A 72,089-nucleotide genomic window follows, 5' to 3' on the forward strand; every position below is an offset into this window, starting at 1 on the left:
ACCTAACACATCACACAAAGTTTTCGGAATCGTGGAAACACTAGCACCCAAATCACACAAAGCATAGCATTCGTGATCTTTAATCTTAATTTTAATAGTAGGTTCCCACTCATCATAAAGTTTTCTAGGGATAGAGACTTCCAATTCAATCTTTTCTTCATAAGATTGCATTAAAGCATCAACGATATGTTTAGTAAAAGCTTTATTTTGATTATAAGCATGAGGAGAATTTAACACGGATTGCAACAAGGAAATACAATCTATTAAGGAAAAATTATCATAATTAAATTCCTTGAAATCCAAAATAGTGTGTTCATTGCTATGTAAAGTTTTGACCTCTTCAATCCCACTTTTACCAATTTTTGCATCAAGATCTAAAAACTCCGAATCATTGGGACGCCTCTTAACTAAAGTTGACTCATCTCCAGTCCCATCATTATCAAGATTCATATTGCAAAACAAAGATTTAATAGGAGACACATCAATCACTTTTAGATCTTCATCCTTATTATCATGAGAACTAGAAGAACACGCTTTCATAAAGCAATCTTTTTTAGCACGCATCCTAGCGGTTTTTTCTTTGCACTCATCAATGGAAATTCTCATGGCTTTCAGAGACTCATTGATATCATGCTTAGGTGGAATAGATCTAAGTTTCAAAGAATCAACATCAAGAGAAATTCTATCCATTTTCCTAGCCAACTCATCAATCTTAGGCAATTTTTCTTCAAGCAAGGCATTGAAATTCTTTTGCGAAATCATAAATTCTTTAACACTAGTCTCAAAATCAGAGGGCATCTTATTAAAATTTCCATAAGAGTTGTTGTAGGAATTACCATAATTATTATAGGAATTACTAGGAAACGGCCTAGGATTAAAGTTTCCTCTATAAGCGTTCTTATCAAAATTGTTCCTACCAACAAAATTCACATCCATAGATTCATTATTATTCTCAATCAAAGCAGACAAAGGCATTGAAGGAAATATGCCCTAGAGGCAATAATAAAGTTGTTATTTATATTTCCTTATATCATGATAAATGTTTATTATTCATGCTAGAATTGTATTAACCGGAAACTTAGTACATGTGTGAATACATAGACAAACAGAGTGTCACTAGTATGCCTCTACTTGACTAGCTCGTTGAATCAAAGATGGTTAAGTTTCCTAGCCATAGACATGAGTTGTCATTTGATTAACGAGATCACATCATTAGAGAATGATGTGATTGACTTGACCCATTCCGTTAGCTTAGCATTTGATCATTTAGTATATTGCTATTGCTTTCTTCATGACTTATACATGTTCCTATGACTATGAGATTATGCAACTCCCGAATACCGGAGGAACACTTTGTGTGCTACCAAACATCACAACGTAACTGGGTGATTATAAAGGTGCTCTACAGGTGTCTCCGATGGTACTTGTTGAGTTGGCATAGATCAAGATTAGGATTTGTCACTCCGATTGTCGGAGAGGTATCTCTGGGCCCTCTCGGTAATGCACATCACTATAAGCCTTGCAAGCAATGCAACTAATGAGTTAGTTGCGGGATGATGCATTACGGAATGAGTAAAGAGACTTGCTGGTAACGAGATTGAACTAGGTATTGAGATACCGACGATCGAATCTCGGGCAAGTAACATACCGATGACAAAGGGAACAACGTATGTTGTTATGCGGTTTTTGACCGATAAAGATCTTCGTAGAATATGTGGGAGCCAATATGAGCATCCAGGTTCCGCTATTGGTTATTGACCGGAGACGTGTCTCGGTCATGTCTACATAGGTCTCGAACCCGTAGGGTCCGCACGCTTAACGTTCGGTGACGATCGGTATTATGAGTTTATGTGTTTTGATGTACCAAAGGTTGTTCGGAGTCCCGGATGAGATCAGGGACATGACGAGGAGTCTCAAAATGTTCGAGACGTAAAGATCGATATATTGGAAGGCTATATTCGGACATCGAAAAGGTTCTGAGTGGTTCGGATATTTATTGGAGTACTGGAGAGTTACGGGAATTCGCTGGGGAGTATATGGGCCTTATTGGGCTTTAGGGGAGAGAGAGAGGGGCTGCCTAGGGCAGGCCGCGCGCCCCCCAAGGCCTAGTCCGAATTGGACTAGGGGGAGGGGCGGCGCCCCCTCCTTCCTTCTCTTCTCTCTTCCCCTTCCTTCTCTCCTACTCCTACTACTTGGAAGGGGGGATCCTACTCCCGGTAGGAGTAGGACTCCCCTTGGGGCGCGCCTAGGAGGCCGGCCCCTCCCCCTCCTCCACTCCTTTATATACGGGGGAGGGGGGCAACCCATAAACACACAATTTGGTCAGTTGATCTTTTAGCCATATCCGGTGCCCCCTCCACCATAATCCACCTCGGTCATATTGCAGCGGTGCTTAGGCAACGCCCTGCATCGGTAGCATCATCATCACCGTCATCATGCCGTCGTGCTGATGGAACTCTCCCTCGAAGCTCTACTGGATCGTGAGTTCGTGGGACGTCACCGAGCTGAACGTGTGCAGATCGCGGAGGTGCCGTACGTTCGGTACTAGGATCGGTCGATCGTGAAGACGTACGACTACATCAACCGCGTTGTCATAACGCTTCTGCTTACGGTCTACGAGGGTACGTGGACGACACTCTCCCCTCTCGTTGCTATACATCACCATGATCTTGCGTGTGCGTAGGATTTTTTTTGAAATTACTACGTTCCCCATCAGGCATATCATTAGGATCAGAAGAAACACTCATATTAGCAAACAATTCCATAAGTTCATCCATCTTTCCACTCAAAACATTAATCTCTTCTATCGCATGAACCTTTTTACTAGTAGATCTTTCGGTGTGCCATTGAGAATAATTACCCATAATATTATCTAGGAGTTTAGTAGCTTCTCGTAAAGTGATTTCCATAAAAGTGCCTCCCGCGGCCGAATCTAAAAGATTTCTAGAAGCAAAATTCAATCCGGCATAATTTTTTGTATAATCATCCATAAATTCAAACCATGTGTAGGGCAATTACGTATCATTAATTTCATCCTCTCCCAAGCTTGTGCAACATGCTCATGATCAAGTTGCTTAAAATTCATAATATCGTTCCTAGGAGAGATGATCTTAGCGGGAGGAAAATACTTAGAGATAAAAGCATCTTTGCACTTATTCCATGAATCAATACTATTTTTAGGCAAAGACGAAAACCAAGTTTTAGCACGATCTCTAAGCGAAAACGGAAGTAGCTTCAATTTAACAATATCATTATCCACATCTTTCTTCTTTTGCATATCACACAAATCAACAAAGTTGTTTAGATGTGTAGCAGCATCTTCACTAGGAAGGCCAGAGAATTGATATTTCATGACAAGATTCAGCAAAGCAGCATTAATTTCACAAGATTCAGCATCGGTAATAGGAGCAATCGGAGTGCTAAGAAAATCATTGTTGTTGGTATTGGAAAAATCACACAATTTAGTATTATCTTGAGCCATCGTAACAAACAATCCAACACACGATCACACAAGAAGCAAGCGAAAAAGAGGCGAACGGAAAAAGAGGGTGAATAAAACGGCAAAGGTGAAGTGGGGGAGAGGAAAATGAGAGGCAAATGGCAAATAATGTCATGCGAGGGATAAGAGTTTGTGATGGGTACTTGGTATGTCTTGACTTGACTTGGCGTAAGCTTCCCCGGCAACGGCGCCAGAAATCCTTCTTGCTACCTCTTGAGCATGCATTGGTTTTCCCTTGAAGAGGAAAGGGTGATGCAGCAAAGTAGCGTAAGTATTTCCCTTAGTTTTTGAGAACCAAGCTATCAATCCAGTAGGAGGTTACACGCAAGTCGCCTCGTACCTACACAAACAAATAAGAACCTTGCAACCAACACAATAGAGGGGTTGTCAATCCCTTCACGGCCACTTGCAAAAGTGAGATCTGATAGAGATAATAAGATAAATATTTTTGGTATTTTTATGATATAGATTGGAAAGTAAAGATTGCAAAATAAATAATGGAAGAAATAGTAAATTGGTAGGAAAATAACATGATGGAAGATAGACACGAGGACCATATGCTTCACTAGTGGCTTCTCTCAAGATAGCATAATCTACGGTGGGTGAACAAATTATTGTCGAGCAATTGATAGAAAAGCGCATAGTTATGAGAATATCTAGGCATGATCATGTATATAGGCATCATGTCCGCGACAAGTAGACCGAAACGATTCTGCATCTACTACTATTACTCCACACATCGACCGCTATCCAGCATGCATCTAGAGTATTAAGTTCATAAGAACAGAGTACTGCATTAGGCAAGATGACATGATGTAGAGGGATAAACTCAAGCAATATGATATAAACCCCATCTTTTTATCCTCGATGGCAACAATACAATACGTGCCTTGCCGCCCCTGCTGTCACTGGGAAAGGACACCGCAAGATTGAACCCAAAGCTAAGCACTTCTCCCATGGCAAGAAAGATCAATCTAGTAGGCCAAACCAAACTGATAATTCGAAGAGACTTGCAAAGATAACAAATCATACATATAAGAATTCAGAGAAGAACCAAATATTGTTCATAGATAATCTTGATCATAAACCCACAATTCATCGGATCTCGACAAACACGCCGCAAAAAGAATTACGTCAAATAAATCTCCAAGAGAATCAAGGAGAACTTTGTATTGAGATCCAAAGAGAGAGAAGAAGCCATTTAGCTAATAACTATGGACCCGAAGGTCTGTGGTAAACTACTCACACATCATCGGAGAGGCTATGGTGTTGATGTAGAAGCCCTCCGTGATCGATTCCCCCTCCGGCGGAGCACTAGAAAAGGCCCCAAGATGGGATCTCACGGGTACAGAAGGTTGCGGCGGTGGAAATAGGGTTTTGTGGTGCTCTCGGATGTTTTCGGGGTACATGAGTATATATAGGCGAAAGAAGTAGGTCGGTTGAGCCACGAGGGGCCCACGAGGGTGGGGGCGCGCCTACCCCCCGGGTGCGCCTCCCTGCCTCGTGGCTTCCTCGTTGTTTGCTTGACGTCCACTCCAAGTCTCCTGGATTGCGTTTGTTCCAAAAATAACTCTCCCGAAGGTTTCATTCCGTTTGGATTCCGTTTGATATTCCTTTTCTGTGAAACACTGAAATGGGCAAAAAAAACAGCAATTTGCACTGGGCCTTCGGTTAGTAGGTTAGTCCCAAAAATAATATAAAAGTGTATAATAAAGCCCATTAAACATCCAAAACAGATAATATAATAGCATGGAACAATAAAAAATTATAGATACGTTGGAGACGTATCATGCTCGTGCCCGCGTCTCCCCTGCAGATGTGCATGCAGGAGTCGAAGGCGGAGGCGGCCCGGCACAAGCAACATGTGGCGGCCGCAGCAGAGCGAGACTCTTCTCACCAGCGGGCGTGTTGCGGCCCCATCGACCCGGATAAGGCGCTCCTCCAAGAGGTCATGCTGACCGCAAGTGCAAGGGCCCGGCCAAGCGGTCAACTCTGGCCGCCTGCCTTGCTATGTTTATATTTATTTGTTTTTATTTTCGTTTTAGTTTGAATTTGAACTATGTTGGCCCTTTTGGATGAACGAATTGTATGTCCAATGTCAGAATTCCTTACCCTCTATGCTTCTATGACATACAATAAACAATGACTTAGTGGATTGTCTGAATAAAAGATAGTAGACTCAAAAAAGTAGCGAGGATTTAACAATCGTACTATTTCATCAAGTTCTCTCATTCATTCATACAAGATATACTATTACTTTTCCTTATCAAGACATACTATTCTTTTCCTTACCTAATGGGTTTCCTTGTCTCTAAATACTACCTCCATCACACTATTAATATGTTTCATGAATTATGAACAAGATGCATGCACATACAGTTTTCTGTTACACATATCCTACCAGAAAAAGGCTACATGCCACGATCAGTTGTTTTGTTAGTAAAAATCACTTGAACACAACAAGGTAGTGTACTAACCTTGCGACAAATGAATCACGAATACTTACATTTTCTTTCCTCGCCACCCTGCTGAACATAGCAAGGTAGTGTACATTCAGCAGAGAGCATAAAGCGAAAAGATGTTGGAACTTCTAGCCATCCTAGATCTCTTTGGTTTGCTGTGCATGTAACAACGTAAACAACACAACATGATTTCATTAGCAGTCATTTCATCCATCAGGCTGATATTCATTTGCCTTTGTCTACTACTGCAACTTCTCTCCTGGATGAACACCAATGTCCCGTGTTGTCATTACTTCAGAAGTATGTCGTCTCACACTATAATCAAGCAGGAACCATTGGGAGCACATATATGAAATATTCCTCATGTACGGCGAGATATGAAATGATTCTTACCTACATCGAGAGATGGTGGTGTATAAAATGTTTTATTTACAAACAATGAAATATGCATGCTCTTCAGTGCTAGTTTCCGAAGATCATAAATGGAAAAAGGTGTAGCTAGGAAAATCAAACTAATCACAAAGACCCGATTAACTGCCATCTTCCTTGTTTTTCTCATTTTATTGTGCTATTACTTCACAGTGCCAATCCATGTCCATTGTTACTTGCCTGGACCAAACCTCATTGGACACCTCACACGACAGCCATTCACTTATTCTCCCAAGTGCTACAGTCAACAAAGAAATCCGGCGTCACGACCCGAGCTACGCCATAAGCAACCTGGATCCAGTCTACTCCACTACACCACACGCTACTTCTCCCAATTAGCCACAACCACTCAATGCCCGTTTAGTTCTAGCCGGTCTGGGTGAAAACCCTACAGTGGCACGCCCTTGCAAGCAACCCCTACCAGGGAGCTGTTCCATATCTACGAAGATAAGGGAGAAGCTAGATGTGCATCTCCATTGTCAGCGGTACCTCTCTCCACTTTATGCCAGAGAGGGTTTTTCCTCTCCGCCTCGCTTCCTCACCATTCCTGCTGCAACCCCCTAGCATCGACCTAAAACCTGAATCCACATATTTGGAAGTTTTGTCAAACTGAAATATATTTTTAAAATATCTCACCTTTTCTCGTAATTACAAATTATCAGTTGGCCCTATTAAAACCCTTCAAATCAAACAGCACAACTATCAATATGATACATATTAGCAGTCCATATCTGGTAAATCTTGGTGTACCCAGGATCAAGACAGTTGACTAAAATTCTAACAAGTCTACTTTGCAATCAACAATCAGTCCTGCATTATGGTTTTTCGCATGAACCATACGAGTGGTGTATTTGTTGGAAATCAGATAGATCATCAACCATATCTAGAACAAACAATGCTCACAAAATTACAGACTAGAAGTATATAAAAAACATTTTGCATATGTGATATCAACACACAGGAAGAAGAATGCATAAGCAAGGCATAGAGGATAAAGGAGAGGAAGATATCAATGTGCAGCTTCCAATGATGGAGCCAAAAGGATTTTTATGAGGTGCAGTGCCGCCTCCAACAACTACAACGCGACTATAGGAGGGTATCCTATTAGTAGCATGAAGAGGCAGAATCAATTGGGCCTTAGAAAAAATGAGTGAGTAGGGTAATACGACATGTACATGGGTAGACTATAGTGATTCAGAGCTAACCAATAGGTAAATGATGACGGATGAAGCAGCATCACAAATACAATAAAGAAGACAATTGAAGCAAATCACAGGGAACTCGGCAACAATTGACAATGATGCATACCAGATTGTATTCTACAATAACTGAACTTACTTTTCAGTGAGAACAACTATGGTTGATAAGGATTCACAGTTTACTTTTCTCCCATAGACCAATCAGATTCCCTATTCAGTCAAATGGATGATCAGGGTACCTGAGAAATAGAAGTAAGGGAAGAATGGTCACCTGAATTACCACAAATAGCCCAGCTTATTAATTTTGTCTTGATGGAAACTACGCCCAGGATCAGTATTCAGGTGCCCCATATCCCCTACCACAAAATTTGGAAATTTAGAGAAACTGAAGAATCTGAATATACTATAGATCAAGGCAAATCTTACCATGATCCTCCATGATGTTGCTCTCCAAAGTACTTACCTCTTATTATTGTGCTGGAAGATAACGATGCAGTAATTAGCTTTTTCCTGACATTTATACAATCAGAAATTACCATCATATGGCAAGAAATTCAAACGTGTAAATAGCCCCATCTTGTCTACATGTTGCAGCACCACTGAATCACAATAATTGCACTAACTTGTCAGAAGCATTGTACATAACATAATAAAACAATCATAGCAAGAATAAAAATCACAGATGGTAAAGAAAGCAAGAACTAAACCAGGCTGTACATCCCACCTATGAAATTATACAAACGATCAATTAAGAATAAAAAGCAAAATATACAGTGCAGACTTACCAATTCTTCATCTATGAATTTTATAAAAGCCACGTATACATAGACCAAGCAATCACAACTATCAATATTCATCTAGCTCTTTAGTTTCCAGTATTCACGGTTGTCTATACAATGGATCAATTAAGAGAAGCATGTATTGAAGGAACTAGAGGCAATAATAAAGTTGTTATTTATATTTCCTTATATCATGATAAATGTTTATTATTCATGCTAGAATTGTATTAACCGGAAACTTAGTACATGTGTGAATACATAGACAAACAGAGTGTCACTAGTATGCCTCTACTTGACTAGCTCGTTGAATCAAAGATGGTTAAGTTTCCTAGCCATAGACATGAGTTGTCATTTGATTAACGAGATCACATCATTAGAGAATGATGTGATTGACTTGACCCATTCCGTTAGCTTAGCATTTGATCGTTTAGTATACTCCTATTGCTTTCTTCATGACTTATACATGTTCCTATGACTATGAGATTATGCAACTCCTGAATACCGGAGGAACACATTGTGCTACCAAACGTCACAACGTAACTGGGTGATTATAAAGGTGCTCCACAGGTGTCTCCGATGGTACTTGTTGAGTTGGCATAGATCAAGATTAGGATTTGTCACTCCGATTGTCGGAGAGGTATCTCTGGGCCCTCTCGGTAATGCACATCATTATAAGCCTTGCAAGCAATGCAACTAATGAGTTAGTTGCGGGATGATGCATTACGGAACGAGTAAAGAGACTTGCCGGTAACGAGATTGAACTAAGTATTGAGATACCGACGATCGAATCTCGGGCAAGTAACATACCGATGACAAAGGGAACAATGTATGTTGTTATGCGGTTTGACCGATAAAGATCTTCGTAGAATATGTAGGAGCCAATATGAGCATCCAGGTTCCGCTATTGGTTATTGACCGGAGATTAGTCTCGGTCATCTCTACATAGTTCTCGAACCCGTAGGGTCCGCACGCTTAATGTTCGGTGACGATCGGTAATATGAGTTTATGTGTTTTGATGAACCGAAGGTAGTTCGGAGTCCCGAATATGATCACGGACATGCCGAGGAGTCTCGAAATGGTCAAGAAATAAAGATCGATATATTGGATGACTATGTTTGGACTTCGGAATGGTTCCGGGTAAGTTCGGACAAAAACCGGAGTACCGGGGGGTTACCGGAACCCCCTAGGGAATGTAATGGGCTTATTGGGCCTTAGTGGAGAAGGGGAGGGGCGGCCAGGGCAGGCCGCGCGCCCCCTCCCCCTCTAGTCTGAATTGGACAAGGAAGGGGGGGCGGCGCCCCCCTTTTCCCTTCCCCCTCTCTCCTCCTTCCTTCCCTCCTACTCTTAGTCTTGGAAGGGTTGGAGTCCTACTCCCGGTGGGAGTAGGACTCCCCTTGGGGCGCGCCTAGGAAGCCGACCCCCTCCCCCTCCTCCACTCCTTTATATATGGGGGAGGGGGCACCCCATAGACACACAAGTTGATCAGTTGATCTTTTAGCCGTGTGCGGTGCCCTCTCCACCATAATCCACGTCGGTCATATCGCAGCGGTGCTTAGGCGAAGCCCTGCGTCGGTAGCATCATCATCACCGTCATCACGCTGTCGTGCTGACGAAACTCTCCCTCGGAGCTCTGCTGGATCGTGAGTTCGTGGGACGTCACCGAGCTGAACGTGTGCTGAACTCGGAGGTGTCGTACGTTCGGTACTTGTATCGGTCGGATCATGAAGACGTACAACTACATCAACCGCATTGTCATAACGCTTCCGCTTACGGTCTACGAGGGTACGTGGACGACACTCTCCCCTCTCGTTGCTATGCATCACCATGATCTTGCGTGTGCGTAGGAATTTTTTTGAAATTACTACGTTCCCCAACAGTGGTATCAGAGCCAGGTTTATGCGTAGATGTTATATGCACGAGTAGAACACAAGTGAGTTGTGGGCGATACAAGTCATACTGCTTACCAGCATGTCATACTTTGATTCGGCGGTATTGTTGGATGAAGCGGCCCGGACCGACATTACGCGTACGCTTACGCGAGACTGGTTCTACCGACGTGCTTCACACACAGGTGGCTGGCGGGTGTCAGTTTATCCAACTTTAGTTGAATCGAGTGTGGCTACGCCCGGTCCTTGTGAAGGTTAAAACATCACATACTTGACGAAATATCGTTGTGGTTTTGATGCGTAGGTAAGAACGGTTCTTGCTCAGCCCGTAGCTGCCACGTAAAACTTGCAACAACAAAGTAGAGGACGTCTAACTTGTTTTTGTAGGGCATGTTGTGATGTGATATGGTCAAGACATGATGCTAAATTTTATTGTATGAGATGATCATGTTTTGTAACAGAGTTCTCGGCAACTGGCAGGAGCCATATGGTTGTCGCTTTATTGTATGAAATGCAATCGCCATGTAATTGCTTTACTTTATCACTAAGCGGTAGCGATAGTCGTAGAAGCAATAGTTGGCGAGACGATAACGATGCTACGATGGAGATCAAGGTGTCGCGCCGGTGACGATGGTGATCATGACAGTGCTTTGGAGATGGAGATTAAAGGCACAAGATGATGATGGCCATATCATATCACTTATATTGATTGCATGTGATGTTTATCTTTTATGCATCTTATTTTGCTTAGATCGATGGTAGCATTATAAGATGACCTCTCACTAAATTTCAAGGTATAAGTGCTGTCCCTGAGTATGCACCCTTGCGAAAGTTCGTCGTGCCGAGACACCACGTGATGATCAGGTGTGATAAGCTCTACGTTCACATACAACGGGTGCAAGACAGTTTTGCACACGCAGAATACTCGGGTTAAACTTGACGAGCCTAGCATATGCAAATATGGCCTCGGAACACTGAGACCGAAAGGTCGAGCGTGAATCATATAGTAGATATGATGAACATAGTGATGTTCACCATTGAAAACTACTCCATCTCACGTGATGATCGGACATGGTTTAGTTGATATGGATCACGTGATCACTTAGATGATTAGAGGGATGTCTATCTAAGTGGGAGTTCTTAAGTAATATGATTAATTGAACTTTAATTTATCATAAACTTAGTACCTGATAGTATTTTGCATGTCTATGTTGTTGTAGATAGATGGCCCGTGCTGTTGTTCTTTAATGCGTTCCTTGAGAAAGCAAAGTTGAAAGATGATGGTAGCAATTACACGTACTGGTCCGTAACTTGAGGATTATCCTCATTGCTGCACAGAAGAATTACGTCCTGGAAGCACCGCTAGGTGCCAAACCCGCTGCAGGAGCAACGCCGGATGTTATGAACGCCTGGCAGAGCAAAGCTGATGACTACTCGATAGTTCAGTGTGCCATGCTTTACGGCTTGGAATCGGGACTTCAACGACGTTTTGAACGTCATGGAGCATATGAGATGTTCCAGGAGTTGAAGTTAATATTTCAAGCAAATGCCCGAATTGAGAGATATGAAGTCTCCAATAAGTTCTACAGCTGCAAGATGGAGGAGAATAGTTCTGTCAGTGAGCATATACTCAAAATGTCTGGGTATAACAATCACTTGATTCAACTGGGAGTTAATCTTCCGGATGATAGTGTCATTGACAAAATTCTTCAATCACTGCCACCAAGATACAAGAGCTTCGTGATGAACTATAATATGCAAGGGATGGATAAGACAATTCCCGAGCTCTTCGTGATGCTAAAGGCTGCGGAGGTAGAAATCAAGAAGGAGCATCAAGTGTTGATGGTCAACAAGACCACCAGTTTCAAGAAAAAGGGTAAAGGGAAGAAGGGGAACTTCAAGAAGAACAACAAGCAAGTTGCTGCTCAAGTGAAGAAGCCCAAGTCTGGACCTAAGCCTGAGACTGAGTGCTTCTACTGCAAAGGGACTGGTCACTGGAAGCGGAACTGCCCCAAGTATTTGGCAGATAAGAAGGATGGCAAGGTGAACAAAGGTATATGTGATATACATGTTATTGATGTGTACCTTACTAATGCTCGCAGTAGTGCCTGGGTATTTGATACTGGTTCTGTTGCTAATATTTGCAACTCGAAACAGGGACTAAGTATTAAGCAAAGATTGGCTAAGGACGAGGTGACGATGCGCGTGGGAAATGGTTCCAAAGTTGATGTGATCGCGGTTGGCACGCTACCTCTACATCTACCTTCGGGATTAGTTTTAGACCTGAATAATTGTTATTTGGTGCCAGCGTTGAGCATGAATATTATATCTGGATCTTGTTTGATGCGAGACGGTTATTCATTTAAATCTGAGAATAATGGTTGTTCTATTTATATGAGTAATATCTTTTATGGTCATGCACCCTTGAAGAGTGGTCTATTCTTTTTGAATCTCGATAGTAGTGATACACATATTCATAATATTGAAGCCAAAAGATGCAGAGTTGATAATGATAGTGCAACTTATTTGTGGCACTGCCTTTTGGGTCATATTGGTGTAAAGCGCATGAAGAAACTCCATTCCGATGGACTTTTGAAATCACTTGATTATGAATCACTTGGTACTTGCGAACCATGCCTCATGGGCAAGATGACTAAAACGCCGTTCTCTGGAACAATGGAGGGAGCAACAGATTTGTTGGAAATCATACATACTGATGTATGTGGTCCGATGAATGTTGAGGCTTGCGGCGGGTATCGTTATTTTCTCACCTTCACAGATGATTTGAGCAGATATGGGTATATCTACTTAATGAAACATAAGTCTGAAACATTTGAAAAGTTCAAAGAATTTCAGAGTGAAGTGGAAAATCATCGTAACAAGAAAATAAAGTTTCTGCGATCTGATTGTGGAGGAGAATATTTGAGTTACGAGTTTGGTCTTCATTTGAAACAATGCGGAATAGTTTCGCAACTCACGCCACCCGGAACACCACAGTGTAATGGCGTGTCCGAACGTCGTAATCGTACTTTACTAGATATGCTGCGATCTATGATGTCTCTTACTAATTTACCGCTATCGTTTTGGGGTTATGCTTTAGAGACGGCTGCATTCACGTTAAATAGAGCACCATCTAAATCCGTTGAGACAACGCCTTATGAACTGTGGTTTGGCAAGAAACCAAAGTTGTCGTTTCTTAAAGTTTGGGGTTGCGATGCTTATGTGAAAAAGCTTCAACCTGATAAGCTCGAACCCAAATCGGAGAAATGTGTCTTCATAGGATACCCAAAGGAGACTGTTGGGTACACCTTCTATCACAGACCCGAAGGCAAGACATTCGTTGCTAAGAATGGATCCTTTCTAGAGAAGGAGTTTCTCTCGAAAGAAGTGAGTGGGAGGAAAGTAGAAGTTGATGAGGTAACTGTACCTACTCCCTTATTGGAAAGTAGTTCATCACAGAAAACTGTTCATGTGACTCCTACACCAATTAGTGAGGAAGCTAATGATGATGATCATGTAACTTCAGATCAAGTTACTACCGAACCTCGTAGGTCAACCAGAGTAAGATCCGCACCAGAGTGGTACGGTAATCCTGTTCTGGAGGTCATGTTACTTGACCATGACGAACCTACGAACTATGAGGAAGAGATGATGAGCCCAGATTCCGCAAAATGGCTTGAGGCCATGAAATCTGAGATGGGATCCATGTATGAGAACAAAGTGTGGACTTTGGTTGACTTGCCCGATGATCGGCAAGCCATCGAGAATAAATGGATCTTCAAGAAGAAGACTGACGCTGACGGTAATGTTACTGTCTACAAAGCTCGACTTGTTGCGAAAGGTTTTCGACAAGTTCAAGGAGTTGACTATGATGAGACTTTCTCACCCGTAGCGATGCTTAAGTTTGTCCGAATCATGTTAGCAATTGCTGCATTTTATGATTATGAAATTTGGCAAATGGATGTAAAGACTGCATTCGTGAATGGATTTCTGGAAGAAGAGTTGTATATGATGCAACCTGAAGGTTTTATCGATCCAAAGGATGCTAACAAAGTATGCAGGCTCCAGCGATCCATCTATGGACTGGTGCAAGCATCTCGGAGTTGGAATAAATGTTTAGATAGTGTGATCAAAGCATATGGTTTTATACAGACTTTTGGAGAAGCCTGTATTTACAAGAAAGTGAGTGGGAGCTCTGTAGCATTTCTAATATTATATGTGGATGTCATATTGTTGATTGGAAATGATATAGAATTTCTGGATAGCATAAAAGAATACTTGAATAAGAGTTTTTCAATGAAAGACCTCGGTGAAGCTGCTTATATATTGGGCATGAAGATCTATAGATAGATCAAGACGCTTAATTGGACTTTCACAAAGCACATACCTTGATAAAGTTTTGAAAAAGTTCAAAATGGATCAAGCAAAGAAAGGGTTCCTGCCTTTGTTACAAGGTGTGAAGTGGAGTCAGACTCAATGCCCGACCACTGCAGAAGATAGAGAGAAAATGAAAGATGTTCCCTATGCTTCAGCCATAGGCTCTATCATGTATGCAATGATGTGTACCAGACCTAATGTGTGCCTTGCTATTAGCTTAGCAGGGAGGTACCAAAGTAATCCAAGAGTGGATCACTGGACAACGGTCAAGAACATCCTGAAATACCTGAAAAGGACTAAGGATATGTTTCTCGTTTATGGAGGTGACAAAGAGCTCATCGTAAATGGTTACGTCGATGCAAGCTTTGACACTGATCCGGATGACTCTAAGTCACAAACCAGATACGTATTTATATTGAACGGTGGAGCTGTCAGCTGGTGCAGTTCTAAGCAAAGCGTCGTGGCGGGATCTACGTGTGAAGCGAAGTACATAGCTACTTCGGAAGCAGCAAATGAAGGAGTCTGGATGAAGGAGTTCATATCCGATCTAGGTGTCATACCTAGTGCATCGGGTCCAATGAAAATCTTTTGTGACAATACTGGTGCAATTGCCTTGGCAAAGGAATCCAGATTTCACAAGAGAACCAAGCACATCAAGAGACGCTTCAATTCCATCCGCGACCAAGTCAAGGAGGGAGACATAGAGATCTGCAAGATACATACGGATCTGAATGTTGCAGACCCATTGACTAAGCCTCTCTCACGAGCAAAACATGATCAACACCAAGACTCCATGGGTGTTAGAATCATTACTGTGTAATCTAGATTATTGACTCTCGTGCAAGTGGGAGAGTGAAGGAAATATGCCCTAGAGGCAATAATAAAGTTGTTATTTATATTTCCTTATATCATGATAAATGTTTATTATTCATGCTAGAATTGTATTAACCGGAAACTTAGTACATTGTGAATACATAGACAAACAGAGTGTCACTAGTATGCCTCTACTTGACTAGCTCGTTGAATCAAAGATGGTTAAGTTTCCTAGCCATAGACATGAGTTGTCATTTGATTAACGAGATCACATCATTAGAGAATGATGTGATTGACTTGACCCATTCCGTTAGCTTAGCATTTGATCGTTTAGTATATGCTATTGCTTTCTTCATGACTTATACATGTTCCTATGACTATGAGATTATGCAACTCCCGAATACCGGAGGAACACTTTGTGTGCTACCAAACGTCACAACGTAACTGGGCGATTATAAAGGTGCTCCACAGGTGTCTCTGATGGTACTTGTTGAGTTGGCATAGATCAAGATTAGGATTTGTCACTCCGATTGTCGGAGAGGTATCTCTGGGCCCTCTCGGTAATGCACATCATTATAAGCCTTGCAAGCAATGCAACTAATGAGTTAGTTGCGGGATGATGCATTACGGAACGAGTAAAGAGACTTGCCGGTAACGAGATTGAACTAGGTATTGAGATACCGACGATCGAATCTCGGGCAAGTAACATACCGATGAAAAAGGGAACAACGTATGTTGTTATGCGGTTTGACCGATAAAGATCTTCGTAGAATATGTAGGAGCCAATATGAGCATCCAGGTTCCGCTATTGGTTATTGACCGGAGATGAGTCTCGGTCATGTCTACATTGTTCTCGAACCCGTAGGGTCCGCACGCTTAACATTCGGTGACGATCGGTAATATGAGTTTATGTGTTTTGATGAACCGAAGGTAGTTCGGAGTACCAGAGAGAGGGGCTGCCTAGGGCAGGCCCCCCCCCCCAAGGCCTAGTCCGAATTGGACTAAGGGAGGGGCGGCGCCCCCTCCTTCTCTTCTCTTCTCTCTTCCCCTTCCTTCTCTCCTACTCCTACTACTTGGAAGGGGGGAATCCTACTCCCGGTAGGAGTAGGACTCCCCTTGGGGCGCGCCCAGGAGGCCGGCCCCCTCCCCCTCCTCCACTCCATTATATACGGGGGAGGGGGCACCCCATAGACACACAAGTTGATCAGTTGATCTTTTAGCCGTGTGCGGTGCCCCCCTCCACCATAATCCACCTCGGTCATATCGCAGCGGTGCCTAGGCGAAGCCCTGCGTTGGTAGCATCATCATCACCGTCATCACGCCGTCGTGCTGACGGAACTCTCCCTCGAAGCTCTGCTGGATCGTGAGTTCGTGGGACGTCACCGAGCTGAACGTGTGCTGAACTCGAAGGTGTCGTACGTTCGGTACTTGGATCGGTCGGATCGTGAAGACGTACGACTACATCAACCGCGTTGTCATAATGCTTCCGCTTACGCTCTACGAGGGTACGTGGACGACACTCTCCCCTCGCATTGCTATGCATCACCATGATCTTGCGTGTGCGTAGGAATTTTTTTAAATTACTATGTTTCCCAACATGTATATTAAACAAAAGGACATATTCCGGCTAAGCTACCTAAGGCACCATCTGCAAACTGTAGTGAACACTATCAGATTGTCATCTTCGACCTGACCTGGTGGGCTGGACATACAGTTTAAGCTTCAGTTCAGTTCATCTTCAGAAGCAGTGAGACATAACATGTTGAGTTCTGGTGTGCAGAGTACATACAGGTGGGAACAGGCTGTTGGGATCTTGTTCGGAGGAGGAAGAGGGTCGCCCATGTTGGCGACTAAGATCCGGCTGCGTGTCACTAGCATGGGCATGACGGTGGTGCTCTTCCTAACCGACGCCGAGCTGCGGGCCGGCGAGGGCCACTCCTTGACGGGCGTCCTCTCCTCGAAGTTCAGCGCGATAGGCCTGACCACCTTGGGCGATGCGAACACCCCAGCACCGCCGGCACCATTATGGTTCTCGGGCCCCCAGGAGCCCCTCCATGGCGCGGCGGACTTCTTGGCGGGCTCGGGCGTGTCCACGATGAGCGAGTGGCGCCCTGGGATGGGCCTGACGCCGTCGCTGATGGGGACGGGGATTGCCGGGTCGAGGGAGTCGACGTGCTCCTTGTCATCTCAGACAGGAGGTGGACAGAATCCAGGGGCGTGCCACGGCTCGGAGTGGAGGGAGGCTGCTGACGGGCATGTGTTTACGATCCAGCCGTGGATGACACGGAGGAGGAGCTGGAGAACCAGCCTGCGGCGGGATGGTCGAGAATCACCGGGGAGCAAGGCGCCGGAGCGGTGGAAGGGGAGGAGGGCTGCGGGCAGGCGGCGGCGGCTACGGCTGCGGGTGGAGAAGGGAAGACGAGCTAGGGATTGGGGAGGGATGTGCGTGGTTTTTTTTCCACACCGGTGAGGGATCGACGGGCTTCGCTCGCTCGATCGATGTGAAGGTAGAAAACTAACACTTCCACAGTAAGATTTGTTTGTCATGGTTTACTTGTTAATTTTCTTAAAATCCTTTATTTGTTTCCCGAAAATCTATTATTTGTTTCCTAAAGCAAATTGCATTAACGAGAGAGATCGATCGATTTGAATAATTTAGGAAAGTTAGATCTGTGATCTTTTGTATGTTTGGAAAGTGCTGATTTTTTAAAGAAAATAGTGAAGGAAAAAAATAAACCAATGGATAAGAAAACCCGTGGGAGAGGGTGGTGGGAGGTGGGAGAAAATAAAACCAGACGAAAATAAAACCGGAATACCAAGCTACCAATTGCTCCATTAGGAATAGAGATTCATGACAACCATAGATTTTGCAACTGTTAGTTACTGGATCCTTGCATGTTCACTCTGCTGGATTCCTCGAGATCTATGTAAATCAAGTAATCCAGTATGAAATGGTAAAATTCAAGATTGACCAAGGGAAGAGAGTGCGGTGCACGATAGCGAGGCATGTGCAGAAACAACAAAGAACCAAGGTAGCACACACTTGCACTTTGGAATTGAATTTTCAGGGGTTCGACATGTACTAATATTCAGATTATCAAGTAAGTATGGTGCATTTAATTATGCAACACAACACCAAGCCTTGCAATATTAATGTAGCTTAGCGAGCTTCATGTTTAGCAACATAGATTCATGTTGTATTGTTTAGGTTAGAGCATCTCCAGCCGCGCCCCCAACAGGCTCCCAGGCGACTTTTTGGCACTGGCGCCGAAAAAACGCCCCAGTCGCGTCCTCAGGACGCCGAAATCCGCCGGCAGGCCTGTTTTTGGGCCCGGCGATCGCAGGCCGAACCCGGCGCACTGGGGGCGTTCGGTGGCTCCGGCGCAAGGGAAAAGCACGTCTGGCCCACACCGTCAGGCGAAAAGTCAAGTCTTTCTTCCAGATTCGCCTCCCACCCCCCGCGCGCTCGACCGCCAACCGGCTGATCCCGGTGCCGCCCACCGCCCGCCACCGCTAGATAGCCCATCCCCGCTGGAAAAAGAGCAGAGGTTTCGCCGAGGCAGCCCCTCCACCAGCAGCTGGGCGATTTTTTCTGCGTTTCCGGCCGCGGAGGGGCAGTGTAGCTGCGGGTACGCGCCCACCGCACCCGCAAGGTGTTCGGCGATTTGCCTGCCTCGGCAATGGACTCGGACGACGAGGAAGCGCTCGCCGCCTGCTGGAGGAGGAAGCCGAGGCCGACCTCCAGGAAGAAGAACATCTCATGGTCCTCGCCGCCCTCGTCGGCCTGTTGGCGAGCAATGAAAAGCCGCGACGAGGTGGCTCGGCACCGGGGCGGATGAAAGCAAAGAACCAGCATCGTCTCGAAGGCTACTGCATGCTCTACTCCGACTACTTCGCCGACGCTCCACTGCACGGCGACAAAACATTTCGGCGCCGTTATCGGATGAGCCGAAAGCTTTTCCTCATGATTGTGAATTCCATCCGGGAGTTCAACAGCTACTTCAAGTGCAAGAAGGATTGCACCGGCAAACTTGGATTCACCTCGATCGAGAAGTGCATGACAACGATGAGGATGCTTGCATACGGAGCTCCCGGTGATTCACTCGACGGCTATGGGTGCATGGCCGAGTCCACCACCATTGAGTGTTTCTACAAGTTCTGTCGGGCAATGGTGGCAGTGTTTGGACCGCAATACTTGTGAACACCCAATGCGGAAGACACTGCTCGGATCCTAGCACAGAATACAACAAGAGGATTTCCTGGGATGCTTGGAAGCATTGACTGCATGCATTGGAAATGGAAAAACTGCTCATTTGCTTGGTAGGGGATGTACAAAGGCGCCAAAGGCGGTTGCAGTGTGGTACTTGAGGCGGTGGCCACACAGGACCTCTGGATTTGGCACTCCTTCTTTGATATGCCAAGAACTCACAATGACATCAACATGCTGCAGTGCTCCCCTGTCTTTGCCAAGCTTGTTGAAGGTCATTCTCCTCCGGTGAACTTCGAGGTCAATGGGTGGCACTACAACAAGGGTTACTACCTAGCTGATGGCATCTATCCGAGATGGTCTACATTTGTGAAGACTATCTCAAACGCTGTGCCAGGAGGCAAGAAGTCCCACTTTGCCAAGATGCAGGAGGCTTGCAGGAAGGATGTCGAGCGGGCATTTGGTGTGCTCCAATCTCGATTTGCTGTTGTCCAGTACCCTGCTCAGACCTGGTCGAAAGATCAAATGTGGGAGATCATGACTTGCTGTGTCATCTTGCACAACATGATCATCGAGAGCGAGCAAGAAGAGCCAGTGTTTGACACTGAACCATACTACAGGCAGGGTCCTCTAGCCGAAGTTGATCACTAGATACCGGCAACCTGGACTGCCTACCTCAGTATGTGTCAGGAGATCCGAGACCCATAGGTGCATCATCAACTACAGCAGGATCTGGTGGAGCACCTATGGAGGATCAAGGGCGACGCCTAGCTCGACGTGTGATGACATATGAGTTTTATTTGTTGAACTATATATAATTTGTATTGAACTATTTGTTGTTGCACTATTTTGTTGAATTATTTGATTTTCTGTGATGAAGTATGTGATAAAAAAATTATTTATGTGTTCTCGCCGATATCGGGCCATTGTTCTATTTATCTGGGCCGAAAAGCGGCCGCGAATGGGCCGATATCGGCGCCTGGGGGCGACGGCTGGATGGCCAACCGCCCCCAGCGCCGATTCTACCACCGGCTCGCCCCCAGGCGGCGATTTTTATGCCTCCTGGGGGGCCAACGGCTGGAGATGCTCTTAGGTAACAATGATTGTGCTTCTGATCAGCAAGTCTACCGGTTCCTTTCTTATTTGGCCGACGTGCAACATATACTAGATCGGGACCGCGCCTTGGCGCGATTGTGCCGGTCTCAACCTTTTGATGAAGCATGTAACAATATGCCAAAAGAACCCAAATATAGCATTTGCACTTATACAGAATGATAATAAATTAAAGAAATATTTGATTGTGATATAAGTAAAACACAACGGATCTCAAGATCAACATTAGATTATAAGACAGGATCAAAGCCCGGTGCATTCATAGGACCACAAAGAGACAGTCATTATATTTGAACGAAGTTCGATACCAAAAGCGAGAACACGTAAGGAAAGCCAACCACGGAGCCATAATCACTAAACATACTAACAAGTGGCGTAATTCATCTGCCTTGTCGATGTATTTCACAGGGACTGCCTCACACGAACCTGATACAAACAAATTGTGAGATATATAAAATACAGTGATTCCTGTACTCAAGCATTCTTGAAAGTGCAGTATATGTACAGCAAGGCGAAATCACAATAGTTATGAATTAGGAGAGGCCGCATCTAATAGCGCGTCATTTTTTCCATGTGTCCTTCCAAGCGGCTACTTGTGTCTTCCATTATATCAGGAAGATCTCCAACAGAGTAGTCCATGGCAACTGCATTCTAACATGCACAAAAAAGTAATGCATGTAAGCCAACCTCTAGCAAGCCTCATGTTATTGGTCTTTGACTCCTCTAACTGCTGCAGCAAGCGTTCGGCACGGCGCTGCTGTCATTTGGACGACGCAAGGTTCAAATCTCTAACAACTGTGTTAGTCATATCGTCTATGTATCTGACAGCCTTTATCGCAACGGTATCCTCGGCAGCCTCATCGTCTGTGCAATAAAGTCCTGGCACAGAAGTGTCGCTGATTGGTCCCCCAAGGTCAATCGTAGAGGTGTTGAAAAAGACGGTTACACGGATTTTGCCCTCCTCATGAACAACACGCTTGTACTGAGCCGGTGATAACCCAAGGTGTGCTAGGAGGCTGTCAAGAACTGTTCTGTGTGGGATCCTAAACACTCGCTAGATTTCCTACAGTACCAGAGAACACAAAACATAAGGTCATGGGGAACTGCTTAAAGCAATTGAGATCACAATACATGAGAGGAATTTGAAAAAGCAGTCATTGATAAAAGCAATCATAGTGATAAAGAAGATATGCTCAGTCTCTGGTTAATCAGGTTGATATTGAGTATGCAAGAGTAGCTCGGAAGGCAAGACTGATACGATCATATACTGTGGAAAGACAGAAAGTAAATTCGTATAGTGTTTGGTCTTTCTAAAGAAACCTACCTACACAGTATCAAAGAAATAGAGTTTAAATCATCACAACGCATGGATCTAAATATCATTATTTATTTGCTATTCCTAGATCACATGTATGTTTCTTTGTACGGATGGCAGTGTCTATATCCGTGAGTATCTCCTCTGATTACAAAGATTGCTGAGTCACATACTCACACTGGCGGAGCCTCGTGGAGGCGAAACAGGGCCATGATCCCCCCTTCTGAAAGTGCAGACACTGCAAAACTCTGTTATCTCTTGCTAAACTCTGTTGATTTTCCGGCACTCTGATCACACCCCAAGACACAACACAAGGGACCAAAAATCGATTAGCTCATGTACTCGTGTGTAGCCTGCTGCTAGTGCCTCCTCGAGTGTGTGTGCTTGGTATGGAAAAATAGCCCATTATATTAATTTAATGTGCATATTTGTATAGTAACTGAATCCATTGTCAAGTTTTCCTGGATTCGACCCTGGATTGCCCTGGCTATTTCTAAGCCGTGCTCTCATTTGGCTCCCTCTTTAATTTGGTTCACGCTCCGTAACTGCATACTGACCATACTTTTGTAGCTGTCTAGATAAATCAAAGAGAGGACGTGACGCATCTCAGCTCACCTGTGCAAGTGCTCGCAAACAGTTGTTAGTGGAGCCAGCGGAACCCGGCGAGCCATGAACCTGGAGCTCATCGTCAGCCATCGCGACCTGAACAGATCCAAGAAATTCCTCAGATGTAGGCACACCTTCAAGGCTTAGAAGGAATATAAACCATCTGTGTGATGTGCGCAGGTGAGGTCTGACCTGGTTGCTGGATATAGGCCTGATTAAAGTTGCCCCTGCCCCGGTTCACAAGGCAGATCTAGCTGATTTAACACCTCCAGCAAGCACACACGCACACAAACAGTCACAATATCCTCATCTTGATGAAAGCGAAAATGTATCATATAGCACGCACGCACACGAACAGTCACATTATCCTCATCTTGCTGAAAGCAAAAAATGTGTCATGTACTGTAAATTCATACCTTCACCTGCAAAGGGTATGGTCCAGTTTCAATTGACAGTCTTGATGATTCATGTTGGCCTTTAGATAAGTTTTTGAACAACAATTTCGCAACCTGCACAAAAAGCAGAGGAAAGCTAGTAAATACTTCCAACATGATCACCTTAGTATAGTGATCCTACTTATCCAACGACCCATATATCTCAAATAGAACAGCTTAATATCTCAAACAACAGTAAACGTCCAGCATGTTCTCCAAAGTTACATAATATAACAGGTTCAAAGGCTGTCAAGATCAAAAAATAGCGAGGGGATTTCGTAGTCACGTGGCAAAGGTAATAAATTTTCTTCTAATTTAAATCTCAGACATCTCAATGAAATAAATAATTTGATACATAATTGAAACTGAACTCTAATCTTTTGTTGTTTAGTTGTCTTTTCGTGACTATCAACACTTTCAGTTTTAGCGTATGAGATGTTTCTCTGCGTCCTCCTCCCCAAGAAGTTAGGTATTAATTTTGAGAATTTACATTTGAGTGGTTTGGCGACATGGCATAGTACCGGGAGGTTTCTGTGAGGAGCGAGGTGAGACGGCCACTGCCGCTGAAGGAGTGGGGATGATGCCATAATTTGACAAAATACCAAATTTGCAATTCACATGTATCGGTTATCATCAGACTGTGAGACAGAGGACACCACATAACCGAGCCACGACAAACATGTAGAAGGGGAACCATAAGTGAAAAACGATGAAATGAAAAAATGTAATGGTAAAAGACATATAGTATCTTCATATATGAAAAAATATGAAAGGAAAAAAATGTAGTGGTATTCTACAGGGATGTGTTGTACCTTGCACCTTGAGATAAAATTGTTTCTGTCAGCAGCATGACTGCATCTTGCAAGAACATGTAGTCTCTCTTCTCTGTTTTGTCTTCTATGTTCTGTGAACACATAAACAGAACGAATGTTAGACGAAATATGAATTGTCTGATTGCCTAAGAAAGTGCATCAGATTAAACTGTATAGATAGTATAATAAATGTTCGCTTAATGCATTCATCAATGGCTAGGGAGACCAAATCATAATAACCTAGGCAGACCAAACCAAACAACAGAGGCCAATGAACATGCCATTCTTCCTATTCTCTTTCAGAAGCATCAATCCAACACAAAACAAACCGAACCCTTTGTTTTTTCACATGTCACTCGACAAAGAACATCATTTTCCAGCAAGCAAACATGAAGGTGCCAAGTAAAAACACAAGACTAAACAGACGCGAGCCAAGTGGACCAATCCAAAAGGCACATGTCCTGCTGCATTCACCTCTTCCTGAAAGCTCACTACAATCCTAGAGAAAGATCCCAACCCTAGCCAACAAGCCAAGCAAGGCAACAAACATGTACTCTGTAAATAATTAGCTCGATCCAAGGCCTTCCTTGGCAGCAAGGTAAAAACAAAACAAGAAAGACAAAGAAAAATCTCTTCTTTGGAACCTAGCTAAATCAGGGAATTGGCTAGATAAGATAGATGTGCAGGGGTAGGAAGAGGGGGTGGAGCTCACCAGGTTCAGGGGGGTGGGGGGTAGGAGGAGGGAGGAGCCATGAGGGCTCGTGCCTCGTCCACCTACAGCAATTGCTACTCATCCAGATCGGAACCGACCTTGTCCACCAGAGGAGCAGGGACGCGTCCGTGCACCTGCGTAACCAAAAGCAGCAGCAACATGAGGGGAGGGGGTTAGGGTTGGAGCAGGGGGGAGGGCGTCATCCCGAGCAGGCCATTGCGTTGGCGCGGAGCAGGCAGAGCACAAGCACTCGGAGGCCAAGGTCGGACGACATCGCCGGTGAATCTGCGAGCACCTTGGCTGCCGCCTGACCTGCTCACTCTCCCTCTTCTCTTCCCTTCCCTTCCCTTCTGATGACGAGAGGTCGAGGCTGCGGGCGGCGTGGTGCGAGGGAGACGAGGAGAGAGGTCCACGGCGGCGCGGTCTGAGGGGCGTCGGCGGCGGCGAGGTCTGCGGGGCGTTGGTGGTGGCGAAGTGGGCGGGGCTGCAAGGTCTGGTGGAGGGAGAGGTCGGGGAGAGGGCTGGGGCGAGCGGGGCTGGGATGCGGGAGGACGGGGGTTGAGGGCGCGGGTGCGGGGAAGAGGCGGCTAGGTCATCTACACGGGAGCGGACGCAATTTATATGCGTAAGCATGAAATGACGAAAATGCCCTCGGCGGGGCAAGCTATTTACGTGCGGTGGCACGGTCGAGGTGAAACTATTCATTCCTACAGTACCAGGATCTGATCCGACGGCGTAGGTCTTCCAGCGGCTTGATCCGAGGCCCAGATCGCATCAAGCACTTCGATCCAACGGCCAGAAAGCCCAAATCGCTGAGGAGCCGGGAGGATCGCTGTCATTCTTATTTCTCGATGCCTCTGTTCTGACTAGCCAATTTTTCCTCGTACTTTTCTTTCTGGTGAGAATAAAGCTTATGCTGCCATCATATTTTCCCGATGTTGTTGCAAGCACACCACATGTATGAACTGCGCCCGTCACGCACGTACTCCCTCCGTTCCAAAATAGATGACTCAATTTTATACTAACTTTGCACTAAAATTGGTACAAAGTTGAGTCATCTATTTCTAAACGGAGGGAGTACTCACGATGCTAAGGTTTAACCGGCTCAAGTTTCATCAAAAACAAATCATCAGTCCAAATCACAGCCGCCACGCCGTAGTGCACTTGCGCCACCCCGCGCCTGCCAACGAGCCTACCTTATAGCGCCGCCGTGCACTCGCTAGCGAACCTGCCTTGTACCCGTCGTCGCCTTGCGCCCGCCAGCGAGCCTGCCTTGCAGCGCCCCTGCCTCCAGCCGCCGAGCCTTCCCTGCCTCCATCGGGGAGCACCAGGACTGCAGAGGTGGCTAGCTAGCTTGTGAAGGGGAATGGGGGGGGGACGGGAACCGTTGTGGCTGCCAGGCCTCGGCCAGCAGGGAGAGGTGATAGGAGTTTGGCCGTGTGTGCGGACCGCCGTGCGGGACAACAACCATTGAGTGTCGACGGAGGCGGCAGGGTGGAAGGCGGCGAGGAGCACCTCGCGACAGGATGGGCACCTGTGCTACTTCTCGTCCGAGTTGGAACCAGGACCTCGGCGCTACCGACTCCGGTGTGGAGCTCCTCCACAACGTCGCCGGTCTACATCATCCATCACAGTAGCGGCCATGGGTGAGCGAAGGTGCCGGCAACGAGATCTTCGGCGAGCTCGTCAGTTGTTCGACGGAATGTCAGAGAAGGGATGAAGAGAGGCGCGAGATGCTGACAAGTGGGCCTATATCAACTTAACAGTCTATGCAAGCGTTGTTGACTTTTCTTGCCACGTCATCACTTACACGTGCTCCAGGCGTTAGGTTTTCACTGAAACCACTCTAATTGATCAATCGGTGTTTTCTGAAAACTGTCAGCACAATTGCGACGGGTTTTTGAAGAAAAAGAAAACGAAAGATGATGGTTTTTTAAATTAGGATCCCCAATTATGATGGTTTTTTGCAATTTATTCCACCCTAACCCGTTATCCACAGCTCATGCTCAGCACTATTGCAACAGTGCTTATTCTTATTCAGACCAATCCAGTACGTGCCGATCGACTCCAACGGAGCACCAACATCAACATCGACCACACACGTGCCGATCGATCACGCGACGCGGCGGCACAGCATGATCCCGTCGGAGATGGCGAGCTGGCACACCTGCACGCGGCGGTCGGCGGTGAGCGCCGCGTTAAACGCCCTGGCGATCCCTGCGAGCTCCCGGTCGCGCTCCGACAGCGCCTCGTCGTCCGGCGCGGCCACGGAGCCGCCCCACAGCGTGTTGTCGTAGGCGATGAGGCCCCCGACCCTGACCAGCCGCAGCAGCCGCTCGTGGTAGTGGTGGAAGTTGGCCTTGTCCGCGTCCACGAACGCGAAGTCAAACTTGCCCAGGTTGCCATCCTGCAACGGCCATGCCATGAACTCACGGTCATCTCGCTGCTGCATGCAACACAGGGGCGCGAGCACGGACGGAGGCAGGGGGACGCGCGGCGCACGTACCTCGGCGACCAGCTGATCCAGCACCGGCAGCGCGAGCCCGACGCGGAAGTCGACCTTGTGCGCCATCCCGGCCTTCTCCACCACCGGCGCCCCTATCTCGTCGTAGCTCTCGCGGCTAAGGTCAATGGCCACGACCTGTCATCAACGACATAGTAACACAGGTCAAAGACAATGGTCTGGCCGTGCGCGCACACACCAGGAGGAAGCCAGCGAACGGCGGAGCTCTGACCTTGCCGTCGTCGGGGAGGGCGAGCGCGGTGGCGAGCAGCGAGTACCCGGTGAACACGCCGACCTCGATGGCGTTCCTGGCGCCGAGCATCTCGATCAGCAGGCCGAACAGCTGCACCTGGTCCGGCGACGCCGCCATGCGGGCCCTGCACGTGGCGCGTCTCACGACGCCCGTACGGGCAAAACGTCAAACACCAACCGTACAAGAACTACTCGAGCAACGACGACATAGAAACCGCCGCCGGAGATCGGAATCCTAGGAGTCGGACGGGATCCTTACATGGGGTGGGTCGCGGTGGCGACGCGCAGCTCCCGGAGGCAGTCGGGCTCGCGCGGGAACACCGTGGACTCCAGTATGTACTGCGGCAGAGAAGACGTTGGGGGAATCGGTGGTCATGTGACGGCTGTGAGGAAATGGATCGAGGAAGTTGCGGGCGCGTGGTGATTTGATCTGGATGGAATCAAGAGGGAGGATTTGATTTACCTGGTAGAGCTGCTCACTCTTGAGGAGGGTCTTGCTGTAGAGGCTGCTTCCGGCGGCGGCGGCGGGGGCGGCCATTCTCGGACGGTTGGTTTTGCCGGCCGGCCGGCAGCGTTCCTGAAAATAGGCTTCTTGCTTCTTCGCAGAAAAGTCTAGACTTGTCAGTTAGAGCATCTCCAAATGCGCGGTGCGCTATAAAAGCGTTTCCGGAATCATGAGTTTTTGCGTGCCGCGGAGCGCTGGCTCCAGCAGCCGCCGTAAAATATAGATACGCGAGCCACTCCAGCAGACGCGCTATATTTGTTCCCTTTTCTACTACGACTCGATACACATTTGGCTTCGACTCTATAGGCATAGATAGATAAAGCCATAGATAAAAACAATAGATAGATAGTACATAGAAAGATTAAAAAGAATAGATAAAAAATGATACATAGATAGTGCATAGATAGTTCATAGCCTTCCCCTACGATAGACAAAACGACAAATAAAAAAATTACACCTCGTCGTCCTCCTCCGCCTCGAACTCCGCCTCAGTGATGTCCTCCTCCGATGTCTGAATGAAAGGCCTCAAGGTACCGATCGTCTTCGGAGTCCCAGGACGACGCTGCTCCTAGCTCGATGTTGAATTGAGCGGCCGCCTTCCGCGTACGCCGGTCCTCGCGATAGACGGCTCGCTCTGCCCTCCTCTCCCCCCCTCCACCCTCCTTTTGCGCGAAGAACTGTTGCTCGTTGATGACGTCCTGCGGGAAGCGTTGGCGCCACAGCGCCATGGGTTCCTTGTTCATCTAGGCGAGGCTGAGACGACGCTCCCGCCTCCGGTTCTCGCGACGATCCTCGTCGGTGATAAGCCGCGGGGGAGGTGCCAGCTCCCGCGTCGGCACCTCCGGGAAGTTCATGTACCTACGGGACCGTCGGAGGCGCCACGCCGCCGCGTACGCGAGGGTGGCCTCGTGGGCGGTGTCGAAGGTGCCGAGGCCGAGGCGCACGTTGCCGGACCGAATCTCGGCGGAGAAGGTGCTGGAGGGGCGCGCGCGGACGCCGCGGTAGCCCGAAACTCCCTGGCGGCGCGGCGGCATGGTGGCGCGGTGGTGGTGCGTCGGCGGCGAGGCGAGAAAGCGGCGGAGGGAGCGGGGAGAGAGCGGCAGAGGGCGCGTAGCGAGGTGGAGAGCGATGGGAGGGCGCGTGGCGAGCGCTGCATTTTATAGGCGCGCCTGACGCTGCGCGCCAAAACTAACACGTGCCCGGCCGCTTTTTCGCGCGCGCAATCTTTTCCCGCCGCCGCTGAAGCGCGCGAAACCGCCCCGCGTGCGCTAAAATCGCATTTTACCGCGCGCGCCCTTTTTTGCAGCCACTGTTGGAGATGCTCTTATCCCAGGCCAGGAGGCAAGCGATGCTATCAGGGTCCGTAAACAGGCAGGTGATACCGAAAATGCTACATCGACGGGTTTGTTACGGGATTTCAACGGACTCTTCCAACAAATTAGACTTGCTCCCCCCCTCGATTTTCAGGAGGGTGAGGCCCCTCTCTCCCCTTTGGTCCAATCGTAGTTTGCTAACTCAAAAACACACCTGTTATGTTCTGTTGATGTAGCATTGCTCACCCGCCGCCCGCTGGCATGACGTCAGACCAAAATCACCCTCTCTAGAGATTCAGTGGGATGGTAGGATTTTTCTAATAGGGGGTTGATTTTGATCCAGTGTTTTTTGCCTTAATCGAACACAGAGTTTCATGGGATGGTAATTTTGTGTTCCTAGATTCGGTAGTGTGTAGGAGTGGGGCTTATTTTTTGGTAGGCAGTGATAGTTTTTTGGGGGATTAGTATAGGGTTTGAACCCTAAGCACATTTTTTGTGAATCAAGGTTCATCTTCTATCTATCTAGATTCATATTTTCCCCATTTCATGTCAGGCTTGTTGTAGGATCGCAAGTCGATCTAGAGAGGATGATTAGATTACATGACAAAATAAAAAACACAACTTTTTATAATTTTAGTTCTTGATGAGTTTTACCAATTCTCACAAGTCACAACTCAAGCAACACCCTACACATGCAAGTCTAGATAGTAGGCAACGGAAAGTAAGACTTTGCATATGAACATAAAGGGTGGATCGGAGAAAATCAAACGCAATGAAGACACGATGTGGCGTGGTTCCGATAGGTGGTGTTATCATACGTCCACGTAGATGGAGATTTCAATCCACAAAGAGTAATGGTTGCGCGAGTCCATGGAGGGATCCAACCATAAATGGTCCACGAAGAAGCAGCCATCCTATGCCGTCATGACTTTCATCCACGAAGGACTAGCCTTACTCGGGGTAAATCTTGATGAAGTCGGTGATCTTCTTGCGCTTATAAACTCCTTGGTTCAACTCCACAAGATTTGAAAGCTCCCAAATAACACCTAACCAATTTAGAAGACACCACTCTTCAAAAGATAATATATGTTGTTGTTGATGATGAACTCCTTGCTATTGTGCTTCAAAAGATAGTCTCCTCAACACACAATCACTCTCTCACATATTTGACACGGTAGTAGAAGGATTGAAGTGGAAAGCAATTTGAGGGGCTAGAAACCAAGAATCAAAGGTTGGAGCAGAATCCCCTTGATTTCAACATAGGTATAGATGGTTCTCTCTCAAAAAATGGATATGAAAAGTGGTAGTTTCATCCTGATTGCTCTCTCTGGGAGTTGGTGGAATAGGTGGGATATATATAGACAGCATCAAAAATCTAACCTTTTCACACATTTATGCACAACTCTTTGGGACCGGGGTGAAATCAGGTAAGACCGACTAGTGTAAAATGTTCGAACTTTACACTTTTCGATCATATCAGGTGAAACATCCAGAGGGACCGATAGGTGATGACCTAAGCACTTTTCACACTTCAGTGACACCGGTCAAAACCATTCGGAAGTTCCGAGATGAAATCAATAGGTTAGAGAAGGTTGGCAAGCACACTTTGATGAGACTGAGTGTCATCTCGATGAGACCGAGTTGCTAGGGTTTTGACAGTGGCTCTATCAAGTGTATCTGAAAGTGTATCTCGATGAATCCGGATAGATGTGTATCGATGGGCCGAAATTGACTTTAGAGTTTTCAACGGAAAGACATGTGAGGGTGTCGATAGTCAGGGGCATTCACGCGCACGCTTCCCCGGTCCGAGCCAGGCTCTCCTTCACACCACATTAAGTATGGTGTAGAGAACCTTGGCGCCCCTCACGCCTCACAAAGTATGGTGTAAGTATGGTGTAGAGAATCCTGACGCCGTGGTGTAGAGAATTTTAAAATTTCTACGGCCCAATATTTCTAACCCACATGCTGCAAATGAAGTTTCGCCGGAAGTCGTCGATGCTGCACACTGCACCATGTGAGATTGCAGGCTTGCAGCATTTGTAGCGCTGCATGATGCACCATGAAAGCTGCAATGGAGCTTCGCCGTGCTCTGCGTGGCGTTGCTGCGATCGTGAAATCATCCGGTTGATTTGCAGCCGCCGCCTTTTCAATCCACCTCAGTATGCAACAACGTTAAAAATATGTTGCAACGAGGATGCATCTCTAAAAAAACACATCCAATGGAATTCACGGTTTTGTTGTCTTTGCGTATGTTCTTCTTGGTACGTGCAGGAGGGATTATGTGGGAGAGGATGCGGACCAACGACAGGGAAAGATATCCAACTAATCATTTTGCCGGTATATAAATTGTGGAGACTCGACAATCTGAACGGAAGTAATGTCAGTCCGTTCTTCACTGGCTCGAGTCCAAAACTCAAAATACATTCTGAGCTACCGGCTAGCCTTATCCATATCCATCACTGCACCTGGATGCTCAAGACTTTGCCCCCGGACGGCGACACCTTGGGGATGTTGAGGTAGAGCACGCCGTCCCTCGCCTCCGCCGCGATCCTCTCCACCTCCACGTTCTCCGGCAGCTCCACCCGCGTCCTGTACCGCCCGTAGCTCGCCGCCGGCCACGCCTCCTCTTCCTCCTCCTCCTCGTTATCCTTATCCTTCTCTCCGTCCGCCTCACCTTGCTTCGCCGCCTTCTCGGCGACCACCACCAGCGTCCGGTCCTGCACGCTCACGCGCACGTCCTCCCTCGTCATGCCCGGCATGTCGAACCGCACCAGGTAGTCCCCCGCCCGCTCCTTGATCTCCCACGGCGTCCGCCCCCGTCGGTAGCCAGCGGCCGTGTCGTCCGCGCGCCGTGCCGTGGGCGCGGCCGGCACCACGAAAGGGCGACGGCCGTCGTCGTCATCGGCTTCGTCCATGATGCGCTCCATGGTGCGCATCATCTGGTCCAGGGTTCGCGCGTCCGGGAAGCTGTCCCATAGCCCTGCCATCCAAGAATTCAATTACCAAGAACATGATTAAGCCATTCGTCCAGACTCCAGACTGTCGCCGAAAAATCATCAAGAAATGCATGGCGTGGCACTCCGGGAGCTCTTACCGAATGGCGTGGTCTGGATGACCCTCCTCCTCGGAGCAGGACTCCCGTTCCCCTGCCGCGGCTGTCTAGCCGTCGCCGTCGGGGGCCTCCGCAGATGGTCAAGGTTATCGGCGGATCCGTTCCTGGTGGACCGGACCCTCACCGAGCCTCGCCCGGGGCGGCAAGGAGCCCCCAGGGACGCGGCGACGGGTTGCGGGTTGGAGACCACCGCCTGCAGCATTCTCGCCGGAGATTTGATTTGCCTTGGACTTGGATTGATTAGTTGTTTGATGAGAAATGAGCGCGACTGTAGAACGCAATGGTGCCCTGTGCGTTTTATATACAGGGGGAGCAGAGATATGGCGGAGACAGAAGGATCATGGGAAGGATGGAGTGGTTTCTAGAGAATGTTTTGGGGTTCCAGAACTATCTTTTTCCATCTTTAGGTTTTTGTTTTTGGCTTTCAGAACAAGTTCCAGAACTTTCAGGACGCGTACGCTGGACAACGGATATTGCATTGGTGGATTTGTATTGCGTAGGCCCATGGGCTTCGAGAGATCCGGGGAAAACAACACGTACAGCCTATCAAACATTTCGGATCCCATTTGCTAGATTTCAAGGAGGTGCACCAGCTGTTGGATATATATTGTAATGCAACTGGTCAGCGCATCAATTATGATAAGTCTTCAATCTTTTTTAGTAAGGGAGTTCCAGAGTCGGTAAGACATGAAATTAAAGGAATCCTTAACGTGCCAAGTGAAACCCTCGACGAGAAATACTTTTCTTTTGCATAAAACTTCTAAGCTTTATTTAAACAAATGTGTTCACTGGGCAGTCAGCCATGAGGCTGCTAACCAGAAAACTAGGAGTTTCAGAGAAATACTTGGACATGCCATCTGATATTGGGACATCAAAGAACGGGGCCTTTAAATACTTGAAGGACAAATTGTGGAACAAGATACAGGGTTGGATAGAGAAAACAATGTCATCTGCTGGGAAGGAAGTTCTGGTCAAAGCAGTAGCTCAGGCAGTACCAGTTTTCTCTATGTCTTGTTTTAAATTGTCTATAGGGCTTTGCGAGCATCTCAATATGTTAATTCAGAAATTTGGTGGGGCAGTAAAGATGGTCATTGTAAACCACATTGGGTCTCGTGGAAGGAAATGACAAAACCAAAAGGCATGGGCGGCTTGGGCTTCAAAGATTTCGAACTGTTCAATTTGGCTATGTTAGCGAGGCAAGCATGGCGCATGTTGCAAGATCCAGAGTCATTGAGCGCCCGTGTGGTAAGGAGTGTTTATCATCCAAACTCATCAGTTTTGCAGGCTACCCTCGGCAACCACCCTAGCCAGATATGGAGAGCCATCATTGAAGGAAGAGATGTTTTGTAACAGGGCTTGCTCAGGCGAATTGGTAATGGAACAACAACTAATATATGGGTCGATAACTGGATACCTCGGGACGAGATGCTGAGATCTTATGGTAGTAGGGTTCCAAACCCCCCGGTGATGGTGTCTGAACTAATAGATGCTACCTCGGCAACGTGGAATTTTCAGAGGCTGCATGAGGTGTTCATGCCGATGGATATTCCGGCCATCATGGGCATACCTTTGTGCACAAGGAATGTGGAGGACTATTGGGGCTGGCATTTTGAGAGGAGCGGAGTATTCACAGTAAAATCAGCCTATAAAATGCTTGTGGCAACGAAATTGAGAATGGACGCGTGGCTGGAGGAATCGGCCGGATCCTCAAGTATAAACACCGAAGAGAAACCTTGGAAGATGTTGTGGAAAACACAAGTATCGGGCAAGATCCGGATGTTTTTGTGGAGGTTGTCCAAGCACTCAGTTCCAACAGAAGATGTTAGAGCTCACCGCCATATGACAAATTTGGATGCATGCGGATTATGTGGAGGAACAGATTCTTGGAGACACTCATTGCTGGAGTGTACTGTTGCTCGGTGTACGTGGGCGCTGGTGGATGATGACATCGCTCAGCACCTCATTGCAACAACGGAACCAGATGCTCGTCACTGGCTCGTTGCACTGATGGATGCTTTACCTCACATGCAATTCATTAAGGTGGCTGTTACACTCTGGGCAATTTGGTCCTCTAGGAGGAAAGCTATTCATGAAGGAATATTTCAAAGCCCTCAAGCAACACATATGTTTATTGATAGATATATTAGAGATCTAGAGATCCTGAGGGAACCGAGGTCGTCACCGAGTACAGGCGTTGCAGCAGAGTCCAGGGGCAATAGAAGACAGAAGGCACCACCAACAAGATACGCCAAAATCCATGTTGACGCCAGGGTTTCAGCCAGGGAAGGTGTCACAGCTGCAGTTTGTCGAGATGACCAAGGCAACTATATGGGTAGCTCGGCTCTAGTCGTACGGGGACTCCAAGACCCGGCGACGTTGGAAGCTATTGCATGTAGGGAGGGAATAGCGTTGGCTGAAGACCTGCTTGTTCAAAATTTTATTTTGGCATCTGATGCGAAGCAGGTGGTCATGGATATCCACAATTCAATCGTGGAAAATATGGAAACATTGTTTCAGAGATACTTCATAGAGCTACCATGTTTACTTGTAATTTCGTTTTTCAAAGTCGAGACTCGAATAGCGATGCTCATAGCATAGCCAAGTTTGCTCGTTTTTTAGGTCAGGGGCGTCACGTGTGGCTTGGGCAACCCCATGATCCGAGATGTATTCCACTTTCTGTGGCTTATGAATGAACAAACTTGGATCCCCTAAAAGAATTGCTAGATTTCAAAATGCAACCAAAACGGCAGCCGAATACAAGGCAAACAATGGCACCAGACATGCGGGGGCACCGCATGATGTGCCCATCCGTCGTCACTTGTCACGCGTTGGGCGCACCACCAATGGGATTCAGCTTTTTTTTGCACGTGTTTTTGGGTTTTTTTGTCTTTCTAGACTTTGGCAGAATTTTTTAAGAAATATGCTCCCTCCATAAAGAAATATAAAAGCGTTTAGCGCACTAACATAGTTATCTAAAGGCATTCATATTTCTTTACAGAGGGTGTATATTTTTTGGAAGTGGTGTTTTTTTTTCTTTCGTGAACCACATATGCGCTTTCGGAAAAGAGGACAAAAACACAGTTGTGCTTCATAAAAATAGACACTGTTCAAAAGGGAATAGCATGTGCTTCTATTAAAACCACAACCTATGCTTTACGAAAGAGAAAAATATAGTTGTGCTTCCCGAAATAAGTAGAAGCACGATTGTGCTTCCACAAGAAGCACGATTGTGCTTCTCGAAAAGGAAAAATATAGTTGTGCTTCCCAGAAAAAAAGGAGAAGCAATCCTGTCAGAATTGTGCTTTCGGGTAATTTTTTGCGGTCTTTTTCGTGTTTTTATCTTTGGGTTTTTTGTTTCATTTTTTCAGACTTGTTTTTCATTCCTGGTCTTTTGGGTTTTTTATGAAAGAAAGTTCATCGAAACCTATTACCAATGGATCTAGTATTAAAGATCTCGACTCAAGAAATCCAACGATGTAAATGGTTCTTTATTTGGACGCGCGGTCCAAGATATAAACCATTTTGAAAAAAATAAATATATAAAAAGAAAGAAAAACATTCAGGTTGCGACAAGTGACGCAGATGTAGTGTGACGGACATACACTGTGCCACTTGTCGACAGTGACCTTCAAAAGAGATGGCTCTTAATTATTATTTTTAGCAAAGATGCCTCTTTTTTTTTTTGAATCAGCAAAGATGCCTCTTAATTAGTGATTTCGGAAGATAATAGCAATCACCCACTACTGCACCGAACAGCATGAACCAGCCCAACAACCTGTGTGGCAACGGTTTTAGGAACCTTTTAAGCTACATTTGGGGTTGGTTTAGGCATCTTCCGTCCGGTTTTGTAAAGGATACCGTGTGTCTTTTCTTCTGTGTTTCTCTTCATCCGTCCCATTTCTTCTTTCTGTCTTTTTTCTTTTTTCTTTTTTTCTTTTTTCTTTTCTATTTTCAAATACATGCCAATTTTTAATACACCCACAACATTTTTTGTATACAGGTTTTACAGTTCTATATACTAGTTGATTACTTTTTGTATACACATTTAACGTTTTATACACAGGTTGAACATTTTCTTAATGATAGGGACATCTTTTATATATTATAATGTTTATAAAAAAATTTGTGTGAGCATATTTTTAAACACGCGAACATGCTTTCAAAGTCACATTTTTTTGAATGGTATGAACATCTTTTTACAAATTATGCGAACAAATATTTAAATGTTCACGGACACTTTCAAGAAATATCATGAAACATATTTACAAACGTGTACACATTTAAATGATATGGGTTTTTTAATTACTTGATTTTTTATTTGGGTAAACAAATTTTATATTTCATGAACAGTTTTTAGTGCGTGGTGGAATTTCAAAAAAACCATGTAAAATAATTTTTACAAAAGGGGAACATTTTTAAAAATTTCATATTTTTTAATGTTGTTATTTGTTTTTGAAAAATTGCGCGAACAAATTTGAAAATTTTCATGAACATTTCAAGAAATATCATGAAACATATTTTCAAACGTGTGAACATTTTTAAATGATCTAAAGATTTCTTTAAAAAAATTGCACAAACTAATTTTATATTCCTTGAACATTTTTTATTGTGCGGTGGAAGTTTCTTGGAAATCATGTAGAGTAAATTTTGCGATGTAACAAACGAGCGAACGCAACGACGAACTAACACTACATACCCTCGTTTGAAGTCATGTAATATTTTTGGTTTTGTCTAAAAAATGTAATATTTTTGTTAAATATGGTACAATCTACAGTGTGATCTTGTCGGATCTGAGAACATATTTGAAATACCTTATCGCGCCAAGTATAGCCGATGATGATGCTGTATTAGGACCTCAATTTAGTGGTAATATATCATTTTTGTTCTCTAACCCTATACGGCTAGGGCAAGTTCTTCCCTCCAGACGTCATAGGTGCACCTATGGATTCACCTCCCCTCTACATGACGTTCCGGCGGCTGGTGACGGGGAAGGAAATCCCGGTGCCTCCGCTCCTGTTGGTAGTTTACGTTAGGGTTTTTAGTTCGGCATTCAGGCGGATAGCAGCGTTTTTTCTTCAAGTTTGTCTTCTGGCTCTGATACTCCTTGAGTTCGTCTGTCTAGACGTAGTCAGCAGAGCTCTAGTGTAGATTTATGTCGTCTTCTTAGAGCATGCCGATGAGGTTAGGGTTTCTCTTCATGTGGCGAGATTTGTTGTCAGGTACTTCAGATCTATGCCTGGGTGCAACGGCGATGACTGCGGGTCCAGAGTGCTGGTCCTTAAGGCATGTGCACGAAGACTTCTCGGCTGTCATTTGACAAGGTCAAACCGGTTTCGGTAGGGGAACGGCGACAAAGGCACGCCAACGGCTTGTTCTGGTGACAGTAGTGGTCATTCAGTGGTGTCAGAATGTTGATGTAATTTTTATTATGTTTGAGATGCTATGTGGCTTCAGTGAATGCTTGTAATAGATGTGATGCTTTTCGGAAAAAAAAACTCAATCCATCGGTTCTGGACCAGCACCTAAACACATGTATCGTGTTGTCTCGTGCTACCTCTTGAGCATGCGTTGGTTTTCCCTTGAAGAGGAAAGAGTGATGCAGCAAAGTAGCGTAAGTATTTCCCTCAGTTTTTGAGAACAAAGATATCAATCCAGTAGGAGACTACACGCAAATCTTTAGTACCTGCACAAACAATTAAGAACCTTGCAACCAACGTGATAAAGGGGTTGTCAATCCCTTCACGGCCACTTGCAAAAGTGAGATCTGATAAAGATAATAAGATAAATATTTTTGTTGTATAGATTGAAAAATAAAGATTGCAAAATAAACGGCGACAGAAATAGCACGTTGGCGGGAGATTAACAGGATGGAAAATAGACCCGGGGGCCATAGGTTTCACTAGTGGCTTCTCTCAAGATAGCAAATTCTACGGTGGGTGAACAAATTACTGTCGAGCAATTGATAAAAAAGTGCATAGTTATGAGAATATCTAGGCATGATCATGTATATAGGCATCACGTCCGTGACAGGTAGACCGAAACGATTCTGCATCCACTACTATTACTCCACACATTGACCGCTATCTAGCATGTATCTAGAGTATTAAGTTCATAAGAACAAAGTAACACATTAAGCAAGATGACATGATGTAGAGGGATAAACTCAAGCAATATGATATAAACCCCATCTTTTTATCCTCGATGGCAACAATACAATACGTGCCTTGCTGCCCCTGCTGTCACTTGGAAAGGACACCGCAAGATTGAACCCAAAGCTAAGCACTTCTCTCACTGCAAGAAAGTTCAATCTAGTAGGCCAAACCAAACTGATAATTCGAAGAGACTTGCAAAGATATCAAATCATACATATAAGAATTCAGAGAAGAACCAAATATTGTTCATAGATAATCTTGATCATAAACCCACAATTCATCGGATCTCGACAAACACACCGCAAAAAGTATTACATCGAATAGATCTCCAAGAGAATCAAGGAGAACTTTGTATTGAGATCCAAAGAGAGAGAAGAAGTCATCTAGCTAATAACTATGGACCCGAAGGTCCGTGGTTAACTACTCACACATCATCGGAGAAGCTACGGTGTTGATGTAGAAGCCCTCCGTGATTGATTCCCCCTCCGGTGGAGCGCCGGAAAAGGCCCAAAGATGGGATCTCACAGGTACAGAAGGTTGCGGCGGTGAAAAAAGTGTTTCGTGGTGCTCCTGGATGTTTTCAGGGTATACGAGTATATATAGGCAAAGGAAGTCGGTCGGTGGAGCCACGAGGGGCCCACGAGGGTGGGGGCGTGCCTACCCCCTGGGCGCGCCCTCCTACCTCGTGGCCGCTTCGTTGCTTCCTTGACGTCCACTCCAAGTCTCCTGGATTGCGTTTGTTCCAAAAACGATCCTCGCGAAGGTTTCATTCCGTTTGAATTCCGTTTGATATTCCTTTTCTGTGAAACACTGAAATAGGCAAAAAAACAGCAATTTGCACTCGGCCTCCGGTTAGTAGGTTAGTCCCAAAAATAATATAAAAGTGCATAATAAAGCCCATTAAACATCCAAAACAGATAATATAATAACATGGAACAATAAAAAATTATAGATACGTTGGAGACGTATCATCTCGCACGTTCTAGCATGTCATCTTTGTTTTCCAATCACGATCATTGTGTTTCCCATGAGAAAAACTCACATATTGTTCTCGTATTATTTTCTCTGCATTCTTTTTTAGTATAAGTAGTTTAAAACAATATATTTTTCACATAACCTACATACCCAATTAGGCAGAGCATGGAAGTGCTTTGTGGACTCTTAATTTTTAAAACCCAACTGTAATCCAAACCCTAAACTTAATCCATAAATTTCCCTTTATTTCCCCCAATATATACTTTGAAACCCTATTCCTATAACCAAAACTGTGGGCGCAAAGAAGAGAAGAACTTACTAAACGCAGCCGAAGGACAAGGCCCACTAGTGGCTCCCCGTCGGAGTGGCCTTGATTGCCCAGACGAAAGCATACGTCATCGTGTATTTGGGATGATTCCTCCTGGGAGCGTCGGCTAGCCAGGCAGACGACAGCTCCAGCTCGTCTCTGCATGGGACGATCTCCCAGTCGGCAAATTTAGACTTGTCGGAGTCGAATCTGCTGCCCGGCATGTGAGAGGAGGCTGGAGATCGCTGGCGAGGAGCTGGGGGAGGACGGAGCGGCAGAGACTGTAAGTGGATTGGAGTGGCAAGTGGCTAGGGTTTCGTCTGAATGTAGATAGGATGGAGATACTTGTGGTGTCGGGCTAGGCGAGCGTGGGCCTGCGTGACAGACGTGGCTAGGCGTGTTTGGGCCTCCCCATATCCGCCCCAGATATGGGCTAGGTATGAGAGGTGTCGGTCAGCCCGAACGTATATGGACAATTTGGGCGGTGCGGCTGGATCATGATTTCTTGACCGATCACTTACCGGGTCTTCCGCGCGGATGTATGTGAGTAATATATGGGATTTGTTGTAGATGCTATAACATTAACATGTCCAAAGTCCAAACTTCTCTCTTCAACTAAAAAGGGAAATAGCAAACCAACTTGTAGTTGAATGGTTAGAAGGACATCGGTTTCCCTAGCCTACGAGGGTTCAAATACTAGACTTGACACTGATGCTCGTATTTTTCTGAATTTATTTCAGGCCTACAAACCATGTGTGTTTACTGAGAAGAGACGTTCCATCAACTACGAATATGCCGTCTCGGTTTTCTTGAAGGTCTCAAAGGCAGTGGCAGATCTAGGCCCTAGGCCAAGCCACTTTTTGGGCGCCGGCGGGCCAAAAACGTCCCACTCATGCCCCCAAGTTCTTATTTTTCGCCGGATTTGAGCAAAAATAGCCCCGGCGACCTCACGCCACACCCAGCCCATCGGGGGGCACTTGGGACCGCCGGCATTACTTTTTGCATGGCGAAACCCCACGGGTCAGGGGGCAGGGCAGGCGGCCTAACTCCTTTGTACACTGTAGCACAATACTATAGCAATTGCTATAGTATACTGAGGGGGCCCGGGGTGGCCCGCTGGGGGATCCAATCCTGCTCATAGGGACAAGATGTGTGAGCACGCATTATAGTGATGAATATATGTCTGTAAGTATGAGTGCGCGTGTACGTTAAGAAAAACTAAGAAAGAAATAATTACTTCTTTGCTGACAGACCGGGACCCACCACCCATCGCGAGCAAAAGAGGATTATCTACTGCGGTAAAAGATACTTTTGGGCGCCCACGCTGCCCTCCCCCAACCGCGCCTTGGTTCAAAACAAAAGGCTTCGGTTGCTCCACATCATCTGCTTTGTTCTTACACTGATCCAGCCATGGAGGCGGCGAGAGAGAGAGCGAGAGAGGCGAAGGAGGCGGCCATGGAGGCGGCGATCGGCGACGACCACACCTGGTACGAGTTCCTCCCCATCCTCTCCTAGATCATCGCCGACGCCGCGGTGGCTCGCCAGACGCTGGAGCAGGCGGCGCAGCAGCTCGACATTGCCGCCGCGGAGGCGAACCGCCTCGCCGTCATAGCCCAATTGGGCCTCCTACGCGACGGTCATGTGTCTCCTCCGCCGCGACATCTACGTCGCCCTCGACCTCGACCGCGGCCGGGTCGCCGACCTTCGCCGCGAGGAGCCCCTCGCTGCCGCCGCCGCTGATCCGGGCCCGGGCGCCGCCCTGCGCCCCAGCTGTGGTCTTCTGGTCAACGTCGGCCGCGGGATCGACCTCCTCCTGCGCACCGAGCCTCCTGGGCATGTCATGCACTCCTTCTCGCTGCGCTGGGAGGAGGACCGCGACGCCTGGTACCCGGGTTGGCTCTACCGCGTGAAGAGGGAGGTCACGCACGCGCTCCATAGGCTGAACCGCGCGCGCTCGGAGGCGGAGTGTGTTCACCCGGATCTGGCTCGTTTTCTCGTCGTGCCGACGTCATCGGAGCCCGAGGGGGCTGCCACCGCCGTCGAGGCATGTGTCACGACCGCCGAGAGGTGCGGCACGGCGGCTCAGCACGCCCGTGACGCCTCCGAGAACCTGCGCCGCGTCCTGGTCACCCTGCGAGGCCTCCGCGAGGACATTCTGGATGAGCCGCCTCCTAGACGCGTGATGCAGTTCTTCGGCCCGCCGATCGCCGATGCCGACGCCGACGCAGGTTAATTTGTCTACTCTTTCTCTCCTAGCTTCCTTCCTGTCCGCCGACATACCGTCAACAAGCTTGGAAAATATATCTTTGAGGTCTTGCTCACATGATTGTTTGCTTCCACGTACAGCCGGAGCTGCAGCCGCCGGAGACGAGGCAGCAGCAGCCGGAGATTGACCCCATGCTTCGTCTCAAGTTTTGTTTCCAATTCATGCGCTAGTAGAAAAAGGGTCATCTGTCCCGGTTGGTAAGGGCCTTTTGTCCCGGTTGTTGAACCGGGACTAAAGGGTCGTTACTAATGCCCTAGCCCTTTAGTCCCGGTTCTTACACGAACCGGGACAGATGGGCCTCCACGTGGCCGCTGCGGCCAGCCCAGGTAGGAGGGCCTTTGGTCCCGGTTGGTGACACCAACCAGGACCAAAAGGCATCCACGCGTCAGCATTTCAGTGGCTGGGGTTTTTGTTTTTTTTGAAAGGGGGAGGGTTTAGGGGGTAATTTAGGGTGTGTAAGCTAGCTAACAGAGAGAACTGTCCTCTCTTATTTCCGTGCTTGATTTACCAACGCTACTGCTATGCCTAAACATGGCTTAGATTAAAGTGAAGGCAACATGTGGTGCATGTCGAAAGTAATATTAATCCTAACTTGATCAAGTTTGGATTAGTACTACATTCGACATGCACCACATGCTTGTTGCCTTCACTTCATTCCAATCCATGTTCATTTCACCCACTGATATATAATAACTCTTCATGCCCGCATCATGCATCATCATAATAACAAGTCCTACTAATCATCATCATACAACTTCTACTCATTATTAATAACAAGTCATACGATCCTCATCCTCATAGTCATCGAACCAACCCTACTTAATTGTTCTTAGCACATGATCATCAGTATTAGGTAGGACCTAAATACCCTCTTTAAGGTAAAATAGCATAAAACAATATAGACCCCGACTCTCCATTATGGAGAATGGAGATCATCCTGTCTCCAATTTTTGCGCTTCGCTTCCTTTTGCTTCCAAGAACCTCCTTGCGACAGTCCATACGTTTTTCCCATTCTTCGATTTTCATGTCTCCACTTTTTTTAGAAATCCGGTATGGACAGTTGAGATTCGTAGGATGACCTGGTTGTATGTTCAAAACATCAAGGCTACCATTCTGGTACATCAAATGAGGCACACAATCCTCTGGGATTATCTGTTGAAAAACATAGTAATAACTTCATAGTTAGCAATGATGTACTAGTTTTAGAAGTATACAAAAGATGCACGGATGTCGTAATAGTAAGAAATCTTACAAGGGTATCTCCATAGTAGTTACCGTAGTTCAACATGTGCACTAGTGGCACGTATTGACCATAATGTGGAGGAGTTTTACAATAGATATTGTAATTTTCAAGATCAGTACAAAATCCGACCAGATGAGTTTTCTCCTTATAAGTTAACTCAGAGCCATCGGTGTAGTAGGTTCTGTCTACCATGTTCCGCACATTGTTTGAACAATCAAAATAAGCTGTCAATGAAAATAAGCTGTCAACTATTTTGAAATGAACAATATAAATTAGCTAATAACTATGTTTGAGAAACACATAGCGGTAGAATTGGAGGCGTATCAACAAGGACCCAAATGTCCATATTGTCTTGCACGATGTCAGGATCACCAAGATCCATGGTGACAAGCATACCCTCGTCAAAACCATACATCTTGCAAAATGCTTCCCAATTTTTGCAACCAAAATGGGTTACGCTCTCAGAATTATACAGATTTACTTCAAAATCTATATCATGATGGGTCCTTAGGTGAATTTTCTTTGTTTCCATACTTTCATGGTCTTCAAAACCCATCCTCTCCAAGATGTAGCGTCTTGCATGGCATGGGATAAGCTAGTCAAATTGTAAAAGATGAAAAGTACACGTTGAAATAGTTGAAGTCGTGCTTAATTACGAAAAAATAACACTTGTCGTCGTTGCGTACCATTTCAACATCGAAGGTCTCCTCCAGCTTAATACTGAAGCGCCGATTTTCGTCCAGGTGAGGCCTGTCGCACAGACCTCGGTCGTCGTGGCACCAGTCGCACTCCCACGGGAGACTTTCGTCGTCCGAGTACGACATTTCCTATGTTCATAATTCAAATATTAAACGTCTACAATTAAATATATGTACTAAAAAACCTAAGTTAGATCATTATTATTCATCACGGGTTGACTATCGGTTTGTCGAGTCTTTTCTTGAAAACTCTCAGCTCACGTGGTGTATACATTCGACCATTGGTGATGGTCGCTCCTCCATTTTTCCCCGAGTGCATTACACCAAAATGTCTAGCACACGGGAACGAAGGAGAAGCGACCCCCACGACAACAGTCGAGATTCTTCGTCCTCTCATATATATATGGTGGAACTCTCCCTCACTGATTCCTCTCAGACATTTGCGACCGTCGGTGATGGTAGCTCCTTCCTTCCGTTCCCGAGTGCATTACACCAAATTGTCTAGCACACGGGAACGAAGGAGAAGCTACCCCCACGACAACAGTCGGGATTCTTCGTCCTCTCATATATGATGGAGACTCAATAGACTTAAAGTCAACCCGAAATATCGTTTAATTATCTTTCTAAAACCGGTTTGTGGATGGTCTCACCTCGAGGTCAGAGGGGGTCGGTGACGGGGACGACGGCCGGGATGATGGAGGGGGGCTCCTAGATTTCTGCGAAAACAAAAACCCTATAAACTATCAACTAATCATATGCATACGCCTTGCATAGTGCTCTCCAATTTTAGCATTCAAAGTAGGAGTAGTTTTCCAATTTGAGCATTCAATAAGAAAAATCAAATCACAAAATAAAGTAGTATTCAAATTAGGATGCATTCAATTATAAGCAAAACTACATCATCTCCATGCGTCCGTACATCGTCGAATATTATCACTAATACACCTCGAATACTATCATACATATCGCCAGTACAGCTAGAACCGTAGCGCCCGACGGGTATCGGCGCGAGTGGTGGACACCCAAAGGGAAGGAACCATCATAGGATCATAGCTCCAGTGAGATCCCTGAAGAACCTGCCAGGTATTTGTTGGAGATCGTAACAGAATTTTAAAATTTTCCTACGCTCACCAAGATCCATCTATGGAGAATACTAGCAACAAGGGGAAAGGAGTGCATCTACATACCCTTGTAGATCGCGAGCAGAAGCGTTCCAATGAACGTTGTTGACGGAGTCGTACACGCCGTGATTCAAATCACCGATGACCGAGTGCCGAACGGACGACACCTCCGCGTTCAACACACGTACGGTGCAGCGACGTCTCCTCCTTCTTGATCCAGCAAGGGGGAAGGAGAGTTTGATGGAGATCCAGCAGCACGACGGCGTGGTGGTGGATGTAGCGGGTCTCGGCAGGGCTTCGCCGAGCTTCTGCGAGAGGGAGAGGTGTAGCAGGGGAGGAGGGAGGCGCCCAAGGCTGTTCTCCTACTGCCCTCCCTCCCCCCCTTTATATAGGCCCCCTGGGAAGGGGGGCGCCGGCCAAGTCCCATCTAGATGGGGGGGGGGGCGGTGGCCAAGGGGGGGTAACTTACCCCCCAAGCCAAGTGGGGCGCCCCCCCAACCCTAGGGTTTCTAACCCTAGGCGCAGGGGGAGGCCCATGGGGGGCGCCCCAGCCCACTATGGGCTGGTTCCCTTCCCACTTCAGCCCATGGGGCCCTCCGGGACAGGTGGCCCCACCCGGTGGACCCCCGGGACCCTTCCGGTGGTCCCGGTACAATACCGATAACCCCCGAAACTTTCCCGGTGGCCGAAACTGGGCTTCCTATATATAATTCTTCACCTCCGGACCATTCCGGAACTCCACGTGACGTCCGGGATCTCATCCGGGACTCCGAACAACTTTCGGGTTTCCGCATCCACATATCTCTACAACCCTAGCGTCACCGAACCTTAAGTGTGTAGACCCTACGGGTTCGGGAGACATGCAGACATGACCGAGACGCCTCTCCGGTCAATAACCAACAGCGGGATCTGGATACCCATATTGGCTCCCACATGTTCCACGATGATCTCATCGGATGAACCACGATGTCGAGGATTTAGTCAATCCCGTATACAATTCCCTTTGTCAATCGGTATGTTACTTGCCCGAGATTCGATCGTCAGTATCCCAATACCTTGTTCAATCTCGTTACCGGCAAGTCTCTTTACTCGTACCGTAATGCATGATCCCGTGACTAATGCCTTAGTCACATTGAGCTCATTATGATGATGCATTACCGAGTGGGCCCAGAGATACCTCTCCGTCATACGGAGTGACAAATCCCAGTCTCGATCCGTGCCAACCCAACAGACACTTTCGGAGATACCCGTAGTGTACCTTTATAGTCACCCAGTTACGTTGTGACGTTTGGTGCACCCAAAGCACTCCTACGGTATCCGGGAGTTGCACGATCTCATGGTCTAAGGAAAAGATACTTGACATTGGAAAAGCTCTAGCAAACGAAACTACACGATCTTTTATGCTATGCTTAGGATTGGGTCTTGTCCATCACATCATTCTCCTAATGATGTGATCCCGTTATCAATGACATCCAATGTCCATAGTCAGGAAACCATGACTATCTGTTGATCAATGAGCTAGCCAACTAGAGGCTTACTAGGGACACGTTGTGGTCTATGTATTCACACATGTATTACGATTTCCGGATAACACAATTATAGCATGAACAATAGACAATTATCATGAACAAAGAAATATAATAATAACCATTTATTATTGCCTCTAGGGCATATTTCCAACAGTATTGTCGAACCTGCCCTCCAACGCAACCATGTAGCGACGGACGTGCTGGTCCTCCTCGCTGACACGGTGACGTACCACCTCCGCGGTGTCCGGAAGCCTCGGCACCGTCACTGGCCCACGCGACCGCCACCAAACAAGGATCGGGTCAACGACGGGCTGGCTCCTCACCAACCTACGCCCCCCGGAAGGTAGCACCTCCCAAAACCAGCCCGGCGGAGCCCAGTCACGGACATGGCCCCTCTGATCAAGCCGGCCTCCTCCGCCGAGTCGACGACGAGGATGCGGGATTGGCATCGTCGACGTCGATGCGAGAATAATTGCTTTAACTAAAAAAATAAACTAGTTCTATTAATTTTCTTGCTAAAAATAAACTACTTCTATATATAGTAAAATAAAGTAGTTTTATTAAATCAACTGGTTCAACTGGCTACTAAGCACTTACTATAAATAAAATAAAGTAGTACTTACTAAAAACAAACTACTTCAACATATAGTAAAATAAAGTAGTTTTATTAAATAAACCAGTTCAACTACTAAGCACTTACTATAAATAAAATAAAGTAGTACTTACTAAAAATAAACTACTTCTATATATAGTAAAATAAAGTAGTTTTATTAAATCAACTAGTTCAACTACTAAGCGCTAACCTAAAATCAAGTAGTACTTACTAATTTTAATTTTTCCTCTACACTAACCTAAAATCGATATCTACTAACAACCTAAATAAAAAATTAATACATATATGAAAAAAACATATATAAACAAAAAAATGCTATGAACATTATATTCATACATACATAGCCACATCCATTCATCATATAGCTACCACATACATATATACATTATATATATATGAAAAAATGCAATGAACAAAAAAATAATACACATTATATGGAAAAAAAGCACTGAACAGAGCCGTGGCGGCGGCGGCTCACATCGGGGGCGGCCGGCGAGGGCGAGGGCGGGGGCGGCGAGGGCGTCGGCGACGGCCACGGTGGGGGCGCGGGCTGGGGCAGGGGCTGTTGGAAATATGCCCTAGAGGCAATAATAAATGATTATTATTATATTTCTTTGTTCATGGTAATTGTCTATTGTTCATGCTATAATTGTATTGTCCGGAAATCGTAATACATGTGTGAATACATAGACCACAACGTGTCCCTAGTAAGCCTCTAGTTGACTAGCTCGTTGATCAACAGATAGTCATGGTTTCCTGACTATGGACATTGGATGTCATTGATAACGGGATCACATCATTAGGAGAATGATGTGATGGACAAGACCCAATCCTAAGCATAGCATAAAAGATCGTGTAGTTTCGTTTGCTAGAGCTTTTCCAATGTCAAGTATCTTTTCCTTAGACCATGAGATCGTGCAACTCCCGGATACCGTAGGAGTGCTTTGGGTGTGCCAAACGTCACAACGTAACTGGGTGACTATAAAGGTGCACTACGGGTATCTCCGAAAGTGTCTGTTGGGTTGGCACGGATCGAGACTGGGATTTGTCACTCCGTGTGACGGAGAGGTATCTCTGGGCCCACTCGGTAATGCATCATCATAATGAGCTCAATGTGACTAAGGCGTTAGTCACGGGATCATGCATTGCGGTACGAGTAAAGAGACTTGCCGGTAACGAGATTGAATAAGGTATTGGGATACCGACGATCGAATCTCGGGCAAGTAACATACCGATTAACAAAGGGAATTGTATACGGGATTGATTGAATCCTCGACATCGTGGTTCATCCGATGAGATCATCGTGGAACATGTGGGATCCAACATGGGTATCCAGATCCCGCTGTTGGTTATTGACCGGAGAGGCGTCTCGGTCATGTCTACATGTCTCCCGAACCCGTAGGGTCTACACACTTAAGGTTCGGTGACGCTAGGGTTGTAGAGATATGAGTATGCGGAAACCCGAAAGTTGTTCGGAGTCCCGGATGAGATCCCGGACGTCACGAGGAGTTCCGGAATGGTCCGGAGGTGAAGAATTATATATAGGAAGTCAAGTTTCGGCCACCGGGAAAGTTTCGGGGGTTACCGGTATTGTACCGGGACCACCGGAAGGGTCCCGGGGGTCCACCGGGTGGGGCCACCTATCCCGAAGGGCCCCGTGGGCTGAAGTGGGAAGGGAACCAGCCCCTAGTGGGCTGGGCGCCCCCCCATGGGCCTCCCCCCTGCGCCTAGGGTTGGAAACCCTAGGGTGGGGGGGCGCCCCACTTGCCTTGGAGGGCAAGGCACCCCCTTGGCCGCCGCCCCCCATCCAGATGGGATCCCTGGCCGGCGCCCCCCATCCAGATGGGATCCCTGGCTGGCGCCCCCCCTCCCAGGGGGCCTATATAAAGGGGGGCAGGGAGGGCAGTAGTACACACAGTCTTGGGCGCCTCCCTCGTCCCCTGCTACACCTCTCTCTCTCTCTCGTAGAAGCTCGGCGAAGCCCTGCCGGCATCCCGCTACATCCACCACCACGCCGTCGTGCTGCTGGATCTCCATCAACCTCTCCTTCCCCCTTGCTGGATCAAGAAGGAGGAGACGTCGCTGCACCGTACGTGTGTTGAACGCGGAGGTGCCGTCCGTTCGGCACTCGGTCATCGGTGATTTGGATCACGGCGAGTACGACTCCGTCATCCACGTTCATTGGAATGCTTCCGCTCGCGATCTACAAGGGTATGTAGATGCACTCCTTTCCCCTCGTTGCTAGTATACTCCATAGATGCATCTTGGTGAGCGTAGGAAAATTTTAAAATTATGCTACGATTCCCAACAGTGGCATCATGAGCCAGGCCTATGCGTAGTTACTATGCACGAGTAGAACACAAAGCAGTTGTGGGCGTTGATGTTGCCAATTTTTCTTGCCGCTACTAGTCGTATCTTGTTTCGGCGGCATTGTAGGATGAAGCGGCCCGGACCGACCTTACACGTACGCTTACGTGAGACAGGTTCCACCGACTGACATGCACTAGTTGCATAAGGTGGCTAGCGGGTGTCCGTCTCTCCTACTTTAGTCGGAACGGATTCGATGAAAAGGGTCCTTATGAAGGGTAAATAGAAATTGGCAAATCACGTTGTGGTCATACGTAGGTAAGAAACGTTCTTGCTAGAAACCTACAAACCACGTAAAAACTTGCAACAACAATTAGAGGACGTCTAACTTGTTTTTGCAGCATGTGTTATGTGATGTGATATGGCCAGAAGATGTGATGAATGATATATGTGATGTATGAGATTGATCATATTCTTGTAATAGGAATCACGACTTGCATGTCGATGAGTATGACAACCGGCAGGAGCCATAGGAGTTGTCTTTATTATTTTGCATGACCTGCGTGTCATTTAATAAACGCCATGTAAATTACTTTACTTTGTTGTTAAACGCGTTAGCCATAGAAGTAGAAGTAATCATTGGCGTGACGACTTCATGAAGACAGAATGATGGAGATCATGATGATGGAGATCATGGTGTCATGCCGGTGACGAAGATGATCATGGTGCCCTGAAGATGGAGATCAAAGGAGCATAATGATATTGGCCATATCATGTCACTATTTGATTGCATGTGATGTTTATCATGTTTTTGCATCTTATTTGCTTAGAACGACGGTAGTAAGTAAGATGATCCCTTATGATAATTTCAAGAAAGTGTTCTCCCTAACTGTGCACCGTTGCGAAGGATCGTTGTTTCGAAGCACCACGTGATGATCGGGTGTGATAGATTCTAACGTTCGCATACAACGGGTGTTGACGAGCCTAGCATGTACAGACATGGCCTCGGAACACACGCAATACACTTAGGTTGACTTGACGAGCCTAGCATGTACAGACATGCCCTCGGAACACGGAGGACCGAAAGGTCGAGCATGAGTCGTATAGAAGATACGATCAACATGGAGATGTTCACCGATCTTGACTAGTCCGTCTCACATGATGATCGGACACGGCCTAGTTAACTCGGATCATGTTTCACTTAGACGACTAGAGGGATGTCTATCTGAGTGGGAGTTCATTAAATAATTTGATTATATGAACTTAATTATCATGAACTTAGTCTAAAATCTTTACACTATGTCTTGTAGATCAAATGGCCAACGTTGTCCTCAATTTCAACGCGTTCCTAGAGAAAACCAAGCTGAAAGATGATGGCAGCAACTATACGGACTGGGTCCGGAACCTGAGGATCATCCTCATAGTAGCCAAGAAAGATTATGTCTTAGAAGCACCGCTAGGTGAAGCACCAATCCCAGAGAACCAAGACGTTATGAACGCTTGGCAATCACGTGCTGATGATTACTCCCTCGTTCAGTGCGGCATGCTTTACAGCTTAGAACCGGGTCTCCAAAAGCGTTTTGAGAAACATGGAGCATATGAGATGTTCGAGGAGCTGAAAATGGTTTTCCAAGCTCATGCCCGGGTCGAGAGATATGATGTCTCCGACAAGTTCTTCAGCTGTAAAATGGAGGAGAATAGTTCTGTTAGTGAGCACATACTCAGAATGTCTGGGTTGCACAACCGCTTGACTCAGCTGGGAGTTAATCTCCCGGATGACGCGGTCATTGACAGAATCCTCCAGTCGCTTCCACCAAGCTACAAGAGCTTTGTGATGAACTTCAATATGCAGGGGATGGAAAAGACCATTCCTGAGGTATATTCAATGCTGAAATCAGCGGAGGTGGAGATCAGAAAAGAACATCAAGTGTTGATGGTGAATAAAACCACTAAGTTCAAGAAGGGCAAGGGTAAGAAGAACTTCAAGAAGGACGGCAAGGGAGTTGCCGCGCCCGGTAAGCCAGTTACTGGGAAGAAGTCGAAGAATGGACCCAAGCCTGAGACAGAGTGCTTTTATTGCAAGGGAAGTGGTCACTGGAAGCGGAACTTCCCCAAATACTTAGCGGACAAGAAGGCCGGCAACACCAAAGGTATATGTGATATACATGTAATTGATGTGTACCTTACCAGTACTCGTAGTAGCTCATGGGTATTTGATACCGGTGCGGTTGCTCATATTTGTAACTCAAGACAGGAACTACGGAATAAACGGAGACTGGCGAAGGACGAGGTGACGATGCGCGTCGGGAATGGTTCCAAGGTCGATGTGATCGCCGTCGGCACGCTACCTCTGCATCTACCTACAGGATTAGTTTTAAACCTCAATAATTGTTATTTAGTGCCAGCTTTGAGCATGACCATTGTATCTGGATCTCGTTTAATTCGAGATGGCTACTCATTTAAATCCGAGAATAATGGTTGTTCTATTTATTTGAGAGATATGTTTTATGGTCATGCCCCGCTGGTCAATGGTTTATTCTTGATGAATCTCGAACGTGATGTTACACATGTTCATAGTGTGAATACCAAAAGATGTAAAGTTAATAACGATAGTCCCACATACTTGTGGCACTGCCGCCTTGGTCACATTGGTGTCAAGCGCATGAAGAAGCTCCATGCAGATGGACTTTTGGAGTCTCTTGATTACGAATCATTTGACACGTGCGAACCATGCCTCACGGGTAAGATGACCAAGACTCCGTTCTCCGGATCAATGGAGCGAGCAACCAACTTATTGGAAAATATACATACCGATGTGTGCGGTCCAATGAGTGTTGAGGCTCGCGGAGGATATCGTTATGTTCTCACTCTCACTGATGACTTAAGTAGATATGGGTATGTCTACCTAATGAAACACAAGTCTGAAACCTTTGAAAAGTTCAAGGAATTTCAGAGTGAGGTTGAGAATCAACGTGACAGGAAAATAAAATTCTTACGATCAGATCGTGGTGGAGAATATTTAAGTCACGAGTTTGGTACACACTTAAGGAAATGTGGAATCGTTTCACAACTCACGCCGCCTGGAACACCTTAGAGAAACGGTGTGTCCGAACGTCGTAATCGCACTCTATTGGATATGGTGCGATCTATGATGTCTCTTACCGATTTACCGCTCTCATTTTGGGGGTATGCTTTAGAGACTGCCGCATTCACTTTAAATAGGGCTCCGTCTAAATCCGTTGAGACGGCACCGTATGAATTATGGTTTGGGAAGAAACCTAAGCTGTCGTTTCTAAAAGTTTGGGGATGCGATGCTTATGTCAAGAAACTTCAACCGGAAAAGCTCGAACCCAAGTCGGAGAAATGCGTCTTCATAGGATACCCTAAGGAAATCATTGGGTATACCTTCTACCTCAGATCCGAAGGCAAGGTCTTCGTTGCCAAGAACGGGTCCTTTCTGGAGAAGGAGTTTCTCTCGAAAGAATTGAGTGGGAGGAAAGTGGAACTTGATGAGGTGATAGTCACCCCTTCCGTGCCGGAAAGTAGCGCAGCGCGGGAAGATGTTCCTGTGGTGCCTACACCGACTCGGGAGGAAGTTAATGATGATGATCATGAAGCTTCGGATCAAGTTACTACTGAACTTCGTAGGTCCACAAGGACACGTTCCGCACCAGAGTGGTACGGCAACCCTGTCCTGGAAATCATGTTGTTAGACAACGGTGAACCTTCGAACTATGAAGAAGCGATGGCGGGCCCGGATTCCGACAAATGGCTAGAAGCCATGAAATCCGAGATAGGATCCATGTATGAAAACGAAGTATGGACTTTGACTGACTTGCCCGATGATCGGCGAGCCATAGAAAATAAATGGATCTTTAAGAAGGAGACAGACGCGGATGGTAATGTGACCATCTATAAGGCTCGACTTGTCGCTAAGGGTTATCGACAAGTTCAAGGGGTTGACTACGATGAGACTTTCTCACCCGTAGTGAAGCTGAAGTCCGTCCGGATCATGTTAGCAATTGCCCCATACTATGATTATGAGATATGGCAGATGGACGTCAAAACGGCATTCCTTAACGGCTTCCTTAAGGAAGAGTTGTATATGATGCAGCCGGAAGGTTTTGTCGATCCTAAGAATGCTAACAAAGTATGCAAGCTCCAGCGCTCAATCTATGGGCTGGTGCAAGCATCTCGGAGTTGGAACATTCGCTTTGATGAGATGATCAAAGCGTTTGGGTTTACACAGACTTATGGAGAAGCCTGTGTTTACAAGAAAGTGAGTGGGAGCTCTGTAGCATTTCTCATATTATATGTGGATGACATACTATTGATGGGAAATGATATAGAATTCTTGGAAAGTATAAAGGCCTATTTGAATAAGTGTTTTTCAATGAAGGACCTTGGAGAAGCTGCTTATATATTAGGCATCAAGATCTATAGAGATAGATCAAGACGCCTCATTGGTCTTTCACAGAGTACATACCTTGACAAGATATTGAAGAAGTTCAATATGGATCAGTCCAAGAAGGGGTTCTTGCCTGTATTGCAGGGTGTGCAATTGAGCACGGCTCAATGCCCGACCACGGCAGAAGATAGAGAAAAGATGAGTGTCATCCCCTATGCCTCGGCCATAGGGTCTATTATGTATGCCATGCTGTGTACCAGACCTGATGTAAACCTTGCCGTGAGTTTGGTAGGAAGGTACCAAAGTAATCTCGGCATGGAACACTGGACAGCGGTCAAGAATATCCTGAAGTACCTGAAGAGGACTAAGGATATGTTTCTCGTTTATGGAGGTGACGAAGAGCTCGTCGTAAAGGGTTACGTCGACGCTAGCTTCGACACAGATCTGGATGACTCGAAGTCACAAACCGGATATGTGTATATTTTGAATGGAGGAGCAGTAAGCTGGTGCAGTTGCAAGCAAAGTGTCGTGGCGGGATCTACATGTGAAGCGGAGTACATGGCGGCCTCGGAGGCAGCACAGGAAGCAGTCTGGATGAAGGAGTTCATTACCGACCTAGGGGTGATTCCCAATGCGTCCGGCCCGATGACTCTCTTCTGTGACAACACTGGAGCTATTGCCCTTGCGAAGGAGCCCAGGTTTCACAGGAAGACCAGGCATATCAAGCGTCGCTTCAACTCCATTTGTGAAAGTGTTCAAAATGGAGACATAGATATTTGTAAAGTACATACGGACCTGAATGTAGCAGATCCGTTGACTAAACCTCTCCCTAGAGCAAAACATGATCAACACCAGGACGCAATGGGTGTTCGATTCATCACAATGTAACTAGATTATTGACTCTAGTGCAAGTGGGAGACTGTTGGAAATATTCCCTAGAGGCAATAATAAATGATTATTATTATATTTCTTTGTTCATGGTAATTGTCTATTGTTCATGCTATAATTGTATTGTCCAGAAATCGTAATACATGTGTGAATACATAGACCACAACGTGTCCCTAGTAAGCCTCTAGTTGACTAGCTCGTTGATCAACAGATAGTCATGGTTTCCTGACTATGGACATTGGATGTCATTGATAACGGGATCACATCATTAGGAGAATGATGTGATGGACAAGACCCAATCCTAAGCATAGCATAAAAGATTGTGTAGTTTCGTTTGCTAGAGCTTTTCCAATGTCAAGTATCTTTTCCTTAGACCATGAGATCGTGCAACTCCCGGATACCGTAAAAGTGCTTTGGGTGTGCCAAATGTCACAACGTAACTGGGTGACTATAAAGGTGCACTACGGGTATCTCCGAAAGTGTCTGTTGGGTTGGCACGGATCGAGACTGGGATTTGTCACTCCGTGTGACGGAGAATAATTGCTTTAACTAAAAAAATAAACTAGTTCTATTAATTTTCTTGCTAAAAATAAACTAGTTCTATATATAGTAAAATAAAGTAGTTTTATTAAATCAACTGGTTCAACTAGCTACTAAGCACTTACTATAAATGAAATAAAGTAGTACTTACTAAAAACAAACTACTTCAACATATAGTAAAATAAAGTAGTTTTATTAAATAAACCAGTTCAACTACTAAGCACTTACTATAAATAAAATAAAGTAGTACTTACTAAAAATAAACTACTTCTATATATAGTAAAATAAAGTAGTTTTATTAAATCAACTAGTTCAACTACTAAGCGCTAACCTAAAATCAAGTAGTACTTACTAATTTTACTTTTTCCTCTACACTAACCTAAAATGCACTAACCTAAAATCGATATCTACTAACAACCTAAATAAAAAATTAATACATATATGAAAAAAAACATATATAAACAAAAAAATGCTATGAACATTATATTCATACATACATAGCCACATCCATTCATCATATAGCTACCACATACATATATACATTATATATATATGAAAAAAATGCAATGAACAAAAAAATAATACACATTATATGGAAAAAAAGCACTGAACAGAGCCGTGGCGGCGGCGGCTCACATCGGGGGCGGCCGGCGAGGGCGAGGGCGGGGGCGGCGAGGGCGTCGGCGACGGCCACGGTGGGGGCGCGGGCTGGGGCAGGGGCTGTTGGAAATATGCCCTAGAGGCAATAATAAATGATTATTATTATATTTCTTTGTTCATGGTAATTGTCTATTGTTCATGCTATAATTGTATTGTCCGGAAATCGTAATACATGTGTGAATACATAGACCACAACGTGTCCCTAGTAAGCCTCTAGTTGACTAGCTCGTTGATCAACAGATAGTCATGGTTTCCTGACTATGGACATTGGATGTCATTGATAACGGGATCACATCATTAGGAGAATGATGTGATGGACAAGACCCAATCCTAAGCATAGCATAAAATATCGTGTAGTTTCGTTTGCTAGAGCTTTTCCAATGGCAAGTATCTTTTCCTTAGACCATGAGATCGTGCAACTCCCGGATACCGTAGGAGTGCTTTGGGTGTGCCAAACGTCACAACGTAACTGGGTGACTATAAAGGTGCACTACGGGTATCTCCGAAAGTGTCTGTTGGGTTGGCACGGATCGAGACTGGGATTTGTCACTCCGTGTGACGGAGAGGTATCTCTGGGCCCACTCGGTAATGCATCATCATAATGAGCTCAATGTGACTAAGGCGTTAGTCACGGGATCATGCATTGCGGTACGAGTAAAGAGACTTGCCGGTAACGAGATTGAACAAGGTATTGGGATACCGACGATCGAATCTCGGGCAAGTAACATACCGATTAACAAAGGGAATTGTATACGGGATTGATTGAATCCTCGACATCGTGGTTCATCCGATGAGATCATCGTGGAACATGTGGGAGCCAACATGGGTATCCAGATCCCGCTGTTGGTTATTGACCGGAGAGGCGTCTCGGTCATGTCTACATGTCTCCCGAACCCGTAGGGTCTACACACTTAAGGTTCGGTGACGCTAGGGTTGTAGAGATATGAGTATGCGGAAACCCAAAAGTTGTTCGGCGTCCCGGATGAGATCCCGGATGTCACGAGGAGTTCCGGAATGGTCCGGAGGTGAAGAATTATATATAGGAAGTCAAGTTTCGGCCACCGGGAAAGTTTCGGGGGTTACCGGTATTGTACCGGGACCACCGGAAGGGTCCCGGGGGTCCATCGGGTGGGGCCACCTATCCCGGAGGGCCCCGTGGGCTGAAGTGGGAAGGGAACCAGCCCCTAGTGGGCTGGGCGCCCCCCATGGGCCTCCCCCCTGCGCCTAGGGTTGGAAACCCTAGGGTGGGGGGGCGCCCCACTTGCCTTGGAGGGCAAGGCACCCCCTTGGCCGCCGCCCCCCATCCAGATGGGATCCCTGGCCGGCGCCCCCCCCTCCCAGGGGGCCTATATAAAGGGGGGGGAGGGAGGTCAGTAGTACACACAGCCTTGGGCGCCTCCCTCCTCCCCTGCTACACCTCTCTCTCTCGTAGAAGCTCTGCGAAGCCCTGCCGGCATCCCGCTACATCCACCACCACGCCGTCGTGCTGCTGGATCTCCATCAACCTCTCCTCCCCCCTTGCTGGATCAAGAAGGAGGAGACGTCGCTGCACCGTACGTGTGTTGAACGCGGAGGTGCCGTCCGTTCGGCACTCGGTCATTGGTGATTTGGATCACGGCGAGTACGACTCCGTCATCCACGTTCATTGGAACGCTTCCGCTCGCGATCTACAAGGGTATGTAGATGCACTCCTTTCTCCTCGTTGCTAGTATACTCCATAGATGCATCTTGGTGAGCGTAGGAAAATTTTAAAATTATGCTACGATTCCCAACAGGGGCGTGGCCGGCGACGACGGCGACGGTGGGGGCGGGTCGTGGCGCAGGGGCGCGGCCGGGGGTGCTCGGGGGCGGCAGAGGGCGATGGCGTGGGTGGCGGACGGCGTCGGCGTCGGCGTGGGCTCGGGGGGGCGGACGGCTTCGGCGTGGGCTCGGGGGCACGGGTGACGGCGGCGGGGCAGCCTTGCGGCGTCGAGGAGGTCGGCGTCGTCGGGGGCAACTGGCGATGAAATTCTGAATTTTCGCCAAGTGTTTCTTATATAGGAAAGGCTTTGGTCCCGGTTCGTCGCACCAACCGGGACCAACGCCACCTTTAGTGCCGGTTGGTGCTACCAACCGGGACCAACGGCCTCTTTTCAGCAGCCCAAAGGGCGGGAAGCGGCGGCCTTTGGTCCCGGTTGGTGGCACCAACCGGGACTAAAGGGGCGGCATTGTTACCGGTTGGCGCCACGAACCGGTACCAATGCACACCTTTAGTCTCGGTTGGTGCCACCAACCGGGACCAAAGGCCTTGTGCTGCTGCGCCCGCGTCGAAAGCTTAGTCCCACCTCGCTAGTTGAGAGGGGCGCGCAGTGGTTTATAAGCCCCACTGCCGCACCCCACTCAAGCTCCTCTCCATTGCAGGCTTACGGGCCTAATTGTCACTGCTATGCCTGATGGGCTTACTGGGCCTTCTGCGGGCCTGAATCCTGGCCCATCGATGGGTTTCTAGTCGTATTCAGGCCGTGGTGGCCTAGTAGGTGGTATATTTTTTATTTTTTGCCTGTTTCTTGTTTTCTTTTTTGCTGTATTTATTTTGTTTTGTTTCTACTTACAACAAAAAAACTTATTTATTTTATTTTATTTTCTTTCTAATTACTTATTTATTTTACTTTATGATAATTCTTTTTGCTATTAAAGTTTCTATCAAAAAAAGTTCTTTATGAAAATTCTTTTTGCTTTTAATGATTTTGAACAGAAAATACATCGATAATTTTAGTTCCATCAATTTTATATGATTTTAGTTTCAATAATACTAGAGGTTTCTTATAATGTTTTGAACAGAAAATACTTTGTTAATTTTAGTTTCATAAATTTTATTAAAATTTATTTTATTTTGTTTCTACTTATATATTTTAATAAAGTTTATATTATTTTGTTTCTAATTAATTATTTATTTTATTTGTTATTTTTCATGCATTTACTAATTATTTTGAGCTATAAGACCCTAAAATTGAAAAACATTTCAAATGAACTCTGAAAAGGTTGAAAGTTGGCATGGTATCATCATTTCATCCACATAGCATGTGCAAGAAAGTTGACAGGGTTACGGCAAAAACTGGATGCACTTCGTGTACAAAACGGACAATCTTTTTCAAAATATCAGGATTTCGTACGAAACTCGTCTGTTACAAAGGGATTTCATTTTTTAAAACTTATTTGAACTCCTGACTTTTTGTGTGTTCAAAATGCACCATTTAAAGCCACATCATCAATTTTCAATCATTTCTGACTTCATTTGTTATTTTTCATGTATTTACTAATTATTTTGAGCTATAAGACCCTAAAATTGAAAAGCATTTCAAATGAACTCTGAAAAGGTTGAAAGTTGCCATGGTATCATCATTTCATCCACATAGCATGTGCAAGAAAGTTGAGAGGGTTACGGCAAAAACTGGATGCACATCGTGTACAAAACGGACAATCTCTTTCAAAGTATCAGGATTTCATACGGAAACTCGTCTGTTACAAAGGGATTTCATTTTTTTAAACTTATTTGAACTCCTGACTTTTGTGTGTTCAAAATGCACCATTCAAAGCCACATCATCAATTTTCAATCCTTTCTGACTTCATTTGTTATTTTTCATTCATTTATTAATTATTTTGAGCTATAAGACCCTAAAATTAAAAACCATTTCAAATGAACTCTGAAAAGGTTGAAAGTTGGCATGGTATCATCATTTCATCCACATAGCATGTGCAAGAAAGTTGAGAGGGTAACGGCAAAAACTGGATGCACTTCGTGTACAAAACGGACAATCTCTTTCAAAGTATCAGGATTTCATACGGAAACTCGTCTGTTACAAAGGGATTTCATTTTTTAAAACTTATCTGAACTCCTGACTTTTTGTGTGTTCAAAATGCACCATTCAAAGCCACATCATCAATTTTCAATCCTTTCTGACTTCATTTGTTATTTTTCATGCATTTATTAATTATTTTGAGCTATAAGACCCTAAAATTGAAAAGCATTTCAAATGAACTCTGAAAAGGTTGAAAGTTGCCATGGTATCATCATTTCATCCACATAGCATGTGCAAGAAAGTTGAGAGGGTTACGGCGAAAACTGGATGCACTTCGTGTACAAAACGGACAATCTCTTTCAAAGTATCAGGATTTAATACGGAAACTCGTCTGTTACAAAGGGATTTAATTTTTTAAAACTTATTTGAACTCCAGACTTTTTGTGTGTTTAAAATTCACCATTCAAAGCCACATCATCATTTTTCAATCCTTTCTGACTTCATTTGTTATTTTTCGTGCATTAACTAATTATTTTGAGCTATAAGACCCTAAAATTGAAAAGCATTTCAAATGAACTCTGAAAAGGTTGAAAGTTGGCATGGTATCATCATTTCATCCACATAGCATGTGCAAGAAAGTTGAGAGGGTTACGGCAAAAACTGGATGCACTTCGTGTACAAAACGGACAATCTCTTTCAAAGTATCACGATTTCATACGGAAACTCGTCTGTTACAAAGGGATTTCATTTATTAAAACTTATTTGAACTCCTGACTTTTTGTGTGTTCAAAATGCACCATTCAAAGACACATCATCAATTTTTAATCCTTTCTGACTTCATTTGTTATTTTTCATGCATTTACTAATTATTTTGAGCTATAAGACCCTAAAATTGAAAAGCATTTCAAATGAACTCTGAAAAGGTTGAAAGTTGCCATGGTATCATCATTTCATCCACATAGCATGTGCAAGAAAGTTGAGAGGGTTACGGCAAAAACTGGATGCACTTCGTGTACAAAACGGACAATCTCTTTCAAAGTATCAGGATTTCATACGGAAACTCGTGTGTTACAAAGGTATTTCATTTTTTAAAACTTATTTGAACTCCTGACTTTTTGTGTGTTCAAAATGCACCATTGAAAGCCACATCATCATTTTTCAATCCTTTCTGACCTCATTTGTTATTTTTCATGCATTTACTAATTATTTTGAGCTATAAGACACTAAAATTGAAAAGCATTTCAAATGAACTCTGAAAAGGTTGAAAGTTGGCATGGTATCATCATTTCATCCACATAGCATGTGCAAGAAAGTTGAGAGGGTTACGGCAAAAACTGGATGCACTTCGTGTACAAAACGGACAATCTGTTTCAAAGTATCAGGATTTCAGACGGAAACTCGTCTGTTACAAAGGGATTTCATTTTTTAAAACTTATTTGAACTCCTGACTTTTTGTGTGTTCAAAATGCACCATTCAAAGCCACATCATCAGTTTTCAATCCTTTCTGACTTCATTTGTTATTTTTCATGCATTTATTAATTATTTTGAGCTATAAGACCCTAAAATTGAAAAGCATTTCAAAGGAACTCTGAAAAGGTTGAAAGTTGGCATGGTATCATCATTTCATCCACATAGCATGTGCAAGAAAGTTGAGAGGGTTATGGCAAAAACTGGATGCACTTCGTGTACAAAACGGACAATCTCTTTCAAAGTATCAGGATTTCATACGGAAACTCGTCTGTTACAAAGGGATTTCATTTTTTAAAACTTATTTAAACTCCTGACTTTTTGTCCGTTCAAAATGCACCATTCAAAGCCACATCATCAATTTTCAATCCTTTCTGACTTCATTTGTTATTTTTCATTCATTTATTAATTATTTTGAGCTATAAGACCCTAAAATTAAAAACCATTTCAAATGAACTCTGAAAAGGTTGAAAGTTGGCATGGTATCATCATTTCATCCACATAGCATGTGCAAGAAAGTTGAGAGGGTAACGGCAAAAACTGGATGCACTTCGTGTACAAAACGGACAATCTCTTTCAAAGTATCAGGATTTCATACGGAAACTCGTCTGTTACAAAGGGATTTCATTTTTTAAAACTTATCTGAACTCCTGACTTTTTGTGTGTTCAAAATGCACCATTCAAAGCCACATCATCAATTTTCAATCCTTTCTGACTTCATTTGTTATTTTTCATGCATTTATTAATTATTTTGAGCTATAAGACCCTAAAATTGAAAAGCATTTCAAATGAACTCTGAAAAGGTTGAAAGTTGCCATGGTATCATCATTTCATCCACATAGCATGTGCAAGAAAGTTGAGAGGGTTACGGCGAAAACTGGATGCACTTCGTGTACAAAACGGACAATCTCTTTCAAAGTATCAGGATTTAATACGGAAACTCGTCTGTTACAAAGGGATTTAATTTTTTAAAACTTATTTGAACTCCAGACTTTTTGTGTGTTTAAAATTCACCATTCAAAGCCACATCATCATTTTTCAATCCTTTCTGACTTCATTTGTTATTTTTCGTGCATTAACTAATTATTTTGAGCTATAAGACCCTAAAATTGAAAAGCATTTCAAATGAACTCTGAAAAGGTTGAAAGTTGGCATGGTATCATCATTTCATCCACATAGCATGTGCAAGAAAGTTGAGAGGGTTACGGCAAAAACTGGATGCACTTCGTGTACAAAACGGACAATCTCTTTCAAAGTATCACGATTTCATACGGAAACTCGTCTGTTACAAAGGGATTTCATTTATTAAAACTTATTTGAACTCCTGACTTTTTGTGTGTTCAAAATGCACCATTCAAAGACACATCATCAATTTTTAATCCTTTCTGACTTCATTTGTTATTTTTCATGCATTTACTAATTATTTTGAGCTATAAGACCCTAAAATTGAAAAGCATTTCAAATGAACTCTGAAAAGGTTGAAAGTTGCCATGGTATCATCATTTCATCCACATAGCATGTGCAAGAAAGTTGAGAGGGTTACGGCAAAAACTGGATGCACTTCGTGTACAAAACGGACAATCTCTTTCAAAGTATCAGGATTTCATACGGAAACTCGTGTGTTACAAAGGTATTTCATTTTTTAAAACTTATTTGAACTCCTGACTTTTTGTGTGTTCAAAATGCACCATTCAAAGCCACATCATCATTTTTCAATCCTTTCTGACCTCATTTGTTATTTTTCATGCATTTACTAATTATTTTGAGCTATAAGACACTAAAATTGAAAAGCATTTCAAATGAACTCTGAAAAGGTTGAAAGTTGGCATGGTATCATCATTTCATCCACATAGCATGTGCAAGAAAGTTGAGAGGGTTACGGCAAAAACTGGATGCACTTCGTGTACAAAACGGACAATCTGTTTCAAAGTATCAGGATTTCAGACGGAAACTCGTCTGTTACAAAGGGATTTCATTTTTTAAAACTTATTTGAACTCCTGACTTTTTGTGTGTTCAAAATGCACCATTCAAAGCCACATCATCAGTTTTCAATCCTTTCTGACTTCATTTGTTATTTTTCATGCATTTATTAATTATTTTGAGCTATAAGACCCTAAAATTGAAAAGCATTTCAAAGGAACTCTGAAAAGGTTGAAAGTTGGCATGGTATCATCATTTCATCCACATAGCATGTGCAAGAAAGTTGAGAGGGTTATGGCAAAAACTGGATGCACTTCGTGTACAAAACGGACAATCTCTTTCAAAGTATCAGGATTTCATACGGAAACTCGTCTGTTACAAAGGGATTTCATTTTTTAAAACTTATTTAAACTCCTGACTTTTTGTGTGTTCAAAATGCACCATTCAAAGCCACAACATCATTTTTCAAACCTTTCCGACTTCATTTGTTATTTTTCATGTATTTACTAATTATTTTGAGCTATAAGACCCTAAAATTGAAAAGCATTTCAAATGAACTCTGAAAAGGTTGAAAGTTGGCATGGTATCATCATTTCATGCACATAGCATGTGCAAGAAAGTTGAGAGGGTTACGGCAAAAACTGGATGCACTTCGTGTACAAAACGGACAATCTCTTTCAAAGTATCAGGATTTCATACGGAAACTCGTCTGTTACAAATGGATTTCATTTTTTAAGACTTATTTGAACTCCTGACTTTTTGTGTGTTCAAAATGAACCATTCAAAGCCACATTATTATTTTTTAATCCTTTCTGACTTTATTTGTTATTTTTCATGCATTTACTAATTATTTTGAGCTATAAGACCCTAAAATTGAAAAGCATTTCAAATGAATTCTGAAAAGGTTGAAAGTTGGCATGGTATCATCATTTCATGCACATAGCATGTGCAAGAAAGCTGAGAGGGTTACGGCAAAAACTGGATGCACTTCGTGTATAAAACGGACAATCTCTTTCAAAGTATCAGGATTTCATACGGAAACTCGTCTGTTAGAAAGGGATTTCATTTTTTAAAACTTATTTGAACTCCTGACTTTTTGTGTGTTCAAAATGAACCATTCAAAGCAGAGACTGATTTTGAATGGTGCATATTCAACACAGTAAAAGTTTGTAAAGATCGCCAACCCAACATAAAAAAATGAGCATAGATGCGCCTATAGAGAGAATTCAACCTAAATTCATAATAAATTTCTATGAATTTCAGAGAAATTCACTCTGAATTTAGGTCAAATTCTCTGTATAAGGGCATCTATTTACATTTTGAGAGGAGCTCAACAAGGCAGAGAGGGACGGGCTTATAAACCGGTGTGAGCGCCCTTCGGTTGGCGAGGTGGGACTAAACTCTGACCGCAACAAGGACCAACCCTTTAGTCCCGGTTTGTGGCACAAACCGGGCCTAATGGTCATGGGCCAGGGGCGAGGCGCATTAGTCCCGGTTCGTGCGTGGAACCGGGACCAAAAGGTCCAGACAAACCGGGACCAGTGGCCCACGTGGTCCGGCCGGCCCCCTGGGCTCACGAACCGGGACAGTTGCCTCCTTTGGTCCCTGTTTTCTACTAGTGATGCCATGCCTAGAATTGCGTGGCCCTCCGATTCTGAAGCCACCATCGGGTTCGATCGGGTTAATTTTCGCCACTGTCGATCCCATCTACGTACACAACAGTTTTGGTGAGATGGACAGAGACTACTGTGACATGGTTGCCTGGGTTGTACATTAGTCATCGAGAAGGCTGCACACGCTTAAATGGGATCGATATGCTTTGCTTGCCTGGTACTCTGTGAGAGGACACAAGTCGATGGATTCGACTGTACCCAGCCCTGAGTGTTGTCATGGCTGGGCTGCCTGTTTGATCGGCATCTTTGGTTCCGGTTTCGATGACTGGAATTCAGTTAGACAACCAAAATTACTAGACCGCGATATCTCTATTTGATTGTGGTCAAATGGTTGGACTGTCGTCTATCTATAGCTAAAAAGCATATCGTCTATCTGCAGTTTGCTCATAGCTAGCTAGCCTTGATCATATGCTTATACATATCTGTGCCTTAATCTGTTCAGTACACGGTACTAGCTGTTGATTTGGTTTCAGTTTACTTAATTTGCATGTACCGCCAGATGAGATAGAAACAGTATCAAACGCATGGTTTTCCGAGGTCAATGTATATTGATAAGACAAATCTTTTAATGGTCCTCTCAAAGCATATATGCATTCACCACGAGTGGCATCCATCAGCTCTTTTTGGTCACAAACATGCATGGCCGCACGTCCTAGATAGTCTAATTGCTCCATGTTTTATGCTCAGAGTATTCACACAATAGATAGATAGTGCGTAGTGACCACCATAGCTAGGTTGTATCTTATGAACTTCTAGGCGACTAGGCCAATGTCCATTCCGAAAATGTCATGTTTTCCTCCAATCCTGAGTTGATATATACCTAGTCTTCTACTGGTGCGTTGTGTTTCTCCAGGGAAAATGCAAGCCTCAATTGCTTGTGCATTAGTGAGAAGGCTAAGCATATATGCCTTCAAGATAATTAAGGATGTGGGGTTACATCAGGCTAATCTTTTTGGAGTGCAAATCATCTTGGATCGAGTGTAATTCTTGTGTGCTGCTCCCTCTGCTACTACTGAGGGAGTAGATATCATGGAGCTTCGGAAAAATTACCCTCAATACAAACAGACATAGACCGTGTTTGTCACTACAGTGGATTATGATATACTTCACCCGTTCCTAAATACAAGTATTTTGAGAGATTCCGCTATAAAGACTATATTCGGATGTATATAGATGTCTTTTAGAGTATAGGTTCACTCATTTTACACTGTATGTAGTCTATACTCTATAGTGGAATCTCTTAAAAGACTTATATTTAGGAAAGGAGGGAGTAGTTTGTTAATTTTTACTTGTTTTATTATTTATTAATCTAACTTTTTTTTGGCTTTGATGGCTAATTTTTCCACAGCGGGTCATGAAATATGTCCAATGCAATATAGTCATCAACCACAGACTGAGTATCGGAGTAATCATCTAGGGCACAGACATTGTCCCATACAATGGTTCATCAATCCACGGGGCATCTCCTTTCGGTCTCTAATAGTTCAAGGATACACACCCCGAAGAATATGAAGGAAACAAGGAGGCTGAAGGCTTAACTGCTACTACCACCATGCATAGTAACATTAGCATACTAACCAAAGATAATCTAACCAAAGAAGGTTGGTCTAGGAAAGACTGGTATCACTATTGTGGTTTGAAGGAATATGCGGACCATTTGGTATTTGGTTGCGCGCGCTCTAGCTAAACTGGCATGGAAGGTGGTCCTTTGTGCATTTGCCTTGAGTTTACATGTTAGAAGGATGTTTGTTGGGAAAATTCTAGAAAACCATAAATGCAGTGTATTTCAAGCAACAATTCGACGGTGACACTTAGCCACGTGGTCTTCTAACCTCTTGTGCTCTTCTACGTAAGGAATACACTCAAAGAAAAATTGTGGAAGGAGTGCGGATGCCCAAAGTGGTAGCTTGGATAAGAAGTTACAATTTGCACCGATGATGAGAAGAGTTGATGGATGAAGTTCACTCCCTTCCAACGTGAAGAAAAGAGTGTACTTTTTTGTTCTACTGACGGTGCTCTGAAGTGAAGCTTGTATGCTTATGATTTGGCGTTGTATTATGTGTAGAATGAATCGTCATGTTATTATTATTTTTTACTTTGTGCTTGCCGAACACAATATGAATTTACTTCACAATCTCTACTATTAAAGGCGAGTTGGCGGTCGTACGCCCGTTGGTGAAGTCTCTCATCCCCACGCCCTGGATTAACTCAATTAAATCAAATCTTTTACAGCGCCCCATTTTATGGGTGTAAGATAATTGCATCAACTCAATCAAATCAAATCAAATAATTCTAGCTATATGTCTGACACGGGAAATCAAATCAATTTTTTGCACTAACTCAACCAAATCAAATCACTTCCTACATTAGAATATGGTGGGTGTAAGGTATATGTCGGACACAATTGATGTTGAACACTAGAATATATATGCCCCCGTTACAACGCACGACAATTAGTTACTTTCTCTAATGGAATTTAGGAGGCCCCGTTGCCTCGAAAATATCATATAGTTTTGCACGCTGCTTCATTTATGATATTTTCATGAGGGCTAGTCGTGTGTGTTCTATTGCAACGGTGATGTAGAAGGTTTTACAAGTTTATGTGGTTGTTAGTTGACAGACGCGTTGCAGATACGCCGAAGTATTTCCAGAATGTTTGCAATTCTAGTATGTTATCACGGGATTTGTTGACAGTATATGGTACATTTACTACATTTTGTTGGTGATACTAAGAGTAGAATGCACACATGACCATTGAAGTTGTAAATCAGTCCTTGAACTCATAAACCGTGGCACGAACCATCCTCAAACATGGGGTCCATCAATCCCCCCTCCCCCCAAAAAAAAGGGCTGCCCTCCTGTACATATTCCAGAGATGCAAGTTTTATATAAATCTAGACCTAGTAACAAAGGATGTTGAGTTTCTCTAAAAATTCCGTCTGTCCCCTACGTGGGTGAGGGGCATGCTCCGCATCTTTTTTTCCCGTCGATTGGAGGGTTTGTTACCCAATTAAATAGTACCACCTCGATTTTTTACGCCTAATCCCACCAATTTATATATGTTTTAAATTGGCTGGAAAATCAGCAAGCCTCCGCGGAATCCAAGAAACAAAGAGAACAAAGAGGAAGACTTGATAAAGGAGGGAATGAAGAGAAAAACTCGATAAAGTAGGGAACATGTATATCTCAAGCAAATTAGATCATGGCCCGGAAGTTATTAATGATCTAAAGACCCGAAAGGAATTAACTCCCAAAGAGAGAGAGTGTGTGTGTGTGGGGGCACTACTAGAAAAAAGCCTGCTAGTGGCGCACCTGTTTTGCCTACTAATGGCGTATCAGGTAGTGCGCCATTACTAAGTCAGATAGTAATGGCGCACCACATAGAAGTGCGCCATTAGTAACAATTTTTTTAAAAAATATTTTTTCAGAATTTTTTTTTTCGTTTTTTTCTTAATCTCGGATAACTATGGCTTAATCTCGGGTCAATATGCTTAATCTCAAGTCAAATCGCACTAAGTGGTCAAACTTTCCGGAAGGTCACCCATACTCACACTACTCCAGCCCGAGCACGCTTAACTTCACAGTTCTATACAACCCCAGCACCATCTCACTTAACAGGCACTTGTTGATATATCTACCATATCAATCCTATTAAACCTTGTTGATGTCTAGGACTTTGTTCATGTTCATGACTATGATAAAATTTTGAAAAATATTTCAAACTTCCCGGTCATATTACCTATCATTTTTTGAAAGAAAAAATTCAAAAAAAATTCAACACCAATTTTTTTTTCTGTTACTAGTGGCGCACCTAGCAAACGGTGCGCCACTAGTAAGTTTGAAATTTTTTGAATTTTTTTGCCTCCAGATCTTGAAAGCCCCGTAACTTTTTTTCTGTTAGATTTTTGAGGATTTTGAAAATGTTTAACGGGGTTCCCCCGGTTAAATTCGGATGTAACTTTTCGAGTAGATGATTTTTCATATAAAAAACTTTTTAATCCGAGTTCGTATGCAAAAGTTATGCCCATTTTACAAATTCCAGAGAGATTTTGCAAATAAAGTCGAAATTCATATTTGTAAATTTTCCCAACAACTAGACCACATATCACATGGGAAACTTATTTTCTTTTATTTTTTTGACATTTCTATCATTTTCTTTTATTTTTTTAAACTGAAAAGGCAGTCTGGGGGGTGCATTCGGTGGAATTTTTGGGTCAAGTTAGTAATGGCGCACCGTGGGAGTGGTGCGCCATTACTAGTTCAATTAGTAATGGCGCACCACTCCCACGGTGCGCCATTACTAGTTTTAAAAAATAAAAAAAATTGAAAAAAAATTACTAGTGACGCACCGTGGATGTGGTGCGCCATTACTAGTTTAACTAGTTTAACTAGTAATGGCGCACTATCCCCTGGTGCGCCATTACTAGTTTTGAAAAAAAATAAAAAAAATTTGTTACTAGTGGCGCACCGTGAATGTGGTGCGCCATTAGTATTTGGACACTAATGGCGCACCAACACGTGATGCGCCATTAGTATATAGTAGTGGCGCACCATATGTCTGATGCGTCATTAGTGTCTATATCATCTATAGACCTTTTCCTAGTAGTGGGGGCTGCCACGAATATCAAAGGAGGACGTCAAAGGCATTAATCGCCATAATCAAAGGCGGGGTTGTGGGACACGATGATACATGAGAAAAAAGAGAGACATGACTATTAAGTCGGTCACAACATCACATGCATGTCGGCTCCTACGCTTTGCACACGCGGTCACCCTAAATCTCTATGCATGCTATGCTGGTGGCCTAATTGAACATGATGCGTTCCTATGATGACGTTGCACCATCAAAGGCATTAATCGCCACAATCAAAGGCGGGGTTATGGGACACGATGACACACGGGAAAAATAGGAGAGACATGACTATTAAGTCGGTCACAACATCACATGCATGACGGTTCCTATGCTTTGCACATGCGGTCACCCTAAGGGGTGTTTGGTTCAGAAGTCCTAGGACTTTTTCTAGTCCCAGGGACTAATCAAAAAAGACTCTCTAGTAGAGTCTTTTTCTAGTCCCTGTAAAAAAAGTCCCCCCGGTTTGGTTCCTAAGGACTTTTTAGGGACTTTTTCTAGTCTCTGGGATTAAAAAGTCCCCGAACCAAACACCCCCTAAATCTCTTTGCATGCTATGCTGGTGTGCTAATTGAACATGATGCATTCCTATGATGGTTAGTTGGATCCTAATTAAATGAACTGGCGGGCTAACTAAATTGGATCCATGAGGTGCGTACTCAAAGAAGAACAATGCACGTGGTCTATGATGTTTAGTTAAATCCCAATTAAACGAACTTGTGGGCTAACTAAACTTGATCCATGAGGTGCGTAATCAAAGAAGAACAATGCAGGTTTTTTAAAATCAAGAAAAGTGCATGTGCTCTATGATGATTAGTTAGATCCTAATTGAACAGAGTGTGGTTCTTCGTGGTCTGGAATGCAAGGACTTGTTCCACGCCCTATGCAGATGCCCTTTGGCACCATGACTATGGACGGCTATGGCGGGTATATGGAGAATTCCCAAGGTGGAAACTATCACCAACACTGGATAGAAGCACGGGTCGGCCGATGATAGAGACGGACTGCATGGTGGCAACACACATGATCACTGCCCAAGAGCCTGATAGACCCCCGGTAGCTGCTATGGTGAACGACATAAAGCATCTACTTAGTACTACATCGCATGAAATAATGATCGTAGGGCGTGACCAGAATAAAGCAAGTCATGCCCTAGCCCGAATGGGGAGAACTATCCCTAAGACAGTTGTTGCATTGTGCACTGGAGGAAGTTGATGTTCTCTGTCAACTGGAGTGTAATAACTCTGTTTAAGTAATGATAGTGTCCATTCAAAAAAAAAAACAATGCATGTTGCATGATGCAATTCCATCTATGGTGGTTTGCTCGGGTTGTGAGGGCTTGCATGGATACATGTGGTGGTTAGCTCGTAATTAAACTGATTGAGGGCCTTGTATACATATTAACTTTGGAGATGTTCTCCACCGATTATTGGCTTGCATGATCAAACAATGTTGAATTGGTGTCGCCCCATGGTTCATGGATAGAACATCACACCCTAGATATAGTTAAGGACCCCAATGATTAATTGTTTCATGTTAATGTGCGACTGATATGAAATTCTTACGGACCCCTATGTCGCACTGGCGACTGATATTAATTTTGGCGGATGACTGTGCGCTCATGTTGCAATGCACGTGTATATGTGCTAGTAAATATAAATAGCTTGTTTGAATTTTATTACGGAGATTTGAACTGGCCTCGATTGGGATGAAAGTTAGGTAAGTTGCATGTGTGTGTGATACTTGCCATTGTTTTTCTTTCCCCCTCGCAAAGCGACTAGGGAAAGCCTTCTTCCCTTCGATCTTCGCCGGCGAGCCCGTGGATTTGCCTCCCCTCTGTCTGCCGCTCCAGCGGCCGGTGGCGGGGAGGGTATTCCTCGTGCCTCAGCTTAGATAAGTAGGGTATTGATTCTCACAAGGGCGACACTCGGACGGATGGCGGCGCTTCTTTTTCGAGTTAGTCTTCCGGACTTTGATCCTCCTGAAGTTCGTTCGACGGTAAGGATTAGACGGAGCTCCGGCGTTGATTCCTGTCAGCTCCTTGGAGCGGCGAGGTTAAGGTTTCTCATCGTGCATAAGCAACGGCGAGATTTGCTGTTAGGTTCTTCGGATCGATTCAAGAATTCAATGGCGACGGCTACAACTCCCAAACGTTGGTCCTTAAGTGCATGTGCACGGAGACTTTCCTACTGTTATCGACAAGGTCAGGCCGGCTCCGGTACGGGAGCAGCGACAACGGCACGTCGGCGACTCGTTCTGGCAGCGCCAATGGTCGTTCGGTTGTCCATAGACTTATAATTTTTATTATATTTGGGGTTCTTTGTAGTTCCGGTGAATATTTATCGTATTTAGGACGCCATAAGTGCCACACGTGTGGGCGTTAGGGGGTCTGCCCACACATTTTGTGTGGTGTATAAGAGGAGCAGCCCACACACCTACGTGTGGGCAAAACAAGTAATGCCCACACACATCTTTTTTCCCCTCCCGATCCCTCTCACACGTGTGCGTGTGGGCGAAATAGATAACGCCCACACGCCCCGTACGTCAGGCCTTGTACCTCGTGGTCCCGCACGCCCCGCGTG

The 72,089-nt window shown here is 45.0% G+C and overlaps 4 protein-coding genes across 5 annotated transcripts; 1 reads left to right on the forward strand and 3 right to left on the reverse strand.

Moving 5' to 3' along the window:
- Positions 1-26,472: 26,472 nt before the first annotated feature.
- Positions 26,473-28,037, reverse strand: LOC109786071 (tricin synthase 1). 2 transcript variants are annotated; one of them, XM_020344651.3, is made up of 5 exons: positions 27,862-28,037; positions 27,658-27,737; positions 27,379-27,523; positions 27,150-27,284; positions 26,473-27,050 (listed from the first exon to the last, which is right to left on the reverse strand). In XM_020344651.3, the coding sequence occupies exons 1-5, from the start codon at positions 27,934-27,936 to the stop codon at positions 26,757-26,759; spliced, it is 729 nt and encodes a 242-aa protein (XP_020200240.1). In that variant the 5' UTR covers positions 27,937-28,037; the 3' UTR covers positions 26,473-26,756. The 2 variants fall into 2 exon arrangements, with proteins under 2 accessions (XP_020200240.1, XP_020200238.1); XM_020344649.3 differs by having other exon boundaries at positions 26,473-27,284.
- Positions 28,038-28,646: 609 nt separating this feature from the next.
- LOC109786093 (ethylene-responsive transcription factor ERF112-like) lies at positions 28,647-28,937 on the reverse strand. Its single transcript, XM_020344672.1, has one exon. It carries the CDS (start codon positions 28,935-28,937, stop codon positions 28,647-28,649), a length of 291 nt encoding a protein of 96 aa, XP_020200261.1.
- A 2,594-nt stretch (positions 28,938-31,531) lies between these two features.
- On the reverse strand, positions 31,532-32,654 carry LOC109786126 (small heat shock protein, chloroplastic). Its single transcript, XM_020344699.4, has 2 exons — positions 32,311-32,654; positions 31,532-32,196 (listed from the first exon to the last, which is right to left on the reverse strand). Exons 1-2 carry the CDS (start codon positions 32,528-32,530, stop codon positions 31,673-31,675), a joined length of 744 nt encoding a protein of 247 aa, XP_020200288.1. The 5' UTR covers positions 32,531-32,654; the 3' UTR covers positions 31,532-31,672.
- Positions 32,655-33,795: 1,141 nt separating this feature from the next.
- Positions 33,796-41,277, forward strand: LOC141022893 (uncharacterized). Its single transcript, XM_073499175.1, has 2 exons — positions 33,796-34,648; positions 41,171-41,277. The coding sequence occupies exons 1-2, from the start codon at positions 33,796-33,798 to the stop codon at positions 41,275-41,277; spliced, it is 960 nt and encodes a 319-aa protein (XP_073355276.1).
- Positions 41,278-72,089: the final 30,812 nt, after the last annotated feature.

Source organism: Aegilops tauschii, chromosome 5, assembly GCF_002575655.3.
Source record: "Aegilops tauschii subsp. strangulata cultivar AL8/78 chromosome 5, Aet v6.0, whole genome shotgun sequence".
Classification (NCBI taxonomy): domain Eukaryota; kingdom Viridiplantae; phylum Streptophyta; class Magnoliopsida; order Poales; family Poaceae; genus Aegilops; species Aegilops tauschii.

Excerpts from the sequence above, each read along its gene's own strand:
- LOC141022893 (XM_073499175.1), top strand. The coding sequence starts at position 33,796 with ATGGTGTCTGAACTAATAGATGCTACCTCGGCAACGTGGAATTTTCAG. Across the intron at positions 34,649-41,170 it reads AGTTTGTCGAGATGACCAAG|CCATGGAGGCGGCGAGAGAG; the intron begins GCAACTATATGG and ends ACACTGATCCAG.
- LOC109786126 (XM_020344699.4), bottom strand. The coding sequence starts at position 32,530 with ATGCTGCAGGCGGTGGTCTCCAACCCGCAACCCGTCGCCGCGTCCCTG. Across the intron at positions 32,197-32,310 it reads CATCCAGACCACGCCATTCG|GGCTATGGGACAGCTTCCCG; the intron begins GTAAGAGCTCCC and ends CTTGGATGGCAG.
- LOC109786093 (XM_020344672.1), bottom strand. The coding sequence starts at position 28,937 with ATGCCGCCGCGCCGCCAGGGAGTTTCGGGCTACCGCGGCGTCCGCGCG.
- LOC109786071 (XM_020344649.3), bottom strand. The coding sequence starts at position 27,936 with ATGGCCGCCCCCGCCGCCGCCGCCGGAAGCAGCCTCTACAGCAAGACC. Across the intron at positions 27,524-27,657 it reads GCCACCGCGACCCACCCCAT|GGCCCGCATGGCGGCGTCGC; the intron begins GTAAGGATCCCG and ends CGCCACGTGCAG. Across the intron at positions 27,285-27,378 it reads CCCTCCCCGACGACGGCAAG|GTCGTGGCCATTGACCTTAG; the intron begins GTCAGAGCTCCG and ends CGTTGATGACAG.